Source organism: Meriones unguiculatus, chromosome 11 (assembly GCF_030254825.1).
Source record: "Meriones unguiculatus strain TT.TT164.6M chromosome 11, Bangor_MerUng_6.1, whole genome shotgun sequence".
Taxonomy (NCBI): domain Eukaryota; kingdom Metazoa; phylum Chordata; class Mammalia; order Rodentia; family Muridae; genus Meriones; species Meriones unguiculatus.
In genome coordinates this window covers 109635486-109705417 of record NC_083359.1, presented here as the reverse complement: position 1 = coordinate 109705417, position 69932 = coordinate 109635486, and the positions used below count along the sequence as shown (strand labels likewise).

Sequence of the window (69932 nt, the reverse complement as noted above, 5' to 3'; positions counted from 1 at the left end):
GTACCACCCACCCAGCCAGGACTTGAGTTTAACAGCTCAAGGCACAGACGCACGCTGAAACTAAGCAGATTGTTCAAGGCGTGTGGAGCTGAGATTTGAGATTTGTTCTCCTTCTGCCCTCCCGTGTGGACTCTCGGGTGCCAACAGCTTCTGGCCAAGGCTGAGAACCTTTACTGCTCAGGAGCCAAAGGCGTGTGTTGCCTGGAAATATCCTTCTGTTCAAAAAGATCATCACAGCTCGGCCTGTTGACTATTTCCCTGCCCCCACAGAAGGGGGGGAGGTCATGGGACCCCACCTGAGTACACGGCCTCTCCCACCACCCAGCTGATGCATTTCTGCCCTAATTGTTCACGGTCTTTCGGGAGGAGGCAGAGCTATAGGAGGGAAAGAATGAGGGGAGGGGAGTTCCGTCTGTGCAGCCATGAGGAAGCTGAGGTCTCTGTTGAGTGCAGACCTTCTAGTGCGGCTGCTTTAAAGTTGTCTACACTTTGGCCCACAGCCCCTCACTGCTGCTCTGCCAGAAAACCTAATAAGCTCGTTGGTTCCCTAGTGAACTTTGGTGAAATAGCATCTCCTGTAACTGCTGGGAGCTTAGGAGGGGAAAGGATTATAACAGCCACACTCTCATCTCTCCTGTTTGGTGGCTTCTAACAGCACCCTGTGCTCGGTCCAGCACTCCCTGCTATGGGCAATCCCAGCACAAGCTCACAGTGGACACTAGCCAGGACGACGAGTCTGCCAGCTGCATCTGTTGGGGTGATAATCACCTGGAGACAGGCCTGCCGCAGACATTCTGGGGGCATCTCCCCCTCTAGCCCTGACCGTGACTGGGCAAGGGAGCTGTTCTGGGCCTCATAGCAGGAGGAAGCAGAGGCCCTGGTGCTCAGCTAAGTCACCTCTGCTTGGGCTTGGGCTGGCCCATTTGCCCAGAAGTTTCTTGGCAAGGGGTCTCAGGGTCTCAACTCAGCCAAAGATGGCTGTCTTCCTACCTCTTCTCCAATGACAGAGGCCCACATGAAGCTCTTCCTAAGCCGGACCCTAGTTACATACTCCGACGTCACAGCTAGGAGTGCGTTAGTGACCAGCCTCTTCATTAGAAAGGTAGAAATGAGGAACCAGCCAAAAAGAAAGTCCCTGACTGTCCTGGTGAGCTTTAGCGGTCAGCTTGGCACGGCTGAGGGAGTCTCAAGTGAGGGAGCACTCTGGGTAGTTGGGCCTGTGCCGTGTCTGGGAAGGTTGTCAGGATTGAGTGGGGATGTGGCAGGGCCCAGCCTGAGCAGGACCTGGGCTGTGCGGGAAGCCAGCAGTGAGTGTGCCTAGGCATGAGCCAAGAGCTAGCCAGGGAGTAGTTCCTCAAGCTGCTGCCCGGTCCCTGCCCTGACTTCCCTCAGCGACACACTCTAGCTAGATGAAGGTAAGCCTCTCCTCCCTGAGCTGCTTTTAGAAGGTTTTATCACAGCCACAGAGAGGAAGCCAGCTGGCTCCCTGCTCCCAATAGCTCCTGACTCTACGTGTGCACACAGCAGGACCTTCCCAGCCCCTAGAGGAAAGTCTCCTCAGAGAGTCTAAAAGAAGGCCAAGCACCCCTCCATGCAAACAGGGCAGTGCTGTGTGGCTGGTTGCTAGGGCCATTTGTATTCTCTCGTACCCAAACTGAACTCAAAAGTGGCAGGAAAACCTCTTGCGCCAACCTCACGCCAGCCCTGATGACCCAGGAGGAAACCACACGCTGTTCACTCGGCAGCGTCTCCCCTCCCTGCCGAGCCACCCCCCGGTGCGCGCTGCCTTTCCGGGTCCAGCCAGCAGTGAGCAGGCGTGACTACCGAGCCTCGAAAGCTCAGGAAAGCTCGCCCACCTGGGCCGTGCCCGTAGGCGGCCTTGGGAGGAATGTCTCTGGGCTTGGAGCTCGCAGAGTGTGACCGTTTAGTGATGAGGCCAACGTTTCCCTTTGGGCGCTCTGAGAGGGAGCTGGCACGTGAGCAGATGCACCGCCATTTGATCCCTTTCCGCCACGTGTAGATGAGGACACACGGAATGAGAAAAATGCCTTGGGAAGAAGTGATGTGCAAGTGAGTCACTCATTCAAAAGTTCACATTGCCAAGGACTGAGACCGGACTGCCACAGTTGTCCTCTAACTCCACGTGACACAAGTGCACACCCCTGCCAGCCAGCCGCTCGGTTAGTGTAAACAAAACTTTAAGCAAGGTGTTGGACTAGACAGCTGGCTCAGCAGTTAACACCTGGCTCTATTCCCAGCACCCACATCAGTGGGCTGTGAGGTGCCTCACAGCTACCTGTAACTCCAGTTCCAGAGGACAACTTCCTCTGGCCTCTGTAGACAACAGCATGCAGGTGTCACACACGCACTCACTCACACTCACACAGAAAAATAACTCTTAAAAATGAGGTGTGGCTGCACATGCCTGTGACCCCAGCACTGTGGGGTGTGGGGACGAGGGTCCCTGGGTCATGCTGGCCATCATCTTATCATCTTAGCTTCAGCTGGCAGCTCAAGAAGGTGAGACAGTGATAGAGCACACACATACACACACATGGATATGCACACACCTGTTCACACACATGCATACACACACAGGTGCACACACATGCATGAAGGAGAGGAAGAAGAAGAAGAGGAGGAGGAGGAGGAGGAGGAGGAGGAAGAAGAAGAAGCTGTTCAAACATGGCATGGCCCAGCACTGAGGAAGATTGAGCCCTGTCTTTCTGTTCAAAACGTGACATAGACTCCACTGGCTGGAGCCGCTCTCATTTAGGCCACTGAGGGCTGTTCTGTGGACCTGTGAGGGATAAGGTCTCATGAGACCCTTGTGGGCTTCATGGGTCCTGGGCTGCCATTCTCAGGGGCCAGCTCCTCTCCTGGCCTCAGGGCTCAGAGTCGCCTTCCGCTGCACCCATCCCTCTTGACTTTCACTCTGCTTTCTCCTCTGCTCCTCCAGATATGCGGTTGGAAGCAGAGGTTGGCGCTGAGCTGGATCAGAGGGCTTTGCTTGGCCAGGCAGTTTGGCTTTCCTGACTGTAGTTGTTAATAGAAAGGTGAGGGTTTGGAGAGAAGCTCCATGGATAAGAGCACCTGCTGCTCTTGCATTGCAGAGGACCCAGGTTCAGCTCCCTGCACCCACTTGGCAGCTCACAGATTCAGGGGATCTGAAGCCCCCTTCTGGCCTCCATGAACACCAGGCATGCAGGCAAAACACTCACACACATAAAAATTGTTTAAACTCTTCTTTATCTGTTTGCCTTTTTTTGTTTGTTTGTTTGGTTGGTTGGTTTTTGAGACAGGGTCGCACTATGCAGCTCTGGCTGTCCTGGAACTCATGTACAGAGCAGCTAGATCCCCCTGCTTCTGTCTCCCAAGCACCGGGATTAAAGGCACGCACCACTACACCTGCCTTTAAAAGGTCTTTGAAAACCCCCTTCAAACACAGATCTCAGATAGGCTCCACAGTGCACCTCTACCGCATCCCGGGGTGTCCGGCTGTGACTGGTGGTCACCCCAGACTCTGCCTCCAGCTCACTGGATAGGAAGCTGCAGAAGCCTAAGAGCTGGAACCGTCCCGGGATGAGAGAAAGTGACAATCCTACTGGGCTTCTGAAGATGGGGAGAGAGAACAGAGGGACAGAGAAGACATTTCCTGAGTTAGACTTGACAAAGGTCAAGATGAGGGGCATCACGGAGCATGTGCAGCACAGAGATGTCGATAAATGGGGGGGGGCAGCCCATAGGGGAGGTGGAAGGGCTGGAAATCCCGAGACCACCTCAAGGGCAGGGACTCAGTATTGTCACACCAAAGGCGGGGACAGAAAAGCTTCATCCTCGCTCTGCCTCCCTGCCTCCCTCTGCCATCTCCCACACAGCCAGCCCTTAGAAGCGTGGACAGAGAAGGCTGGAAAGTGGACGGTCAGTGTGGACCCACAGGCAAGCGAGACAGGCCAGGACATGAGCAGAGCATCCTGTGTGAAGCAGGCCACGGCTGGAATGACAAAAACCCCAAGCTGAAGCCCCTGGGTCCTGAGTCCCCTTGCAAACCCAGTGTGCGCTGAGAAGGCTCAGTGGTGCCTCCGTGGAGAGTCCATGGCTGTGAGGCACAGGGCTCTCCCTCACCGGGTTCACACTGCATGGGCTCCCCACATGCAGCCAGGGGTGTGTGGGACAAGGCCAGCCTGAGGTGGGTCCTGGGACTGGCCAGCATCTTGGGGTTAGCTCTGGTCTTCCCATCTTCCAGTGAACCTATAGGATGCACAGAGCCAAGCAGGGACTTTCTCAAAGCTTCTTCTCACCATAGTGAGGTACATTCAAAAAGAAAGAACACTATATTCATCTCCAGAGTGCAGTGTCTTCTCAGAGCTGTGTGGCTGCAGCTGCCCTGCCCCCACCCTACCCTGCCCCAACCCCACTTAGTTCCTGATAACCAGAGATGAAACTTGAACAGTGAAAAGGAAGTCTCCAGGCTCCTACCGGGCATCAAATCCTGTTTCTAGATGGTTTCAGATCTTAAAGACACAGGGTTGCATATTTTCTCACCAAACAAGCTGGAGATAGAGCCTTCAGTCACCGCCAACCACATCTGCATGGCCCAGAGGTAAGATGAGACGCAGGCAGAGGCTGCCCCAAATCCAGGCTTAAAGGGTTGCTCCAGCTGTGAGCCCCCTCACTGTCCCTGACAATGTAAAGACATGGATTGGACGAGCACCACAGATTTATACTCAGCTTGGGCTGTGTTCACGCCTCTCCTGCTTCTACTTTCCTAGTCTTCTGCAGGGTGCAGATGACTCAGGGAACCCAAAGAATGGCTTTCACTGGAGGAGAGAAGGCCCAAGCACACACTTATGGCTACCTGCAGGGAACCTCAGGTCAGCCTTTTTGTAGTGTCCCCCAAAGCACCCGTGGACCCTGAGAGAACTGCCAGAAGTCTTGCTACCTCCGAAGTATTTGTTCACAAATACAGGTTCTGTTTTAGCTCCTGAGGTTGGAATAGGACAGAGCAAAAACAAACGGTAAGCAAAAACTAAGGGGAAAAGATGGGCTAGGAACGGTAAGGTGGGCAACGTGGGATGGTGCTCGTGAGGCTTCAGACCCCGGAAGTGCATGGGTCCCAGGACAGTGGGCTGGTGGCCCACCGGTAATCCCAGCCCAGAGCTGGTCTACAGAGAATCCAGTGTGATTCTCCACAGAACTGAGCTCTGTGAGCTCACAGATGCAGCCTCAGAGAACAAGGTGGAAGGGCAGTGGAGGACAGGTCTCAGCGTCAACCTTGGGCCTTTAGGGGTATGTGTACAAACATGCAAAAGCACACGCACAGGCGCACACACACACACACGCATACACATGCATACACAAACACACTAAGAATGGAAAAATACAAAAAGTGTTGGGTACGTGAGAGGGAAGAAAGGAAACGTTTCTACAAGTATTTCCTTCAGGCCTCGAGGTGCTCTCCCTGGGAAGCCCTGGAAGAAGATCCTTCGAGACAGCGAGATCCCAGCATTTGGCTACCTACAGGAGCAATGACAACCGGCAGCAAATAAGCTGTGCCTGACCCGAAGAGGTGAGGCCTGGGGAGTCCGTCTGATCAGGTCTGTCGGGAATCCAAAAGGCTCTGGAGAAAAAGTGTTTCACCTGCAGCAGAGACGCTCCAAGTGCAGTGGGAACCACAGAGGAGGAAGAGGAGGTCTGGATTCAGGTGACCATCCCAGGACAACAGGACAGGAGAGGCCACAAGAGCCTCTTTGCGTCCCGATAATGTTGCCCAAGCATCAAAACGCTGCCTGGCTTTCTGGGCATCTCTCAGATCAGGGAGCTACATTATTGAAACACTGAGGTCATTAACTACTTCAAAACAAAACACAAACTTAATGGCCAAGAAGATAGACAGGAAAGTGCCACAGAGTCAGCATGAGGAGCCGGGGCACCGGAGCCATGTTGTTTGTTTCTAAAGACAGGCTTGCAGCCACACACCTACAACCCCTCTGTGTGGAGCTGGAGACAAGTGAACCCCTGGGAGCTCACTCGTCAGCCAGCCTAGCTCCAGGCCAGTCAGAGGCCCCGTCACAGAAAACAAGGGGAGTGGCTTTTGGAGGCACCCAAAGTTACCCTCGGGCTCACACACACACACATTAATAACAACAACAACAATGAACACACATTTCAGCCCACGATGGACTGTTTTGTAGCATGCACTATGCCCAGAGTCCTGTCCCCAGGGCTGTGGTACTGTCATTTGGGAAGTGGAGGCATAAGGATCAGAAGTTCAAGATCATCTTCTTTCTTTTCATTTAATAAAAAACAATGTTTGGTCTTTTTGTTTGTTTGGGTTTTTTTGTTTTGTTTTGTTTTTGTTTGTTTGTTTGAGACAGGGTTTCTCTGGCTGTCCTGAATCTGCTTTGTAGACCAGGCTGGCCTCGAACTCACAGAGATCTGAGTGTCTCTGCCTCCGTGAGTGCTAGAATTACAGATGTGTGCCACCAGCTTTGTTTCTTTCTTGATTTAAAAAAAAAAACAACAAAAAAAAACTTATTTATTTTTATTTGGTGCCTATGGGTGTTTTTTCTGCACATATATCTGTGCATGTAGTGACATGAAGGCCGGAAAGGGCATCAGATTCCCTGGAGCTGGCATTACAGGTTTTGTGAGCCCCCATGTGGGTGCTGGAAATCCAACCCCAGTCCTCTGGAAGAGCCTTACCTGCTGAGCCATCTGTCCAGCCCGCAAGGTCATTTCCAACTGAACAGTGAACTGTAGACCAGCTTGGGCTAGGTGAGACCCCACCTAAATAAACGCATTGATCAACTAGTACTTAAAGGGCAAACAAATCTCGGCTTTCTATTCCGACATGAAATGACCAGGTTCTATACCTGTGTTGCCCAGAGACCACTGCACAGTGAGGGAGTCAACAAACCCTAGCCAGCTCAAAAGGGGCCACAGAGAGGAGCCCGTTGGCAGCCCTGCAAGGCTGAGTCACAGATCTGCTGTGGAAATGAGTGTGCAAAGGGGAGGAAACTGAGCTGCGGGGGAGAGGGGCCAGGACATAGTTGGCAAGGATTCCTTTTCTCTGTCCATAACTCTGCTACAATCGGCAGAGTCCTCACCCTCAGGATGTTGAGACACTAGCCTCCTGTTCCCAGAGCTCCCCCTTGCTTTTCCCACTTGTTTTAGCTGGTGTTTGGTTTTGTGTGAGGCTGGGCTTCCTGTAGCCCCGGCTGACCTCACACTAAGTCTGAGGATAGCTCTGAACTTCTGACCTTCCTACCTTTACCTCCTGGTGCTTGGAATACAGTGCTACCACGCCTGGCTTATGTTGCCCAGGGATGGAACCCAGAGCTATATGTACATTACAATCTGACAAATGGGCTCAGCACCATTCTTTTTTTTTTAATTTCAGGCAGGTACTCACTTCATAGCTTGGGATGCTCTGAGGCCCAGGCTGGCCTCAGACTTGTGCTGATCTTCATGACTCAGCCTCCCAGGTGCTGGGAGTCCAGTGTGTGCCCTCACAGCAGCCCCTGCTTCTGTTCTTTACTGAGGGGAGCAGCCAGCCCTGCGCTTCTCACACTGCTTTCTCTCTCAACCTCGAAAAGTACCAACTGGTGAGCTGCGCCTGCAGTGAGCTTGTGACAAGCTGCTTTCTAGGAGACCTCACTGACTAACAACCTGTGACTCCGAAGGTCACAGGCTGGACTTAGAGCAGAGGGTCAAGACACTGAGGACTTAGACTGGCCTCGGAAACCATGATTAACAGAAGTAGGCAAGGAGTAGGCTGTTACAGGAATTGGTGAGGCCCTGAGCACATGTCTGGCCGTTCACAGGACAAACCCTAGGCTCTCCCTCACACTTTCCCTCAGGGCTGTGGCTGAAATTCTGAGCTGGTGGTCTTCAGTCTGATCTGTGAGGACAATTCTGGACTAGAAAATGTCCGTTAAAACACCCAGAAGTGCAGGTGAGCAGGTCAAGGGACAAATCTGCCCTGAGGACCGCCTGGACTCAAGCTAGGAGCCCATCATGGAAGTCCCACCACACTCACTATCACTGGCTACAGACAGGCTTCTGGCCAGGGTCGCTAGTGATGACAGTGGTGACCACAGGGAGGGTGGTAGCCAAGCTCATCTCCACTGTCCCAACAGATACGGAAACGATTTTAATCTATTCTCTTGGAGCTGTGACCAAACACCTAGCAAGAGGCAGCTAAGGGAGATGGGTTCATTGTGGCTCACTTCAAGAAGGGCCAAGTACGTGGCTGAATGGCAAGTGTGTTTGCTGCCCAACGACCCGCGCTCAAGCCCGGGAGCCACACAGTGGAGGCCGAGACCCCCAGCTCCACAAGTTGTCTTTGGAGTGCCACATGTGCCCAGGAGCATGTACGTGGCCATCCTTCCAGGAATAAATAAATGTAAGTTTTAACATTGAAGAACAATTAAAAAGGGACTGGAGAGACAGCTCAGAGGTTAAGAGCACTGGCTGCTCTTCCAGAGGACCAGAGTTCAATTCCCAGCACCCGCATGGTGGCTCACAACCACCTATGGTGAGATTTGGTGTCCTCTTCCGTGTGCAGCATGTAAGCACACATGTAGGCAGAACACTGCATTCATAACAAACAAACACATAAAGAAATCTTTTAAAAGAAAGGCTAAGGCCCATCGTGTTGGCAAAGGATGCGGTAGCAGGAAGGGTGGCTAGCCAGCTCTGCGAGCAGAAGCAGAGATCAACGCTGAGGCGCTGGGACCTCAGCCCATGGGATCACGCTGCCACATTCAAGGTGGGCCCTCCACCTCAGCCAACCCAATCCAGAAAGCCTCTGGGTGGCGTGGACAGGTGTGTCCAGGTGGCTCCAGGCGACCGTTTTAAAGCACCAGTGTTGCTTTCCAGATGAGCAGTCCCCAGAAGCTGCCGCCTCAAGCACTAGTGAGGGGCTGAGGCTCTGGCCTGCACAGCTCACACTTCAGGCTGTGCTGCATTTCCGAGGGTTCTGCGTGGCTGCCCCATGGCCTCCCCGCAAGTTCAGAAGCCTTCAATCACCGCTATCTCCTCCTTTTGCCCATCCCCCTCTTTCCTGTGCCCTCGCTCTCAAACGCCAATGGTGAGGCATGGGTGACCTCACCAGGACCTCCTGTACCCGTGAGTACCAGGGCTGCCCTCTTCCTCTTAGCTGTAGCTGAGGCAGAGCCTACGGCTTCCTGTCAGTAAATACACCCAGGGCTGCAGCGAAAGGCCCATCCCTGGGAAAGAGAAGGGGATTTCAAGTCTCTCATTTTCCTGTCCAGTGGAGTCACTGTTCCTAACAAGGTTCCAGCTCAAAACTGGGGCCTAATTCAGCCCTGAAACCCCCTGAACTGTTCAAGGCCAGGCTGGTGCGAAAAGCGGCAGAATTTCGGACAGGAAGTTATGTGGCTGTGTGGGTGTGAGGGAAGCTTCCTCCCTCTCTTACACTTTCTATGCTTTGGGGCTTTGCTCAGCAGCCTCCCCTCCCCCAGCCCAGCAGACCCTCCGAAGCTTCATAAAAAGCCTCTGCTACAGCAGCAGTGAAGATAGCAGGGTGAATCGGCCCTAGGCCACTAATCCTGCCCCTCATCTCCCCTAGACACGCGCTCGCTTCTGACAACACTCGGGACTTTCAGTTCTTCAGCGCAGAGGCCCCTTTTCAGAATGCCTGAGCTACTCTGCTCTCTCAGAGAGCGTTTGACCCCCAGCGCCTTGGCGATCCTAGCCTGGGTTTCCCGCCTATCAAAGCTCTGTTTCTGGGTAACAAACAGAGGCGAACTGGACCTCCTCAAACTCAAGCCCAACCTCAGAGCACCCTGCAGCTCGTGAGGAAGTCTCTAGAGTTCAGAAGCGAATTTGAATAAAGTTACTGCTAGCAAATAGAGCAATTTGCATGTTGGAACTCAGTGGGTAGGGCTGGGATCTTTAGGAAACAAACAGCAGAATTTGTAGACTGTCTCTGGGGTTCCCGGTCCACCCCTCAGATGGGCTACCCTCAGCAGCAGCCCGGCCAGCATCCTGCTGCAAGAACATTTCCTGACCAGCTGCTGTGGAGGGATGCGACAGGGATGGCGCCTTCCTCTCCCTGTGTCTGAAGGACAACTGAAGGGTGGCAGGATGACTCTAACATCTCCTGGGTTAAAAACACACCGTTCTGTGGTTCTCCCAGTGAACATAAACTGTGTCTTCCGGCACTCGCCTTCGTAAGCCTTATAAAGGAATTGTGTGATTTTAGCCCTTGCTGAAGAGCGGAGGCTGGTAGGAGGGGTGCCGTCCACAATGGGGGCTTGAAGGAGTCACCAGAACCAAGCCCTTTGCCTGGGAAAGGCTGCAGTCTATCCTTCCCTCTTTCCTCTTAGTGCTTTTTCTCCTTCTTCTCTCCTACTTTTATTTACGTATTTGTAGTGTGTGCAAATTCCCACGCACTAGCACGCGCACCCGTGCATGTGGAAGGCAGAGGTCAGCCCTGGATGACTTCCCACTGCTCACTACCTCTCCTCATTTTTTTCTTCTCCACTGTCTTCCATGCACCACCACCCACCCCCCAGACAGGGTTTTCCACTACACCCAGGACTCACTGACTGAGCCAGGCTGCTAGACTGCCAGCCGCTGAGCAATAGCGACTCAGCTGCGCCTTCTCAGCAGTGCTGAGAATGTAAGCGTGCTCCGTGGGTACCTGGCTTTTTCCACTTACAGGGATGATGGGGATTGGAAGTGAGGCCCTCAGCCTTGCACGGCGAGCACTTCGCTGGCTTTGCAATTGTACTAGCACAGCCTCTTTCTCTTCCCCTTTTTTTTCTCTCATTTTTCTTTTTTAGCATCTACACTCACAACAAAATCCTCTCCTTTCTGTCCATGCTTTTTGTTCCCTTTATAAGAAGGTTCCATCTAGTTGAGTGGTGCTAGCACACACCTTTAATCCCAGCACCGGAGGCAGGGGCAGGCAGATCTCCATGAGTTCAAAGCCAGACTGGTCTACAGCGTGAGTTCCAGAACAGCTAGGGCTACACAGAGAAACCATACCTTGAAAACCCAACAAACAAACAAAAAGATGACTCAACTTCCACATCACTGAGGGTCCAAGGAAAATGAACTGCTTTTCTGGGGTCTTTCATAGCTTTACTTGACATTCTGGCATTTCTGCAAGAATAGGCACCTGGGGAAGAGAAGTGCTTGTTTACTTAGATGAGGAGACAGTCTGTTCACTGATCCTGTGCTGACTAGAATGAGCAAACAGAGCTGCTGGGAGGCCCAACAGGAACAAGATTCTCAGACCTGGAAAAATGGCTCAGCAGTTAAAAGCACTAGCTGCTCTTACAGAAGTTCGATTCCCAGCCTCCAGCTTCAGGGAGCCTACAGCTTTTTCTGACCTCTGAGGATTCCTGCTATTAAAGTATCACCGTGCCCAAATGTGCACTCAGGGATACACATAAAATTAAAAGAAGAAAAATCATCCTACCAGTTTGGTATAATGTCAGCACTTAGAAGACAAAGGCAGGGGGATTTCTGTGGGTTCCAAGACAGCCCGGGCTACAGAGTAAAATCTTGTCTCATAAGTAAGTAAATAAGTAAATGAACAAACAAATAAAAAACCTGTGGAACTCTGCTGGGTAAGGCTGAAGTCTGACAGTTCTGGATAGCCTCTGTGCTCCGTCTGTAACGGTGGACTCCCTTTTCCTCATCAGAGTTCTCTCTCTGCGTGACCTCGTACCCCAGATCTTGTAAGGAGCATAATGTGGCCCTCAGGGAAGATTACAGGCTGCACCGATTCCTGATAAGAAAGCCTGCTCGCCAATCACCTGGGGATTCCTGGAAATGCCCAACCCTGTGCTAAGGTTCTCTTAGCTTTCAGCAATGACCTTCATTCTTCCCCACCCTTAGGATCATTAAGTAATATGTTCTCCTTGTGACAGGACTGTGCTACTGCTTGTAAATGAGGCACTGAACCACTACATGTAAATCAAGTATCCCTGGCACCTCCAACCCCAGCAAATCAAACATTCACCCTTGAAACCCCTCCCACTGCCCAAGGTTTATAAATCCCTGATTTCACACCAAATAAAGGTGCTGCATGACGCCATCAGCTTTCCACCATGGCCAGCTGAGATTCATCATTTATTCTGGGTCAGGTCTCCCCTCATTCCTGGAGATTGAACTCCTGGAGCTGAGCTGCCAGGAGCCTGCCTGACTGCCACAAGCTCACTGACCACCAGGGAAGCACCCATTGGGCCTGGACCTGCCCTGCACCTCACTGGGCCTGGGCCTCACCAGGCCTGACTTTCACCTGCAAGCCGACCAGGTATGGGCTTTTGCCTGCACCCTCTGCCATGCTTGGCACAGTGGCTTAACCAAGGAGCTATAACACTTTGGTATAGCCACAGACTTTGGAACGCCCGAGCTTCCACTGCCACTGGTAATCTCCTTTTAAAAGAGCTGATTAATCTTAACAACTAGTGGAAAACTCATTTCTACCTCTCCCAGGTGAGACCAGGAGCCGTGCCTAGCACTCTAGCAGTCCCTGAGTGAAACGAAACCCCTACCTGTTCTTTGACTGGAAGCTGATGGCTGTGTCCCCGACTTTCACTGGGAGAAGAATGACAAACAACAGAATTCTATGGCTGAAGTGAGGTAAGCTGTGCCAGATAGGAGGCTAGGTAACAGGAGACAGGTGTGAATCACAGCCAGCTCACCCACTGGGACCAAGCTAGGTCAAAGACTTCTTGGGAGCCTCAGCGGCAAAGGAAACCCCACTGTCTTGAGCTCTGCCATAGCCCAGGTGCCTCCCGTGCCCTCCATCCCAAGAAGATGGACAAAGGAAACACAGAAACTATCTTTATTACCCAAATTCTAGGTGAAAAGGCCCTGCCTAAGGACAGGGCCAGCTAGCTGCCGAGGGCGGCCTTCCTTCCAGGGCCTTCTGGCCCACTGCTGTGGGGCTCCAAGTCAGGTGCCCCAGAGCACAACACTGAGCCCAGGCTAGCCCCAGAGCTCCCCGCAGGGGCACAGCCACAGGTATCACTGGACACAGGTGAGTAGGTGTGCAACCCAAGGTTCTGAGAGGACAGAGGAGGACGAGCTGGGGTGTCATCGTGGCAGACAGCTGGCCACAGGGTCGGGCCGGACCTGCACAAAGTTCACGGGGCACAGCAGCAGCGGACACATCTTCTCGTGCTCCCTCAGGGCCTCGCTCAGGTGCCGCAGCTCCTCCCTCAGCTTCGCAATCTCCCTGCGCAGCGCAGCGTTCTCCTGCTCCAGGCCCTCATGCTCCTGCTCGAGAGAGGACAGGCAGAGATGGGGTGGGGATGCACGGCAGCGGTCCCGGCTCTTGAGAGGGAGAGGCAGGAGGCCAAGAATTCAAGGGCAGCCTGGGCTACTTGAGACCCTTCGTTCTTTGTTTTCAGGTAGGGTCTCTGTATCCCAGGCTAGCCTGGAGCTCAGTGTGTGTCTCAGGCTAGTTTTAAGCTTGTGAGCCTTCGACCCGTCTCCCAAGTGCCAGGGCTACAGACGGCTGCATGCTGCCGGTCACCCTTGTCTCACTGGCTTCGGAGCTCTGTCTTTCCCCTGGAACAAAATGGTCCCAATTGCACGGCTCTCCTTTCTGAATCAATACTGCTGGACTGTAATTTACACGACACGTGTCTGTGAGTCAGGGAGTAAGGACGGAAGTATACGCCTGTGTTAATATACAGCACATCCCCATCACTCAAAGCGGCCCCTCTCACCCATTGCATCAGCTCTCACCCCAATGCCGGCCTGCTCTTAGACGGCCCCTGCTGGGTTTATGGCCATCCCAGCACCCAGACCTGGACCTGGACCCGCAAGCCTTTGGCTGCGCTAATGAAGGCAAGGATGTGTGCTGTCTTCCGCAGTTTCTGCTGCATCCGGGTGTAGAGGCCCAGAACTGGAGGGGACCAAAGAGCTGCTCTGCCGTCCCCCAAACTGTGCAGGAGCTTCTCATACGTGGGGCCAGCTCCTCCCTCCCGGGGTGGGCACCCACCTTGTAGGGACAGTCCCTGCCCTTTCTGCAATGCTCTGCTCTTTGTACTGAGCCCTCCTCTCTTCCACATCCGCCCGATGAGCTGGGCTCTACCTAACGGAGCCCCACAGAACGAATTCAGTACCCTGCAACCTCAGTTCTTGAAATGATAGGTGACAGACTCGCCCCTCCTCCTAAGATGCCCCTGGGCTCCCTGTGCCCGGACTCGGTGCCCTCTGCCCTGCTGGCGGCCATCCCTGGCACGCACTCCAAGTTGGCAGACTTGAGAAGATGCTACTCCCAGCATGCCGTGCGTGGCTCTCAGGAGCACGCTGGGGGCTGATGCACGGATCATCCTCATGCTGGACCCGAGCTGCTGAGGACTTCCCTGAGTGTAGAAAGCCCCCTGAGTAACTAGTAGAGCCTGACACAGGGCTGCCCATTTCTGAGTCTCCATGGCGTCACCTAATGGACACATGCTGTCACACACTTTACATCACCCAGCAACTTGGAGAGCAGTTCCTCCTCTTCACCCCAGCCCCTGACACACTGTGGCAGCAGCCCCTGCACGCACCATCCTCGGCCCTCCCCAGCCTGAGGCGGGCTACATCTTGTTGAGCCTTTGTTTCCATCCATGCCTAACTTGATTTGTTTGGTCAGATCAAACACACTGGGCACACTCCCTGAGCTGAGGACCCAGCCTCGTTTCCCATCACACCTTGTCTAAGATGCCCCTGGACTCCCTGAGCTGAGGACCCAGCCTCATTTCCCATCACACCTTGTCTATCACTGACCATTTTAAACAAGCAGAACTAACGAACGAAGCCTGGCCTCACAAATCCCTAAGATGCACGCACATCCTCCACTTGGCCTGTGAGGTTTTCAACCTGACTGCCTCTGTCCTTTGCTCTGTGGGCCCAGCCTAAGTTCACCGCCTCCAGGAAGGCTTCCCTGATCACAGCACCTACAAGTCTCACATTTCTCATTTTGAGTTCCATTCAGGTGTTCACTATTGCACCTCACTCACCTCCACAAAGACCAGAGATGCACAGCCCCAAGAGCTCCTGTCACCCTTTCAGAGCCAGCTCATGTGGCCAACTCCTACAGGCTCACAGGCAGTCAGCATGTCTGTTTTCTTCCCACCTCTAGGAGGCTTTCTCCCTTTCAGGTCCCCAAGAGGGGCTGCAGGCAGAGACCATCTCCGGAAGGCCTCTGCAGAATTCTCTCCAGGGCAGCAGCCTCCCTTCCTCTTTCCTGCAGGCTGTCCTGGGTCAGTCTGACCTCACTGGTGCAATGGATGGCCCTGTCCTGTCTTTTCTTACCCTCCTTGTGGTCCGTTTGTGGCTCCTGGCATCCAGATCTGGTGTATGAGGCCTGTGTATGAGGCAGATGGCAGAAGCGAACAGTTCCAGCAAGCTGCCCACTGGATTTCAGGTTTCACTGGATTCCATACACCAAACCACCTTTTTCTTCCTGAGTCTGCAGCAAGATGCCCAGAGCTCCTGAGCCTTGTCTCTGGCATCATGAGGGTCCTTTGCCTAACTGCACCCTGAGGTGCCACAGTTTTCCCAGACCACTGCTCTGAAAGGCTTCAGCATCGTCTGGCAACTCCTGCACCTGCCACCTCCAGAGGGGCTGTCTCATAAAGCTCCCCACACACACTGTGCGAACGAAGGATTTCATCCTGATGGCTGCACTTTGCGCACATGCACGGCCTCATTCCCTGTTCCCTATACCTCTCTCCTGGGCCCTTCCTCTTACCCATGGGGACTTTCTTTCCTGGACTTACGTTTTATTCTCAAGTCAGCGCTAAAGGGACTTTTAGTGATCTGGTGGAATAAGAAGGAAAAAAAAAATAAAGAGAAGCAGTAAAAACATCCAGGTAGGAGTCATGTTATGAAGAAGCCCCAGAAAGGGTGGAGGAGCCCACAGAACACAATCGGAAGCAAAGAGCAAAGCACATAAGCATCTTTCACACGGGGCAAAGATGATGCAAGAGGGGCCACAGCTCAGTGGTGGAGCATTGACTGCAGATCAGGCCGCCACTGGTTTAAACAGACAGCCCCTGCCAGGCTTTCTCGTCCAAAGTCAGTTTACCGCCCAGGGATTTGGGCCTTCTTGGCTAAGAGTTCATCAGAGAGCAGCGAGGTGTCCACACCCCCAATTACCACAGTCACACTGTCAACGCCGGGATCCGAAAACACGGGTGCTGAGACTATGACACATGCCAGGCAGGCCTCAAAGCTCACCTTGCTTGGGCTGGAGCTGGGGCTCAGTTGGCCAAGTGTTTTCTTCACACACACACACACACACACACACACACACACACACACACACGAAGCCCCCTGGGTTCAGTCCCCAGCCCCACAGAGAGCTGTAATCCTAACATTCAGGAGGATCAGAAGTCCAAGGCCAGCCTCAGGGACATGCTGAGTGTGATGGCGATGTAGGTTACACAAGACTCTGTCGCAGAAATATTTGGTGGTCAACAGGTGCAGGTGAGGAGAGAACGGCCTCCAGCAGGCACCCCCTGCCCGCCACATACATGCCATGGCACACACACTCAGATGCGCACAATCCATACAGATGTAAGGAGGCAGTGCCCGCCACCTGAGCATCCGAGGATGTGTCACAGACAAATGGCTCTTGCATCAGTGGCAAAGCCAGTGCCCTGCTCAGCAGCCCTCAGGGCCTGTCCCAGCCCCACCCAACACACACGGCAACAAGGCCAATGCCAATCATGCTGAGGTTGGGAAGTCTTGTCCTGGGGTTTCTAAGGTCAGAGTCACTGAGGCTGAGAACACAAATGAGGACGAACAGAACAAGTGACAGGCCGGACAAGAGTGAGCAGAGGTCTCAGGAGCACACGGCCACTCCACAAGTAACACAGTTAAGCTCTGAGGGGCCTGGAGACTTGGGACCCCAGTGTCATGAACCCCCACTCTCACGCATCACTGACTTTTGCCTCCTCTTGGCAGTGTGGGCTCAGATTTCACCACAGTAGTTACCAGAATCGAGATCTCCAGATTCTACAGTTGGTCTATCCTCAGCCTTGTATGAAGACAGTTCCAATCAGAAAAATGGTGTCACCAGCCAGAGCTGTACAAATTAGTGTCATAATCAGTTCCTAAACTGTGTGTGTCCTGTCACCAGGATTCTCCCTGAACAGGCAATGTTTGGCAACCCCATGACAACACTCACCACAATCGCATCGCCCTAGGCATTTGCCAGTTTGTGACATTTAAGCCTCTCTAGGCTGGCATTACTCCCACCTTTGTTATGACTCAGAATTCTTTCTCAGTCTGACATCCTTGGCGCCTGGTCAAATCTTGACCCACTTCTAAGCCACCTTTCCACGTGGCACAGCCACCCTGCGGCTTTATCTTGGTTCCTGTCTGTAGACTCAACCTAACACTGCCCAGAAAGCAATGCAGATCAAAGTCCCAGCCCCAGCCCAAGCGACGTGAGTTTTGAGGCCTACCTGGTATTTGGAGTTCAGTGTGAACACGGAACACTGAGGGCCACCCTGGCTCCACAAGGGATAAGGCAGGCATAAAGGCAGCACCGCTCCTACGTTCCTTGGTTCACTTGGTTATCAAGTTCAGCCTTGAGACACTGAGAGGGAACGAGTGTGCCCTGGCGTGCCCTTGCCTGGCACTCTTAAGGGGCACTTGTTACCTTCTGTGGCAGGTAGAATAAGCCCCTAAAGATGCTTCCGTCCCGATCTTGGGGACTTGTGAACAGGAACCCGATTTAACAAAAGGGACGTTGCAGGTAAGACTAAGGAGCCTGAAATGGGGGTGATCATCCAAGTGGGTCAATGGAATCAGGGGGTTCCTGAGTCAGCAGGGAGAAGAGGAGATTGAACATGGGAGCAGTGTTGCCTTGACGACTGCAGACCAAGCGGCATGGAACTCCCTAGAAGCTGACAAAAGCGTGGAAGTGGGTCCTCTCCAGAAGGCCTGACACCCTGACAACATCTTCATCACAGCACAATGGGTCTGGACACCCAGCATGAGGGGTGGGGGAGGCGATTAATTTGCTGGGAGCAGCAAGAGCAAGCGAACCCTGCCCTTCCCAAGGACATATGAGGCCTCTTCTCTCTCTGACTCCTCAGCAAGGCTTTGCCCAAGGAACTACTTAGTAAGTATGTTTGGGTCAATCGTGTTGCTGTGTGAAAAGCCTTGTCTCAGACACTTGGTCACCTCTGCACACGCTCAGGACTTACACCACACCTAATTTGGGCTGGAAGATTCTTGAGGGGAGGAGCTGGCTCTCCAGCATGCACACATGGTCTGGAAACAGGGCCAGCACAAATGTGGTTGCCCTTGGCAACACAAATCCAGAACCACAATGACCTTAGGAGCAAGAGGACAGGAGGGAGGCAAAGGGCACCTCTGCTCTTCTGTGGAGGTTTGACAGACCTCACGAGGACTGAGAAGACCTCCTCCGAAGCCCAACCAGAGACCTTGGCCTCCAGGCCTCAGCCGTCCTGCGTCCAGCAAAGACTCTGACACTTACGATGTATGCTGTGCTGTGGGCCCCTAGCCCCGAGTCTCTGGTCCCTGGAGTGTGCACAATCTAAAACTGTTACCTCTGCACACCAACCCTTGAACAGATAAGAACAGAAACACTGCCAACTCATCACCATTCCTGGCTGTGGGGTTGTGTAGCGGTGGTCAAGGAGAGCAGGATCTTGGGGATAAATGGCTGAAAACTTGGTCCCCCAAATAGCAATATTGGGAGGGGGAACCTTAGGGAGATGGCTCCCAGAGGCTCTGTTGGTGGTTGGGTACACTGGAAGTGCGTGTTCATGGAAGGATGTTCACTGATTCATTCACAGTCTGCTCATCCTGCCCTCCACATGCGACCACACAGCAGAGGGCCCTCACTAGCTGCAGAGCACTGAGCAGATGTGGCTCCATATTTTGAGACTTTTAAGCCTCCAAAACCCAGAGGCAAATAATCTCTTCTTTATCAACTGCCCAATCTGCGGTAGTCAGTAATAGAGAAAACAGACTCAGATATAGGCTCCTGATTTAAGAGATAAGGAAAGTGGTTAAGGGCCATTAGCGGCCACGTGGAGATAGTGAGAAGAGAAAGTCTTGGGGTGAAGAGACCACATTCTGCATCCGAGGAGCCTGCAGCAGAGCCCTGGGGACTCCTAAGCAACAGGTGACACGTGGCACTGAGCCCGCCTGGAAGGAACGAACGGACTGTGCTGACTGTGGGACAAGTTCATAGAGAAATGTCCCCCAGCAAGATGAAAAGGCAGGGAGTACCACACCTCAAACAGTTAAGAAAGTGGAGAAGAGGAGGGGGAGGAAAGGAGGAGGGTTGAAGAGGAGGAGGAAGGGAGCAGGGAGAGGGCAGGGGGAAGGTTAGAGGAGGGAGAGGAAGAGGAGGAGGAAAAAGTGGGAGAAAGAGTGGTGCACACTTGTCATCACAGCAGGCTAGGCTCAGTGAGACTGTGCCCCAAGGTGGAAAATCTGGGCAGCAGGCAGGCGTGCCCCCGGAACTGTAGCTGAGATTTTACATCTGAGCCGCAGGTGCAATGCAGAGGGAGAGAGCTAAGCAGGAACGCTGTATCGACGCCCACTCCCAGTGACACACTTCCTCCAAAGAGGCCACACCTCAATCCTCCCCAAACAATTCCGCCGCCAACTTCCACACAGAGCGTTCTAACGTATGAGCCTACAGGGGCCATTCTTCAAACCATCACAGGCAGGATGAAGAAAGAACTTGAAAAGGAGTTAAAAGCATGAAGATCTATTTGGTTTAGCTTTCTCAATTATCTTTGGTTGGGGGAGGGTCTCATGTAGCCCAGGCTGGCCTCAAACTTACTTTGTAGCCAAAAATGGCCTGCACTCCTGACCTTCACAAGTCCCACCTCAGCCAGCTTCTTTTATTTATTAATTTTCTTTTTTGAGAAAAGGTTTCACTTGATTGGCCTGGATCTCTCTATGTAGACCAGGCTGACCTCAAACTGACAGACATCTGCTTGCCTCTGTCCCCAGAGTGCTGGGATTACAGGCATGCATTGTCACTCTCAGTAGTTTTTTTTTTCCTTTTCTTTTCTTTTTTTTTTTTTTTTAAGATGAGGCCTCATTTGGCCAAGGCTAGCCCCTTTAAGTCAAGTCACAGTAAAGCCAAGGTTGACCTTGACTTCTGATTTTCTGATTCTCTGCCTCTGCCTCTGAGTGTTGAGATTACGCTCCACCGTGCGACCCCGACGCTGGCATCAGTGGGCAAGCCTGCTACTGAACTGCTTCCCAGGACTTTAACGTTACTATTATGAACATCATTGTTATTTCTTGAGTCAGTTTTTCTGTAGTTCAAACCAGCCTCAAACTGGGCATCCTCCTGCGTCCATCTCCCCGAGGGCTGAGGACCTTGTATGCCACCACACCCAGCTTTTGCTTGATTCCACAGAGAGAAAACCCGGTGTGGGAAGCACCCGGAGGGCTGGGCTGGAAGGAAGAGGCCCATGAACAGAGAAGCACAACAGCAGGCTGGAAAGACCCAGCAGCAGCATGCAGGCCTAGTGGTGTCATCACTGCCCCCTTCCCAGGTGGAGGATGGCTGTCCCCATGGCTGCCCTGCGGTCCTGCCCTGACCACAGCCTCACCTCGTGGAGCTTGTCAGCCTTCTGAGTCTGCTTCCTCCGGCTCCTCTGAGCGGCAACCCGGTTTTTCTCTCTCCTTCGAACCTTCCTGTCCTCGTCCTCGGGGCTCTGGGGGTAACATGTGGCGAGGTGAGATTCCCTTGGCTTTGCTCAGGGAGCTCCACCATTTCCTCTGCTGCCGTGGACAGTATGGCCCCCTCCCAGCGGGCTGCCCCTGTTGAGGGACACCCGTTCTGGGCAGGGGCTTTGCTCTGTGTTCACCTCCACCCCCATCCTGAGAAATGTGCAGAGAAACTGTCATGCTAAAACGAGGACTAAGAGGCCTGGGGTGCAGCGTAGCGGCGCCGCCCCTGTGAGGGACATGTGAGGCCCATACCCAGGACCGCAAAAAATAAAAAAGACCGAGAGCCGAGGGATAAGAAACTCAGGTTAGGGAAGTTCCCCAGGTATCACGGCCAGCGTGGGGCTGAGTGGGAAGTGGAACTCAGGTCTGCTGGGCTCCAAACCAGCGCTCACAAGCCTCTACCTCACAGGGCGTGTGCTGGAAGGCTGCAGAGCCAGCGCTCATCTGGCAGAGGGAAAGACTGGAACTTGCCGTGCACAGCCTTTATACCCACACACTGGCAAGTCCTTCTGAAACCGTGCAGACCACTGTATGCATTTATTACTAATTGCAACCACACAACTCTACCACTACGGAGAAGACTGAACATCATTGACGACTCGCTCTCTTGAATAATGCTTGGGTGACATTTTCCTCCAGGGTTATTCCAAATGCAAATTTGTGATGCGTCTTGAAAGTTCTTAACCAAGCATCCAAAAATTCTTCATGAGGTGGTATGAAGTGGCGGGCAGAAAAACGCACCGACCGCTGTGCGCTCTTGCTCAGTGGCAAAGGTTTGCTTTTCAGAGCTGCAGTCAAAACGCGTCTTCCAAAAGTAGTCTTCTTTTTGTTTTCTTTTAACAGAGGCTCATGTGCTCCAGGATGGTCCTGAACTCTCCACCTTCCCTTTCCTCTCTAGCTCTGGGATTATACGCCTTTGTCACTACAGTCCTCAGAAGGCCATGATAAACATGCGTGGAGCGTCCGTGCGCTCCTCTTATTAACGCGATTCACCCATTCTCCCAATGCAGATAATAACAGGGAACCTGCCATGTACTGAGAACGCTGCTTGGCCCTGGGGACAACTGCCCCAGGTCAGACCCTCTGCTGCGGGGCTGGTCTGAGAGTTGGCCCTCTTGGATCCCCACACCAGCCTGCATGAGCTACCGCTTCTCGGGGGCAGTCGCTGTCAACTGGGCCTGGCTCCTTCGCAGATGCTCACACCTCCCCCTCCGCAGAGACACCGAATGGAGACACAAATCTTCTACAGCCCGCACAGTCCGTGCAAACATCCTCAGAAGATGCTATGGGGCTCATCTTATAGATGGGGAAACTGAGGCGCGGCCAGTCGAAGCAAATGGTCCAAGGCCTCTTCCTAGTCTGTTGCTAAAGCAGCTAGCTGACCAACAAGTATCCGGACAGCTGTCTAGATTTTGTCTCAGCTGCTTGTGGGTGCAGCTGTGAAACTTGGGGACAGCAGAGGGGGCTGATCGCGTGGGGGCGAGGAGTTTCCACGGCGCTGGGGGCGGAGTCTGCCCACTAGAGATACAACCCCACACCGGCGGGCTGACCGGTCCCTCGTTCCCCGCGCCGCCCTTAGCGGGTGGGGTGGATGCCGGGACGAACCACCCCTTTGGGCTGAATTCCCAATATCGGAGCTCCGGCCCTCCCCACCTCCGGCGCCGGCAGTCGGCAAGGATGCGGCCGGCCCCCGGCAGCGCGGACCACGTGCCGGGCGCTCCGGAGGGAGCACAGGCTGCCCAGGCGCCCGGGGCGCGCGGCGGGGACGCACGGCGAGCGCCGCCCTCCCCTCCCCTCCCCGCGCCCGCTACCTGCGGCTGGTTCCCAGGCGCCGCCACGCTCCTCTGCAGGACGCTGCCCGCCGGGGGCCCTTGCGACATGCCGCGCGCTCGCCGCACGGGGCGCCCTGGACGCGGGGCTCGGCTACCCGCGCTCCGCCCGCATCCCCGCACCTGCCGCCCCGCCCCGCCGCCTCCCGCTCTCCAGGCTCCGCCGCGCCCGCCTCCCCACGCCGCGCGGCCGTCCGGCCCCGCCCCCGCCCCGCCCCCGCGTCCTCCCCGCCCCGCCCCCTCGCCGCACCTCGGGGTCCAGGATCCCCCGGGCCGCCGCTCTCCGCTGGGGGCCCGGCTCTTCGTGGAAGTCACGTGGCAGCCCTGCAGCCCACCCACGGAGGAGAGCCCGCGGGGTGGGGACGGGGTGCCGGCGCCGAGCCACCTTCGAGGGTCCTCGGGTCGTCCTCGGGGAGGGTCTCGGCGGCTTCTCCGCGCCCCGGCGCGGGTCCCCGGCGATGGCGGACTCCCCCCGGGCGAGGCGACACTGGGCACCTCCTCCCTGCGCCGCCCGGAGGCGCCCGGGGCAGGGACCGCGGCGGGAGCCTCCGGGGCCGCGGGCGCCCCGGGCTTTTCTCTCGCGGTGTGGCCCGTCCGGAAGGAGGGGGCGGCGGGGTGACCCAGGGTGAATTCTGGGGGGGAGGGCCCGGGAGGTTGGGGTGGCGGTCCCCCCGAGAGAGGCCCGTCACACAAGGTCGCGCCTCCGCGGAGCCGGGCAGGCCGTCTCGGGTCCCGCTGAGGCCCTGGGGCGGCTCCGTTTGCTTCTTCAGGGCTGAGGCGGCGCCTCACCAAAGGCCGAGGTGTTTCTAGGCGGAGCACCGCGCGTCCCCTCGCCTGCCCGCGGGTTTCAAAAGTGCCAACTCAAGATGACTGTGCCCAGGAAAGGAAAGGCAGCGGCCGCGGTCTGCGGGCGGCGCCCAGCGAGAAAGGCTCGCCGCGAGCCGGGCGGAGGGAGCCGGGCAAGGGGGCCTTCCTCGGCCGCCCTCCGGCTTCCGGGCAGCAGGGGAGCCAGTGTGCGTGGCTCTCTGCCAGGATTTAAGGCTTCAGCACGAGGCAGGCGCCAGCTTCAGCCTGGCTGCCTGGCTTCAGGCATGAGCGGAGCGGAGAGGGTCGCGTGTGGCAGCGGGTCAGAACGCGGACAGTGCCCACCTGCCACACCTAGGCAGCCGGGGTCATGCTGGGTGTTCTGCTTCTGACCCCCTTCTATCGACAACATAATTCGTGTGTGTGTTTGTGTGGGTGTGGGTGTGCGCACGCGCATGGAGAGTCAGAGACAGTCAGGTCTCACACATAACTGCGCAGCACGCTGCTCAGTGCGGGTCAGCCTGGGACCTACGGTCTTGAAAATCCAAGTGACTATTACCTGGAGGTGGTGGCTCTGCTCTACAGTTTCTCCACTCGCAAGGCTGAGGCAGGGCTTCCGTGAGTTCAGAGCCAGCCTGGGCTATCCGGCAACCTCCAGGCCAGCCAGAGCTACCCAGCAAGACACTGTCTCAAAACAAAACGCTACCGAAAGAAGCAGCTCGGGGGCAAATGGTCCTAACTTTCAGAAGTTTCATTCTCACACGTGTGAGAAGGCAGGGGGAGTCCTGCGTACTCTCATGCCTCATTCTAGTCGTGACCCCTTTCCTGTTCTTGATAAACCACCCCACACTGTAAGCCCTGGGGGGGGGGTCTCCCACAGCCCGGGGCCAGGGCCAGCAGTCCGCCAGAATGGCTTAGCCTGCTAATGTGATTTCTTTTTTCTTTTCCTTTAATTCCCGCCCTTAGTTTTTCAGGACAGGGTTTGTATGTGTAACAGCGGCAGATGTCATGGGACTCCCTTTGTAGACCAGGCTGGCCTCACACTGAACCTAAAGGAGTGCACCACCACACAGCATGGGATGGTTTCCTTCCCTCTCCTAAGCCTGTGCACCACACCAGGGTCTGGTTCCAAGAGAGGGTGTCGGACACTGGAAATGGAGTTCTGGGTAGCCGTGAGCCACCCTGTGCTTGCTGGGGACTGAACCTGGAGGCTCCTCCTGCCCCAGTGTGTCTCCAGCTCCTACAGTCGTCATCTCTCCTGCATGCTTTCTTGAACTTGAAAAGGTTGACACAGGCTTCCTTCTCTGAGTTTAAGGCCAGCCTGGTCTACATTGTGAGTTCTGTCTCAAATAAGTAAATAAATAAATTAAATACATAAGTGACTGAATAAGAGAAAAGAAAGCAAAGAAACACTTTAAATCTCCCTTTTTGTTTTCTCTGTGTGTATCTTTTCCTTGAACTGGGAGGAGACATGATTTGATTTTTCAGCTTCCTATTTGCACCACAATGGAGCCTCTCTGGGGGAGGGCGCCGTGGGTCCAGAGCTTGGCGCTCCAACGCTCTGGTGATTCACTTCACCAGAAGATGGTTCTTCCCAATAACGAGCTGCTCGGCTGCTTGAAAGTCCTGTGACCAGCCAGTTCTCTCCTAGAAAACTGCTCTTCTGGTAAATGTCCTGTCATGGTTTTCCCCAGAAGACAGCCCTGTGGGCTTCTGGTGAGGCCAGGAAAAAGCCAAAGACAGAGACCACTGAATTTACCAGAAACTGGCCACTGTGTCAGCCACTGTGGGCAGCACAGCCACACCAGGGAGCTTGTTGTGTAGACAGTCTGCCTGCTGATGGGAGTGCACTGATGGTGCGTGTATGCGTGCGTGCGTGTGTGTGTGTGTGCGCACACACATGTGCCTGTGTGTTTTAAAACAGGGAGATCAACCAGGGCTTCTGTGCAGGGCTGTGGAGATACCTGGAGGATATGTCCAGGCTGCCCCAGTGCAGAAGAAGGCCTGTGGAAGCGCCACAGGAGACCCCAGGCTGGAGAGAGAGGTGGCCGCCGAGAGATGTGGTCAAGAAGGCAGTGACAGCCCTCCACGTGGGCTGCGTCTGTGGAGAAGGGTGGAAACACGAGGCTTCTGAGCAGAGGTATGGCGCGACCTGACTGAAGTTGCTACAGATCATGTGGGCGACCTCACAGAATCCAGCTTCCGGCACAGGAGCTGGTGCTGCCTTCCTAGCCATGACAGTAATGGGATGCTTGCGTCTGAAGAACGAGCTGGAAGCAACAGGAGACACAGGAGATGAGGGCCATGAGCTGGGATGGGGCTGGGAAGATGGCAGAGCGCCATGGCCAGTGAACCGGGCATGTGCCGAGTGGAAGGCTCACAGTGCTCGCTGCCACGGGCACATCCTGAGCCGGAGGGTCCTTTCCCCGTTCCCCTCGTGATATGTGCACACAAACACACTGCTCACCTTGCCCCAGGGAGCAAAGTGCCTGTACAACAGCCTAAGGGGCCCTGGGCAGGGCCCTGTACATTCAGAATGGATGAGGTGGCTGCCTCGGCACCCAGCTTTCTGAGGAGGCAGGGATTCCCCAGAGCAAGCAGGATGGCAAGGCTGGCCATGTGGTCAGGGGAAGAGCGATCAAGAGCATCAACCTCAGGCCTTCATACAAACTCACACGTGCGCGCGCATGCACACACACACACACACACACACACACCACTCAACATGCCTAAGCCCCCACAGGCATACCTGCACACCACACGCACATGCACACCATACACACTTGCACATCACACACAGAGACCAGAAACCAGAATAAGGAAAGGGAAAAAAGTAAGGGAGGAAATACTTGGTTTTGTTCTGCAAGCCTTCGAGGTTCCAGTCAGTCATGGCACCGAAGACAAAGTGACAGTTCATGGCAGTGGGCTGTCCACGGGGCTGCTGACCAGCTGGACAGGAAGCAGGGAACACCCAGGTGTGGCCCTCCCTTCTAAGACTTCCTCGGTGCCTCAACGTAGCACCACCTTCTCGGGGAAACACTCAGAACAGAGGCCCGTGGGGGCCATTTTCAATGGCTGACAGTGAAATCTGTAAAAACGGGATATTTAACCACAAATGGGTAAGACCACCACCGTGTCTTTTCAGCTCACCGTCCCTCAACCTCCCAGCAGTCCAGCAGTGCTGAGGTGACTGCAAGCACTTGGGGACCCCGGAAAAGGCAGGCGTAACCAGGGGAGTACACACATGTGGAGCTACATGTGTGTGCTTTGCAGACACTTTCATGCACTTTCTGCTGGTTGTGTGACCTCCAGGAATATTGCCACTGTCCTCTGTGCTGAACTGTGTGACAGCGTATGTTCTGCTAAGACAAAAGCGCCTCCCACACAGCGCTGCAGCAGAACTATGTGGGTGGTAGCAGGGAAATCAGATCTGCACGCCCAAGCATCCAGTCTGAAAATTCCGTGTCATCAAACAGCAAGCTGTAAGCATGGGAGTCCCCTCTTGTTTACAATTCTTCAACAGTTTGCTCCCTGCAGGACTTAGACACAAAAAGCACACACAAGAGTCCGTCGAGCCCATTGGTCTTCCTGTGTGTTTCTTGTTAGTAAGAGAAACCTTCTCACAAAGCTTGACTATGACTTAACTTTTTAAATTGTTATTTTAAGTGTGTGACTGCGTGTGTGATGCCCAGGGAGGACCAGAACACACTGTTGGGTCCTCTGGGCCTGGACTTACAGAGGTTGGAAGCAGTGTGTGGGTGCCGGAAATCAGCCTGGCCCTCCGCAAAGCCAGCAGAGCTCTCGGCTGCTGAGCCACCTCTCAGCTCCTCAACAGGCACTTCAACCGTTGTTGGGAAATGCACTAGCATGTTTCAGTGAGCGAGCTGCCAGAAGCAGAGTCCTGGCTGTGTACTTGTGAAGGCTGCAGCTCACACCCTCTAAGTTATGTTCTAGAGAACTGAAAATTTAAAAATGCATGAAACCAGGGAAGTGTGAAAAAGACAACTGCAGGGAACTACAGCCAGAGGGAGCATCTTCTGTCCACAAACCAATCACGACAAATCTGACTATGCAAGGAGATGGTTCATTCAGAGGAAAGACTCAGTGTTGGGGGATGATCCAGTTCTGAGGCAGGAGCTGTAGAAACACACACGCACTCACGCTTCTCCGCACCTTCACCTGGAACCCAGCTGGTAGGCCACTGCGCTGGGGACAGCAGTGACTGACTAAACCATCAGTTCTAAGAACATGAATCACAGGAAAAGAAACCATGAAATGTCCTGAAAATCACAACTTGACAGTTCAGAAAAATTAATAGGGACTTTTCCAAGTCTGCTAACTCTTTAAAACGATATGACACTGGCCTCACTACCACACACACTAGTGTGTTGTGGAGTACAAAACTTCCCTGGGTGTTTCTTACATTACCATGCATTTACATGGGCTGAATTATCTTTTCAGTCTCTGTGGAGTGAGGTAGGATAAGTGCATTGCATTGAAAAAACCAAAAACCACAAGCAGCTAGTGAGAAATATCTGATGAGAAATCACCACAAAAGCACTGGGAATTGATGAAATACAGTTGTCTTGATTTTAGGGATTTGTCGTTTCTTTAGATTGATGATGAACTCTGCCTTGTTTATTTTTATCTTGTAGTAAACATTTTTAGGCTTATTTTGTCTACATACCTGGTATGTCAGAAGAAGCCAGAAGAGGGCTTTGGATCACCCTGGAACTGAGGTTACAAATGGTCGTGAGCCACCTTGTGGGTGCTGGGAATTGAACCTGGGCCCTTTGGAAGAACAGCCAGTGATGTCAGCAGCTGAACAGTCTATCCTGCCAGCTGAGGTCTACATCCTTGCCGATTTTGGTGTCCCGTTTATCATGTTTATGTTTCCTGCTCAGTAAGTGCAAAATTTTATTCTCCTGTCACCTTAATTTGCCTTTCCATGCATCTTAGCAAGCTTGATGGTGAAATTTAATGTTCTCTTTCCTTGGTTGTACTTCTCCAAATATGGAGCTCTGTTTGTGTGTGTTCACGTATGCACATGCGTGTGGAAGCTGGAGGCAAACCTCAAATGTCATTTTCAGATGGCTTCCACCTTGGCTTTTGAGACAGGATCTCTCAGTGTCCCAGAACTCACCAAGTGTGCCAGGCTGGCCTGCCAGTGAGCCCAGGGATCCTCCTGGCTCAGCCACCACTCTTGGCTCTTTAGGTGGTGCTGGGGATCTTACCCAGCTAAGACCTCTCTTGGGTCGCTGTCACTCAGGTTTAACCCTTTAAAATGAGCCCTGCTTCAGCTTTGCTTTGGTTGTTTTAGAAGAGGCCTCCACTGCCACCTCTGAGCTCAGATGTCCAGACGAGGCTAAAACCCTCCTGCGTGTCTTCCCCCTGACACAGGTGCAGGTAGAAGCCTTCATTTTATGACTGGTGCAGTTGTAGAGGGTCGAGGTCTCCACAGCGTATCCATCTGTGCCGACGCCCACTGTGCTACAGTTCAGTGCTGACAATGCAGTTTCTCAGGGTTATTTTGGGCCCCGCATGGTCTACAAATATATTTCCTCTTACACCTCCTCCGTGGAGGCAGAAAGGCGCCAGCCAGCTCCTCCATCTGCCAAGAACCTTCACAGAACTGAACATTCCCAGTCTTGGGCAATCTGCCAAGCTCCATCGTTGGTGTCTGGGGCCTATTTTCCAGGTTTGTTGTTTTTGTCACTCTGAGACATTCCTTGCGTGGCCTGTTTTTCCTAATAATTACTTTCCTGGGCTGTCTGAAATTGGCCTCTCGGGAGGCCAGGAGCCACATCCAGTGGCCTGGGGAAGCATTCTCTGCCCCGACATTATGCTCACCCTCAGGCCTGGCTTCGGATCATCTTGTGGCCAGTTCTTGCTGACCCTCACAGCCTATGACTGAAGCATGAACTTCCTAGTAAGAGCCACAGAGAACCACACAGGCAGTTCCCAGAACCAGCCAATTTCTCAGTGAATGGGGGATCAAGAAGGAAGAACAGTACAGATTTACTGTTTCCAGGCAGGGCTCCTCCCAGTCACCCTGGAAAGTGTGGTTACAAAGAACAGGACAAGGGCCCAGAGACTCTGGAATGAGGGCCCTAGCAAAGAGCATATCTGGGGACCATTTTTAAAAATTATTTTATTTGCATTTGTGTTTTGCCTCCATATATGTCTGTGTGAGGGTGTCAGATCCCTTGGAACTGGAGTTATAGAGAGCTGCCATGTGGGGGGCTGGGATGTGAATGTGGGTCCTGTGGAAGAGCAGCCAGTGCTCTTAACCACTGAGCCACCTCTCCAGCCCCTGGGGGCCGTGCTTCTAGAGAGCTCTGGCCACCAGCTGGGGCACAGCTTGGCAGGGAAAAGGCATGCCTAGTGCCCTAGCTCCCTTTCTGGCGCTCTGATAAAGCACTGACCAAGAGCACTTGGAGAGGAGAGGCTCCATTTCATCTTACACTCTGCAGTCCATCACTGAGGGACAGAGGCAGGAGCCTGGGCTCAGGGTGTCAGCAGGCTCCGAGGAACACTGCTCGCTGCCTCGCTCCCCATGACTTGCTCAGCCTGCTTTATCACAGCACCCAGGACCTTCTGTCCAGGGGTGGCACCGCCACAGCGAGCTGGGCCCTCCTGCATCAATCATTCATCATGAAAATGTCCTGCAGCTTTGCCCACAGGCTAGTCTGGTGGATGCAGCTCCTTAGCTGAGGGGCCCCTTCTCAAGCGACTCGTTTGTGTCTAGTTGACAAGGACTAACCAGCACGGCTAGTGTGCTCTCATGCCTGGGTTCAGTCCCTGGCACTAAGCCAGGTGTGGCGTCTGCTCCACGAGCAGGGCTCCAGGGTCATTCTCAGCTACACAACGCGTCCCTAGCTAGTCTGGGGTACGGGACCTGTGCCCCACTAGTCCCACCCAAAGAAGCTCTGGTTTCTTAGGGGCCGCTCAGGAGCTTCAGGAAGCTCAATGCACACACGTCGCTCCATCCTGCTTCCTCATTTCTTTCCAAGCCGCTACCATGTGTAGCCATTGAAGCAGCTCAGTGTCTTGGGTACCAGAGAAGCTGAGATACTGTGTGCCTCAAACTGAGTCCTGAAGGAGTAGCTATATGAACTAGATAATTTTATTGTTGGTGTGCCACTTTAAACAGCGCCACTGTGTGAACTCAGGACCTTGATCATCCTAGCGGGCACTCCGCCCCCAGTCACTCCCCAGCCCCATCGTGCTGTCTGTTAATGGCCCTCCCACCTCCCATCTTTCATTCTGGGTCAACAGGCCCCCCAGTGGCTAGTGCAAATGTTTGTATAATTCAGGGAGGCATGAAACAGAAAGTGGGTTTTACTAGGAAAATCCCCGTTTTCTGAGGATCTGAATTCTGGTCTGCTGGGTGAAGCAGTCTCGTTCTCTGTGGGGGAAGCCCCTTTCACGGATGACAGAGTGAGGCTGGTAATGGTTCTCCTAGCTGACACGTCCCCGTTGGGGATGCCAGCACACACACCCCCAACATGAAGGCACTGCTGTCCCCAAGAGGGCAAGTCTGGAGGTGCCGGGGTGGGGGTGGGGACACAGCCCATCAGTCCAGGCAGGCACTGTGCTTGTTTATGAACTCTGCACTGCAGTTTCTGGAAATAGACAAAGCCATTTCTCGCAAACAGTTGATTCCACAGAACTTGCCCAAGGCTGAGTTTCACTCTCATGGTCCTTCTGGAGGTTGAAGTAGAGGGAGCTCTGGCTTCCCGGCTCCCTCAGATCTCACTTCTCTCCCAGGGGTTCTCAGCTGGCACTGAGGTCATGTGACCTGAGCACACGGACAGGTGGGGATGTGGAGACCGGAGATTTCCGCCCACCCTCCAGAACTACTGCTGAGCCACCAAGTGTCTGGAGAAAAGACACTTGGGTCAAACTTTGATCACAAAAATCTCCAACACAGAAAGAAGCCCCCGAGACCAACAGCTGGCGTTCTCTCACATTAGGCTTACTTTTTTTTTTTTTTTTTTTTTTGACAGGGTATTCCCAGGCATCCCAAGCTGGCCTTCAGCCTCCCAAGTGCTGGGATTGTGCCATGAAGCCTGTCTCTCTACTCAGCTTACTTTAAATTTTTTTCCTGCTCGACTATCACAGCTAAAGCTCTTCATTCTGCTACACTAAAAACATCATGAAGCTGTCAGCATGCTGGAGCACAGTACTTGCGGCAGCCCGAGTCTGTGCTCCTGGCTCTGCTCACTCACCGAGTCTGTGTTCCTGGCTCTGCTCACTCACATTTGGCTCCAGAATAAACTCTCCTCCCTGTCAGGGAGGGTCCCGGAGTTCCAGAGCCTGCTTCTGTCTTTGACTGATGTAGTCCGACTGTTTAGTGCCTGCTGGTTCCGTCTCTCGGCCTCTCAATAGAACTGCCCAGATTCTTCAGCGAATTCTGATCAGTAATACTGCCTGCAAAATGTTGTTCCCATGTAACCTATTTGCAACCATGATTAATTTCCTTTCTTGGGTAAGTAACCTGCTGCTTTTACTGTATTTGCCGTCCTGTTCGTGATCTGGCATCTGGCTCAAGGTCTGGGAGTCGAAGGGCATGACAGCTTCTGGTGAAAGCCGTGTCCACGTGATTATCCTTGTAGGGTAGAAAAGCAGAAGAGCAAGTAGGTTTGTGCAGAGATACTGTCAAGAAAGGAAGCAAGAGACTGAGCCAGGAAATCAAACAACCTGCTCATCCCTGGATGAAGGTGGAGCACCCGTGGCCTGCTGACCTCCTGAAGGCCCCTCCCACCCCCTCTTCCCCATCTCGTTGGGACCGGGCACCCCCACAGTATGTGATGCTGCTCTGGCCAGGTTTCTGTTTCCCCATGTTCCTCTTTGAGACACGCACTGTCTACTGCACTGCTTCTAAGTGAACCACTCTGCAGCTTGGTTGTAAGCCACCAGAAGCTGCCACTGTGAGCGACCACTGGCTTAAAAGGCATCTTATGGCTAGGCACAGTTGACATACACCTTTAATCTCTTGGAAGGCAAAGGGAGATGGATCTCTTTGAGGTCAAGGATCTGAGGGAAGCCTCGTCCATACAGTGAGTTCCAGGGGCCAGGACATCATAGTGAGAACACCTGTGCACCTGTGTGTGTGTGAGACAGAGAGAGAGAGAGAGAGAGAGAGAGAGAGAGAGAGAAGAGGAGGAGGGAGAGAGAGAGAGAGAAGGAAGAGAAAGAGAGAGAGAGAGAGGAGGAGGAGGGAGGGAGGGAGGGAGAGAGAGAGAGAGAGAGAGAGAGAGAGAGAGAAGGGATAGCGCTGCTGACACATCAGAGGACAATTTGTGACTGCTCTCTCCTTCCCCCATGTGGGCCCTGGAGCTCAAAGTCAGGCTGTCAGGCTTGGTGGCAGGCACCCTCGCACACTGCTTCATCTCAGCAGCCCTCAGCTGAAGCCCTTAAGCGTTTTCAAAGTCTTCTTGATGGCTCTCTCTTCCTGGGGCCTAGACTTGGCCTTCTGTTTAAGTTTTGCTGACAGAGACTCTTAAAAAATGAGTCTGGGCCTTTTGTTTGTACGAATATCTGTGAACCACAAGTGTACAGCGCCCAGGAAGACCAGAAAAGGGCTTCAGATCACATGGGCCAGAGTTACAGGTGGCTGTGAGCCACTGTGGGTGCTGGGTTTGAAGCCTGGTCCTCTGCAAAGAGCTCTTAACTGCCGAGCTCACTCCAGCCCTCACAGAGAATCTTATAATCCTCTCCAATTCAGTCTCCCTTTTCCGGCAGACAGACAGAGGAATTTCAGTTTTTCGTTCTGGCTCTAACTATGATTTTAGCTTCAGTACTGTCATCTCACTAACCCATGGCCTAAGAAGCCGTCTGTTACAGCATAGGCCTGCTCAGCCCTGGTGCTCTCTACCGCTGTGCCTGTAGGGCAAGACTGGGCTTCTCAGCACTTCAACTCATCTGTCCAGCTGCTTCACAAGAAAACAAACTTTAAAATATACAAATATAAACATACAACACATAATATGTATTATATATTTATTATAAATAATATATAATATATATAATATATATCAAAGCCCAAAGTAAATGTTATATCACCGAGGTTCAATGCTATCAACATTTCTTATACATTTGCTTAACCTATCAATCTATCCCTTTTTCTTTTGGGAAGTGGTTGTTTCCTTTGAGACAGGGTTTCCCTGTGTAGCCTTGGCTCTCCCGGACTTGCTCTATAGACCAGGCTGACCTCCCTGAACGCACAGAGATCTGCCTGCCTCTGCCTCCCCAAGTGCTGGCCTTGCAGGTGTGCGCCTCTGCACCAGCTCATCTATCCCTTTTCTTTGCTTACATACTTCGGAGCAAATCCCAAAATATGACATTTAACTCTATCGTCACGCATCCCTTAAAACTCAATAAAAATGCAGCTGTAATTAACATTTCTTTTATTTTGAGACTTTTTAACACGTATATTACAGTCTGGTTATATACAGTAAGATCATAACTATAGTCTGTCTTATGAAGGCTGACAGGGGGGTATTCTGACAAGAATTCAATGCAACCAAGACAAACGGCACTTCCCAGATCGGCTGGGAACACTGCAGCAATCTCACCACCTTATGCTGCCGGCCTGCTCTCCTTGACAGGCTTTTCCACCTCAGCATCACCGGCCTTGGGGCAAAAGGTTAGTTGTGTCAGCCACTGGGGCATGCGCAGCCTGTTCACCAGACAACAGTGGTACCCACCCAACACACACCTTGTCTAAGTTAGAGCGGCAAAAGGGCCTTCGCCGTCACCAAAGGCCCCGGGGAAGGTAACCCTCACTAAGAGTGCCTGCTGGGAGGGGCTCCCCGTGGGCCCAGTGAGCACGGAGGGAAGCTCACTGCTAAGCAAGTGCTTTAGCCCCAGCCTCAAGTCACATTCATGCCAAACATCCGCAGGTCATGCCAAACTCTGTGAGCATTACCTCAGAGCCCCAGTGTGCAAAGAGGCCTTTCACAATGTGACTATAGTTCCAGCCAGCATCATCCAGTGGGCTAGCTCCAAGCTCACTCTCCCATACTGCTACACAGCACTTGCTCAAGGGAAACCTGCCAGATTGCCTCCCAGCCTGGAGTCCCGGCCTTGCCTGTTTGGGCACTTCTGAAGTGAAATCAACCACAGAACTTGAATGCCATGAAAGGCACAGTAAGAACAGCCAGCTTCTGAGTTGCAAAGTGGTTTGAAGGCAAAGGCTAGTTCACTCTGAAATGCAGAGTGCCAGCCTGCTAGCCCATGAAAGCCGACACCAGGAATGTCTTGGTAGCTGGAAAGTGCACAGCACCAAGATTATGGTCTTCTGTATTATTTTAAAAACAAAAATCAAAACACTACCCTGTACAATTATTAATACTAAATCAAATCAAATTTTAACCAAATAATCTAAAAGCTCCACATTGTGGCCTCACCACAAAGCTTTCCCAATTGATAAAAATAGACAAGCCTAGACGTTTATGATTAGGACATAATGAGCAAGAGCAATACAGATTTTCTAAGTCATGATTAGTAAATCCCTCTAAAAATGGACAGAAGAATATAATCACCACAAAGGGAAGCGGATGGCAAGCTGGACAGCCTGTCCACGGTGGACTGTGGAAAAGACCCGCTGTGGAGCCGAGCTTTGTCCGCGGCAGGTTAGTGGCGGCCGCAGCGAAGCGGCTGGTGCTGTGTCTCACACCATTTTGCTGGGACGGCCTACCAAGAGGCCAGAGGCAGGACGTACACCGACTAGGGTCTGTGCATGAGTGCAAGGAAGGTGTTTGTAGAATCTATGAAGAGCATCTGAAGAGAACGAATCCCAACAGCCCCATCACAGGAGACACCAGTCAGTTTGATTTCACGGACGCTCTGGCAGGTCTCAGCTGTCTTGTCTACCGCGCTGACACACAGACGCACCAGCCTTATAACAAACACAGAGAAGACCTATGTGTGCCTCCGTGATAGGCCCACCAGGTGGGGAAGTAGAGCTGGAAGCATTAGGGGCTGGACTGGGCACAGGTGCAGACAGCGTGCCACAGTGAATATTCTGCATGGTAGTGATCCTGCTTCCGTTCTGTTACACTAGGAACAACACTGAGCATGTGACACGTGAGTGCTCTTTTCCTTCTGAAGCCACCACTGCCCTTTGTTCCTTTTCTTTCTTGTTTTACGGAAACATCTTTACGATAATTCAGTTACAAAGTGCTTTTGCCTTTTAAGGTTGGTTCTGGTCCTTGAAACTGTTCCTGCCTGCTTTATAGCAGTGAGTGCACTAACCCTCCTGGGGGTGGGGTGGGGTGGGGGGTGACAAGGTTAGCTATGTCCTCTGAAAAAAAAGAACTGTTCGGTAGTGGTAAGAGAGGAGAGAGAAGCTGAGAGGCTGTTTAAATCTCAGGGTGTCGGTTTGCTGACCCTGACTGTCTGTTACTATCTCCCCCATGCCTGGGGCAATTCACTCTGCTCACATCTCTGTCAAATGCCAATCTATGCTCAAATATACTTGGAACTGGAAGGATCTATTTGCAAATGAGGACCCGCAAAGAAATTATCAGTTCCTAGTCAAATTATGTTCAAAGATCTACGGAAATAAACGTGCAGGCAAGACATAGAGACTCTATGCCCCAGGTTTACTTTTTAAGAATATTTCCTGCACAAAGAATAGTCTTCTCCTTTACCTTATAAAACAAACCCTAAAACTGCAAATTAAACGCCCAAGGGACACAGCCAAGGCCAGGCCTGCCTTCCCTCTGAAAACCTGCACCAGAAATGTGCACACTGCAGGACAGAGCCAGCACCAGCGCGCACACAGCGAGGAACTGCCTCAGAGCTTCGCACACGGAGAAAGCTGCACACTGAGAAAACCCCTCAGAGCACGTGGCTCTGGCATGCCTGGAAAGCTATAAGGCAGCCAGGAGCTGATGGCACGGGAGGACACTGACAGTCCGTGCAACACCGAGAAGGCCTTTTCCTACCGGAAAGCAGTATGGCGGGAAGCAGTACGGCGGGAAGCAGTCGCTAGTCCACCTCAGTCCAGGACAAGCGGAACGGCACACTGCACCTGCACACCTCATGCGGCTTTGAAGAAAGGCCCCACTCAGACTGCGACCCAGTGTTGAGCGCTGCCTGTCAGCTCCCCAGCAGACAGCTTATAGATCGAGGTTAATCCTCTTCGGCCGCAGCGGGTAGTTCCTTCTCTGGGCGCGGTCTGGAGCTTGCTTTCTCTTTAGCACCACGTTGGAGGCTTTCCTGGCAGCCGTCTCGGTTGGTGAGGTTTCTACCTGTGTGACAAGCTTGTCAGGCTTGGTCTCTGCTTTCCTGTGGCAGCCGGAGAAGACTTCCTGGTTGATCCTCTGCAGCTGGATGACAGGCTGCATCTTTAAAACCTGAGAAAAGCCGTCTCCTTGTTCGATTAACACGGGCAAAGCCTTGGGAAGGAAAAGCTCAGGTTGAATGTGAATCCACGGAGCAGACACACTGTACACAGACTGGACCCACTGCAGTTTAACTCTTTAACTCAAGCCTATCACTACGTCCTGCTTCCCTGCGGTTAAAGACATTTGGTTTTCTGTTTTAAGATCCCAGTTTAAGTGGAGGGATTTTTAACTAAAGGCTGAGACTCAGAAAATATGGCTCATCCTTCCAACTGGTGGCAACATTAAACCTAGCAGGAGTAACAGAAGTTCAGAGCTAAGAATTTAAAGCCCGGAAGTCCTGCTATTTGATAACATGTTTTAGGAATCTTGATAAGAAAAGGGACAGGCACGTAGTGACCGTAATGGATGGAACAGTAAGCATGTGGACCCTGGGGCTCTCTGCCTAAGACCTCAACCTTGGCCAGCCATGGTGGTACATGAATGACTAAAGCTAGTTTGAAGTCAGCCTGTGGAACACAGTGAGGCATTGTCCTCAAAACAGAAGAACTGAACTCCACTATTAGAACATGAAAAAACACCAGACAGGAAGTAAATGAGTGGTCCCATCTGTGTTTCAATAAAGCTTGGTTTACAAAAAACGAAGCAGGCTGAATGCCTGACCCACCAACTCTGGATCAAGACTAGGATAGAAGTAGTAAGATGATCAATTATCAGAAAGACATAAAAACCAAAAAAGAATGCTACAGAAGATGGATAGCAGAACTGGGGAGGTTCTGCAGGAATTTAAAAATAATTTCCAGGTAGCGGGAATTTGCTTTTGTGTTTAGGTAAAATAAATGTCCCACTAGAAACCCTGTATTATGACCTTGAGGCCCTCCAGCTGGAGGAGACTAACAGAGTAACTAAGAGCAAAAGCGCACGGCTATGGGACCACTCAGGGTACAGTGTGTGCTTCGCATTTGCCAGACCCGAGTTCAAGCCAGCAAAAAAGCAGAAACAAGAAAAGAACAGTTCCAAAGCCAGAGATCCTGGCTCAGGTACTTATTTGGGCTTTTAGTGCCTCCGTGTTCTCATCTACAAATTGGGGTTAACATATCTGCCTTGTTGGGTTAGTGTGAGGATTAAACAAGACAGTAAATGGAAAGCAGACACACGCTCCATAAATGTTACCAACAGCATCATCCCAAAGTGTCTGACAAGCTGCCAACACAGCTCACGAAGTGTGACCTCACGAGAGAAGCCAGACAGAACACATGGGCCTGCCAGGTAGACTGTGGCACACAGTAGTCACCTGATAACAGACCCCTGAGCACCCTCCTGCAGGCCCAAACACGCCTGCACCCTCGATGAGCGCCAACCTCTCCACTTTGTGTGTCAGCACAGCCCTTACCTTCATGGCACCGCTGATTTTCTTGGCTATGTCTTCTCCACGGCATTTCAGATTTTCCACCTGAGAAGCTGCAAGAAACCACCAAACAGTATTTTAGGTTCTTTATCTAATTGGCCAGTCATAAAGACATTTAGACGCAACACGGACAGAAATCTGTTAGGGTTTACCTTGTTCTAACCTACGAGTACTTTGTTCGAGGCAGGGTTTCTCTGTGTAGCTCTGCCTGTTCTGGAATTCAGTCTGCAGACCAGGCTGGCCTTAAGCTCACAGAGATGGGCCTGCCTCTGTCTCCCTAGTGCTGGGATTAAAGGTGTGCCCCCCCCCATTGCACCGCTGCTGAGTACTCTGTAATCTACCAAAGTCAATGTCCTGTTTAATTTGTCAGGATAAAAGAAAGGTCCAGGAGTACATCAGAGCATAACTCAACGGCGTGCACACAAGGCGGCTGGCTGGCTCCGAGCGGCCTCAGTGGTGTCCCGAGAGCACCCGCTATGCATTCTCTAGACGCTGCTGACACCTCAGCACATCATCAAGGGTTAAGACACATGCATTCTGTACCGCGTGTATAATCCTCCACACACACACACACAGTAAAAAAATAAAGCAAAACATCATCTAAACTTCGAATACAAGCACTCTTGTCCTGAGGCCACGCACACATATTATCTGGTGGAAAAAATTGTAGCTTTGGTTGCTAGAATACAAATGTCTTTTTCCTTCCCTGATGCTTCTGAGTGTGTGTTTATGCACGTGTATAATGTGTGTGCATGTGTGTGTGTATGTATGTGTGTGGGTGTGTACACGCATGCTTGCATGTGCAGATGCACACGGCGGACAGAGGTCACCATCAGGGGTCTTCCTCTGGCTCCGTCTTGCTTTCAGACAGCATCACTGACTCAGGCTGATAGGCTAAGAAGCCCATGGCTCCCACTGTCTCTGCGTCTCCAGTTTTTAACCTTAGCTCTAGGAATTCAGGTTCGGGTTGCTGTGCTTGCAGAGCAAGTGCTTTATCAACAGCTATGGCCTAGCCCTCTTCTGATGCAACATGTCTGAGGCTGAAGTACAGACTAAAGGACACAAGAGTATAAAGAGCACCAGTAAGGCCATATGGGCCGGAGGGAAAGCCAGCGTGTGTACCTCATAATTTAAAAAGAACCGCACAAGGAACTATACGAAACTATGCCAACTGGCACATGATGCATAAAGATGCAAACTGTGATAATAACAGTCAAAGGGGAGGGCAGAGCTATATAGAACAGTGTTAAAATGAGGCTGGTTTAAAGTTACACTGTTAAGACATGAATTGTGATCTCTAATGAAGCCACTAACCCTAAAAACAATTCAGAAAATAAAAGCAATATGCTACCAAAAGATCCAGTGCACAAAGGAGAAAGCGGACGACGATGGACAGAAGTGTGACGCTGCCGGACAACAAGCACAGGTGGAGCAAGCCCTCCCTCACCAGTCACGATCTCAAGTATCAACGGGGTCAACTTTGCTACTGAAAGGCACAACTAGAAGTGGCAGCGGGATGAAGAAGAGACGATCCAGTCAGGCCACACCACTACTGCCCTGTAAGCACCGCTGCCACAGAGCTGAGAATGAAGGGAAGGGTGGAAACACTCCACACAGAAGCCATCGTGGGACAGCTGAGGCTGGTGCTCAGCGGCAGGGCCTTGGGGGGGAGGGGGAGGCCCTGACAGTGACCCTCCTGCTGCATTAGAAGAGGAGATCCTGATGAAAAGGGGCACCTCATCCAGGAGACCTAACAACTTTTCCTTCCTTCCTTCCTTCCCTCCTTCCTTCCTTTGAGACAGGGTCTCTCTACATAGCCCCGGCTGTCCCAGAACTCACCATTCTAGGCCTAGCTGGTCTCAAACTCACAGAGATCCACTTGTCTCTTCCTTCCAAGTGCTGGGATTAAAGGCATGTACCAACACTCCTGGTGATTTAGCAACTGTAAACAGGTACACCAAGCAGAACCCCGAAATTCATGATAGCGGAGCTGACGAACTGAAGAGACCGTTTTACAGTAACAGCTGGCGACGTCAACAACGACGCTCTAAGGAGCTGCACGGCAGTGTGCACTCTCCTGTGCAGGAGGCCTTTTCCTCTCTGCAGGACTAGTGACTCACAGGTCACGTAACAACACGCCACTTCCAAGAGAAGGTTTTTAGGACAACTTGCATCCTCTCAGAAGCAAGCTGAGAGGTGACAGGGAGCTTAGAGGCCTCTGTCTTGAGGAGCTGAAGCCCCTTCTCCCAGGTCAACGATATTAGAAATCACAAGGGATACGACAGTGCTTATCATTTCAAGCTGTTAAATTTTGAGATAATTTATTAAGGAATATGTTAACTCCAACATTAGAGCAGTGGGTTTTCAAATCAAGGCATTTAGTCCTAAGTGTAAATTAAAGCCCCCGTGAGCGGCCATCTAGAGCATTCCAGTGCATCTAGAATGTCCCCAAAGGCCAACGTGTGAAATGCTTGATCGCCAGGCAAGCCCATGTGAAGGTCTTCAGGGTTCTGGGGTTTGTCCAATACATCTTGTTCCCCACTTTGCTCTCTCCCAGATAAAATACTTCTAAACTTAAAGAAGCAAGCTCAATTGTTGATCTGAACAAAACACAATAGACTGTCTTCCTTATGACTCCAGGATTTTTTGGATACTCTGTTGTATTCACAGTACACATGAAAACATAAGGCACATTTGAAAATAGTTTAAATGGGGGCTGGAGAGATGGCTCAGTGGGTAAGAAAATAGTTTAAATGTTTATCACCTGTTTATAGCTGTCACACGTATATATCGAGATGATGGTGGTTTTAAAAATATGTATGTGTATATGTATATATGCATGTATAACTTCATCAAGTTGTGCCCTGTACATTACTCTACAAAAGCACACACATGGATCTTCTTCCTCCTCCTCCTCCTTTGGTTTTTTGAGACAGGGTTTCTCTGTGTAGCCTTGGCTATCCTGGACTCACTTTGTGGACCAGGCTGGCCTTGGACTCACAGAGCTCCACTTCCCTCTGACTTCCTGAGTGCTGGGATTACAGGCGTGTGCCACTGTGCCCAACATGAATCTCTTACTTCTATGCCATAGTCTTCACTGTTGCTAAGGTTTTACTAGCAGCAGCTATCCCCCTTGACCTGTGAGGCCCTTCTCTAGGCTCCTCACAGATTGAGTTCTATCTATAACTAATACAGACAATTCCTAAAAGACCTCATGCCACTGTTTTGGCCTTTACTCTCCCCCTGCTGAGCAGTATCTGATCTTCATCTGCTGCATAAACAATGACAGCATAGAAGCCAAGAGTGCTTTGGACTTGTGTGTAAAATGGAGCTAGGCTCTCGGCTTGCATTCTGACAGACTTTCACACCCACCTGTGTGATGGGTTTTCTAAAGTTGGGCTAGACATATAAGACATTTACTGTCCCTGACATGACTACAAAACGCTTACACCATCCCTTACCTCCAGCATCCTCCAACTTCTTCAGAAAGGCCACTAGGGGGCAGTATGGACAACAATGAGAAGCCAGAATCTTGCTAATCCTTGAGGACTTCCTGGTAGGTAGACTATGATCTTTCTCTATTCATGGGGTCTTTTAGCGGTGATCACAGTACCCTGAGAGCAGGTGCTCAAAATCTATGACAGGACACAGAGATGGTAGTAGACTTCCTTAATCAAAGCAGGTGACATCACTCACAGAAGAACTGTATTGTGGAAAGTTTGTCTTAAACAGGGATATGATGCCAACATGGACTGGGGAGTACAGGGTCGGAGGCAGGGGGATCAGATGCATTCTGCCCAAATAAGGAAATAAATCAGAAACAGGAGAAAACAGGAACCAGGAAACATGGTCCACAGCAGGAGAGAAGTGAGGAAATTCCCAGGATAAAGGTGAAAGGATAGACAGGATGAAGGTGTTAGCAGGCGAGGGCAGCTGGTCAGGACTGGAATAGGAAGATGGGAGGTTCAAAACAAGACTGATGGACAACCTCAAGAGTTTGCCACACCTAGGAATTTACGATTCTGGGAGAAAATCAGAGCTAGACAGGACAGACCAGAGAGAGGCAACCGTCACCTGAGAAGGGGCAGCAACAGGCACTACACAGTGCGGGGCCAAACACACTGAGTTTCCAACAGAACAGCAGAGGTCAACGGTGAAGCTAGTGGACAGGCAGGCGGTAATGGCACACGCCTGTGATCCCAACACTTGGAGACAGAGGCAGGCGGAGGATCTTGGTGAGTTCCCAAAACACTGGGACTACATAGAAAGATCCTGTCTCAAAAAACAAAACAAGACTAAACAAAACAGAACACGAAGCTGGTGAGTACAAATGAGTTTTCTGAGGACCTGCCTATGACAGCACAGAAAGACAGACTCCCTCAAAGCCTATTCTGCTATACGAACTGCTGTGGACAACACACATCCTGTCATTCTCAGGCTATGTCAGAGCAGGCCTGAGGCCTCCTTTTACAAAAATCCTGAGAAAGGGAACTGCAACTGGGTAGAATTAGAACTCACTGAAATGCTATGTAACTCTCTAAAATATCACCTTCCCAGAAATCGTCCTCCTAAAAATGTAATTCACAAATGGGCAAAACTTAGCTCCAGCAAAATGAAAGTTTCCTGAGATTAAAAACTATGTCCAATACCACTGTAAAGTTAAATGTCTAACTAAGAATTTATACTATCTCTTCTTTTTCTAATTAAGTAAATCAAATCCTTTTCACTGGAAACCAAAACGTCTCTGCAATGCCTGGCGGTGCTCATCTTTAACCCCAGCACGGGAGGCAGAGGAGGTGGGCCTCTCTAAATGTGTGCTCAGCCTGGTCCACAAAGCAAGTCCCAGGCAAGCCAGATACATCTTCCCACGCGAATCTGTGGCATGGTGTCTCAAAAACAAAAATAAAAGCAAAAACCACAAGGCAAAACAAAGTCCAAGGTATCAATAACTCTAGGAATAGAACCAAAAAAAGATTTTTTCAAAAATAAAGACAAAAGGGAAGAGAAAGCACATACTGAAAAGTGAACTAACTATAAAGTCAGGCAAGGCGACATACGCCCGTGACCTCAGCACAGAGGCAAGGACAAGAGGACCATGCACCCTAAGTCATCCTGCACTGTACAGCAAGACCCAAAAACAAAACACAGAACTCAACAAAACTCTTTAAACACGTGGCATAAACATTTCCTGTGCTGGCAAGACAGTTCAGCAGAAAAGGCACTTGATGCCAATCTAAACAACCTGAGTTTGAGTCCCGGAACTTACGTGGTAGAAGGAGCAAACTGACTTCTGCAAGTTGTCCTCTGATTTCCACACGCATGCTGTAGTATGCACATGTGTATTCACAAACACACACAATAAATTGATGAACATTTTAAGAAGCTGAAAACATCATTTCCAGCATGAGTACTTGCTAAAGGAATTCCCAAGCAATAAGCTTTTGCCATACTCCCAGTGACTCTAAGTGACTGTCATATTTTATAGTGGAGAACACTGAAGCACCCCTGATACAGACTATTTGCTTTCAGAAGTCTCCCATGCTGGTGGCAGGCCCAGGCCATGGAAGAGACAGGATGGGTTCTCCTAGATGCATTCTCCTCCTCCACACACTCAACAAGAACGCTTCAAGACGCCGATGTGTGCCACTCTTATCAAGGTCAACAGAAAGTTCCTGAAGAACCGCACCTCACGGGAGCCTATGGGCCTGCTAGTTTACTAAGCACAATGGGGGAAGGATAAGATGTTTCAAGCCCAGAGCCAAATTATCCAACCCTTGTTAGCCCTTCCAGGTGTGTGCCCTCCTCTGTAAGTGACCTGACATCTTTGTGAGCATTAGATATGCTCTTTAAAATGTACAAGCTGACCCCAGCTTCTATCAACCAGAAAGCTAAAATTGCTGTCAGAGAGCATCTGAGGCCTACAGCTTTTCTGTCACCACCTGCTGGTACTTCTACTGATGAACATCTCAGTTTATGATTTTTTTCTGTTCTGCTGTCACAAATGCCATGAAGTTGTTACCACATTGCAACACGAAGTTTGCAGTAACCCAAAACTGAATTCCCGGCCACAGTCACTCATATTTATCGCCAAAACAAACTCTCTCTTACTCCCCTTAAAGTAAGTGCCCCACAGCCTAGATGCACACATGAACACTGACAGGTAATTAGCTGTGAGCGTCCACCCGCAGGCTCTGCAGTGCCTGAAACCAGACAGCACTACCTGAAAACAAGCCAGACAGCCTCAACTTGCAGGGCCACCCTAGAATTCAAGTGTCAACTGCAGAAAACTGAAAACAGCTCTGCCCTTACTACGTGCTAAATGCTGGGTAGTGGGAGAAGAGCCTCTCCACTCCAGGGGCTTCAAAATGACAAGAACCACATCTTATTGGTAAATAACAGCTTGCTGGGGGAAAGTCTACCCTTGAAAAATGTGGAAGTTCAAAACCCCTGAGACACTCTTCCCTAGCTCCTGCTCTCTAAAACAGAGGGAAATGAAAAAGTGGAAACGAAAGATTGGGTAATAAGCCCAGTTTTGCTTCCGGGTCACTGCGCTAACTAAACAAGGGAACATGAACCTCCAAAGCCTGCAAACTCGGCAGAAATGCGCCGGCTGCGAGCTTCCCATTTACTTCCACCTTATTTCCTGAGTGCCAACAAACGAGCATGCACAGAGGGCACCTGGCTTGTACGGTTTCTAGGGTGGAAATCAATGCCACCAACACCTTGCATGAGAAGTGAGGAGGGAAACCAACGTTTCTTCTGAAGACAAACAGGTTTCAGATCTGTGACCCCAGGCACCCCACTCTTCTACAGCATGGGGTGTCAGTCTCCCTTTGGGCCTGTCAAGATCCTAACGCAGGGCTTTTTATCTAGCCTCAGGCAGGTGACTAATCTCATTACTTTTGTTCCACAGTCTCTTGAGTTCTTTCCTCAGGAGCTTTGCCTAAGCTCTTTCCTCCGCTTCAGGGTTATTCTCCTGATAGTAACCGTGTAAGTTCCCAGCCGCTTTTGCCACAGAAGTTTCTTCTCACCTGCACCCTGTCCTAGCCTCATGCCACCCACCTACTGTGAACCAGGCACTGCTCCCTGAGTCACACTGAGGCAGCCGCACTCGGAGCAGAGGCAGACTGATGCCTCAGCATCGCAACAGTGGTAGGACTTCTTTAGAACACCAACCAGCGCAACCTGACAGGAGCATTTCTTTACACAGAGCCCCGGGAAGGAACAGTGGCTACCAACTTCACTCTGTAAACCGGAAGGAGCTGATGGGCCTCAGAAGGGTAGGAAGTGGAAATCATCAGCTTCCTAGTTTAAACCAAGGGCTGAGGAAGCTGGAAAAAAACCTGGCATCACCAGCAAGTGTACCTGAAGTACACAGAAGTGCCGGGAGACAGGTGACACCCCAGGCCTGGGCACTGACTAGTGTCCAGATGCACCACCTCCAATGTCACAATGCACAGAGCCTCTGCTGCCACATACAGGTGGCCCGTGCTGTGGGCTGCTCCTGACCAGGTGAAGCAGAAGCCAGAGCACAGAACGTTCTAATCCAAGGAGCCTTCAGACCAGAATTCTAAACATGTGAGGAAAAGGCAGCCACAGGAGATCATCAGTGCAGGGAATGTGAGAGGGAAGAGCTTACTTCACAGATAACACAGTAAGCCAAGCTGTGTGGATCCTTCAGATCCGGCTACATACCCTGGGACTGCAGATGGCATGTGGGTAACATGAACGCTGAGCAGGCATGAGGACCTGGGTGTGGGCCCCCAGCATCAATGCAAACGCTGAATTCGGCAGTACGTCTGCAACCCCAGCATGGGGAGGCAGGGACAGGAACACCCTCCGGGCCCTGGCCAGCCTGACTGAACCAGGGATCTCCCAGTTCAGTTAAAGGATGGTGGCATCAGTGAGGGGCAGGCTGGCCAGGGGTCTAAGGGACTCTGACACAGGCTGACCTGTGCAATCTCTCTAGTGAGGTAGCAGTGTGAACACACAGTTACGTGAAGGGAGAGGATCAAGCAGGTATCTTCACGCACAGGCCCGTCATGTGCTTGGTACAGTGTGGAATGCAGTGTTGAGCATGTGAAAGAGTCCTGGGAGAGAAGGTTACGCGTGTGAAACACCAGGCCAAGCACAATCGCACACAAAGCTGTGTGGCAGAAGGCCATCACAATAAAAAAAAATCACAGTTTCACAGAACAAGGGCAGGGAGCTGGAGATGGCTCAGCAGCTTCCAGCTCAAACTGCGCCTGCAGAGACCTGAGTTCAATTTCTAGCACGCACACTGGGCAGCTCATAGACACCTGTAATACAGTTCCAGGGGAATGCAAATTCATGTGCACACACCCCCACATACATGATTTTAAAATATAAATTAAAAAATCTTTAAAGAAATGAAAAGAACAGAGATAATGAATTCAACATATTCAATATGATGAAAGCAAATAAAATTTAAGAGCAAAGATGAAATAGAAACTCAGAGCTAGCACTTCACAACCTTTATCCAAGGTGCCTAAAAACTACAAGCAAGAAGCACACCCAAAGGCTGGAGAGATGGCTCAGTGCCTAAGAGCACTGTCTGCTCTCTTAAAGAACCTGGGTTCAATTCTCAGCACCCACATGGCTGCTCACAACTGTCTGTAACCCCAATTCCAAGGGATCTGACACCTTCAATCAAATAAAATTAAATAAAAATTTATTTAAAAAAAAAGCACACCCAAAATGAAGGCAATACATGAAAAACAATAGTTATGTCAGAATTTTGAAAACTGGATTGATAAATCTAATTAATCACCAAATACAAAAAATGTAGCTAATGGTGGTTTATCCCTATAATCCCAGCACTGAGAAGGTGGAGGAGGAGGAGCATGAGCTCAAGAATAGCCTGGGCTACGTAATAGGACCCTGCTTCAAAAAACAACAAACAAAGGCCCACTAGGAGTGTAGCTCCATGGCAAAAGCACTTGTGTTGCAGGGACAGGGCTGAGCTTCCATTCTCAACACGACAATCAAAAAGTCCTAACAGGTGAATGTTATATGCTCAACCAGAACTAAAACAGAAGACTAGGGGTGGGGGTATACTTATCAATAGTCAGTGCACAAAGAGCCATCTCTTGCACAAGAAGCGTGTCACAGGGCTGCATAAAGTCGAGTAACTTCATTAGAACAGATACAACTTTACAGGGGATATTAAAAGAACAGAACAGAGCATCACTTGCAACCTGGGAGACTGAAGAGAGAACCCTGAATCCACACAGCAGAGGGCAGCCAAGGCAGGGCTTGAGAAGACAGACCTGGGATTGGAAACTAGAATAAGCAAGTTCCACAGGACAAGATTATGGTCTGAATCTAAAGTGTGACTCACCAGCTATGACCTTAACTGTACTCATCAACACTGTGACTGAATTAAACGAATTCAAGAGGATAAATAGATCAAAAATGTACAAAACCAGGAACCACATTACAGACTCTGAGATTATGAAAACAAAAACTAAAACAGCAAAACAAACAACAAAAGAGAAAGAAAATCGAGTTCCCATTAGTGGAAGCACAGAAGCAGCCAACACCTGAGTGCATATACCAAGAGGGGACACTTGCAGAACAACAAAGACTGTCGCAAAATCTAAAAACAAGTGCTAGGTGCCAGCTGTGGAGGAGAGGGCTCACACAGCTGGGGACGCTTCAGCGGCAGCTTCATTTTCATTCTTACCTGGGTCAGGGTCACATTTCAGGTCCAAGGGCTGTACAACAGGGCAATACTGCTTCTAAACACAACACAAATCAGTTAATTTAGACCTGTGATGCCTCAGGTAAATAAGCATCTCTTTCAGCCAGTGTGAGAAGTATTCAGTCAACAATGCTAGCCTCAGGGCTTCTCGTTTTGGACCCTGAACTCTGTCTGCAGGGAAAGTGTCATTAGGTTTTAACACCTTTTATGTACTGCCATCTGCTGCACACAGTGAGAAGTAGCCAAGTGACGGCATCGTGGTGTTTAAAATACAGGGCTCTGGCCACAGTGTGGCAGAGCTCATTCAGCACAAATGTGTGGAACTCAGAATTCCTATTTCCACAGAAACTGTTTGAAAACGTGGCTAGACTGCCACACCAGCCAATTACTGTCCACACCTGTGGCACACAGGGACAGCTGGACATTCACAATCAGGCGAAAGGAAAAGGGAAATGTTCCTTCTTACTCAATGACAACCGGAGCCGAAAGTATAAAAAATTGGCAACAGCACACTAATGCTCTCCAGTTTTGTGTCTCCACTGTCTGCCTAACTAGTGTCAGGGGTTTTTTTAGGGAGGTCAGCAAGGAGGGAGGCACAAGACAGTCAACACACTGCAAGCTTTTCTCCTGGAGTCTGGGAAGGGCTTTCTGTAGGGACGAATGCTGTGGAAAGATGAAGCATTCGAGGATTTCTTTTTCCCTGTCACAATATGACTCTGAATGTTTAGCTCAAATGCAGGCCTGTAGTGCCCCAAACCGTGACTGAGGCAGAGACTACTGGAAGAGCCACACTTTTAAAGTCTAAAAGGACCGTGCACTCTAAAGCCTGCATAAAGCCTGCTTCGTGGGGCAACACCATCCCAGCAAGCCACCCCAGCCAATCACTCCGGTCCAACTGCCTGTGGCCCTGCCTCATTTGCATTAGGTCTCAGGTCTAATCTGCCTATGCATTTGTTCCAGTTTTAATAAATGTGCCATGTGACAGGCATGGTGACAGACACCTACAGGGAAAAGCAAGCCTATGTAAACAGCCGAGACAGCCAGCTGTGATCCCAGCACACAGAGGTGAGAGGTGGAGGCTGAAAGATCAGGTAAGTTGATCCAGTTTTTTACGTGGTACGATGCTGTGTACGGATTTAAACAGAAACATCTTACCAGACTCTCATGCTGTGCTTTCAAGGTTTGGATGAGGCTCTCGAGGATCCTTCGGGGGTACTGCCTCCGTTTTGTTGCCACATCTACTATGAGCTCATCAAACTCATCTTCAAGCACTTTGATGTCGGAATCTATTTCAGAGAAGTCCCTTATTAGTTTGGAAATATTCTATAAGCTCAATTCAAAAAATAATTAAAGAAAACAGCATGGCAAACCAATAGAGTCCCCTCATCCTGTGCCGATCAATTATCAAGCACAGAAAACACAAAGACATACAGCACAGTCCCCAGAAACAGGCACTAGTAACTTGACAAATGCAACAAGGTATAAAGACAAAGGACACCGGATCAGTGGGAGTTAAAGAACCAACATTAGGCCTGAAATCTGGGTGTAAACCGAGGCACTGGGTGAGCAGGATCTTTGGGAGAGGAAACTGTACAGCCAGAAGCCATCTAAATGGCATAGGGTGAGTGACAGGGAAAGGGCTGAGGTACAGCTCGGCACGACCAAATGTGCTTAGAATGCGCAGGGCCCTGGGCTCTGCCCCTTCCCCAGTAGTGAAGGCATCTCAAGCCATGGACAACCTTTCAGTCAACCTGTGACAGCAGCAGTGAGAAGCCAGGCAGGAAAAGCGAAAGGCATGTGACCTGGGGCTTTCTCATTCAGCAACAACTGTTTACCCAATGGTGGATCTCAGCTCGAAAGGAATGACTACCCAGGGAGGATGTTACTCAGAAAGTCTAGGATAGGGCGCAAAAATGAAGCACCCAGAAGAAGTGAATGCACACGGATGCAACTGGCCTCATTTTGATAATAAATTTAGAGTGAAAATACTGGGCTGGGATAAAAGCATCCGCTTAGCATTGTAGGGATGTGCACTCTGCCCAGCACTGAGAGAAAAAGTAGGAATACTAAGTAGCTATGAGTGCCAAGTCCTCGGGTAAGCGCTCACACCACGAGCTCAACTCTGCCAGCCTACACTAACCTCATGGACTAAGCTTTTCAAGCAGCCTGATGATGGCAGCCTGATGTTTCTGAAACACTCTGGGCGCTGGCTGGTATGCGCACTCCAGCATACAGTGTGCAGCAGCTGCGGCCTCTCCTGTAGCAAATATTCACTGAGTCTACTCAGTGGCTTGCGTGAAGGATATCTGAGGAAGCTATGGAACTCTCACTTGGACACGCTCTGAAATAAGGAGCTTTACATTTTACTATGTTCATTTGAAAGTGACGTCACTAGCCTACAAAGGACAGCACACAGATTACAGAAGTTCTTTTTAAAAGTGTGTATGTGTATGCTAGCAGATGGTGCAAGCGTGCAGGGTCAAGTAATAGCTCTGAGGAATCCATTCTCTTTCCACATCTACCCGAGCTTTTCTTCATCCTTTTACTATGTAAACCTAAAATCTGTTTTGGTAATGTTACATAGACAGCTAATATAGTCCCAAGTAATAGACAAGATAATCTTATAGGCAACGTACTCTCCTGCCGTTGAGAAGAAAAGCTACAGGCACAGAATCACTGTTGGCCTGAAATCAGCTCCAACAATAGGACAATGTGAACACAACGCTGTGACTCTCAGCAGTGATGCTGATCAGCCCCGAGTGATGTCACAGAGAGACAGCTGGCACATGTGGCCCGTCAGCACAGCCCTTCTCTAGACAGCACTGCAGATCGGGGCTGCCTGTCTCTCTTCTCTAACTGAGCGTTCCCTTCCTATTGGTACTTCCTTCCCATTCTGGCCTTTCTCTTAACACTCTGCCTTCTTTAGGCATGCTAGCACCATTAGTAAGGCACAATGAAATCTAAGCTGGTATGGTGGCTCATACCTTTAATCCCAGCATTGGGGAGGCAGAGACAGATGGATCTCTGAGGCCAGCCTGGTCTATAGAATTCTAGGACAACCATGGATACAGAGAGAAACTTTGTCTCAAAAACAAAACAAAACCTACAAAGACAAACTAAGTCTTGGGGTAAGGAAACACTGGTCTTAAGAACAATAAGAGGAGGCATGTTCTGAAGGCACCCTCTGCATGGCACCCATATGGTTTAACGTTACACGTAAAAACACTTCACTATCTATTATAGTATCATCTAAGCAAACACATAACCTGCATTACAAGGAAGTACAGGACTCTTCTGGGCCTATTTTTTTTAAAATGGAGATAATTCTACAATACCTTCCAAAAGCTTACTGACAAAGCAACTGAAGGACAGATGAAAGACCTTTTAGGATATCATCAGATAACATACAGATCAAGGTAACCACGGAGTTTCTCTTGGGTTGTGTTCAATAATCTACATTACTTTCTTCTTTTTACTCCATAATTGTCTTTTAAAATAACATACTGAGGCCAGTGAAATGTAAAAGTAAAAGTGCTTGCCAGCAAACCCGAGGACCTGAGTCTGATCCTGGAGCCTCCTGATGGAAGAGAAAAACAAGTCCTGAGAGCAGCCCTTTGCTCTCCACATGTGTGCCACGACACACACATCCCCACACAGGAAATAAAGTGCTCAGAAGAGAAGGGGTTTTCCTTCTACTGCTGTGAATCGACACCACTGTTACAGCAGAAAGGTATCCTGGGAGGGAATACCGCAAAGTCATAGTGTACAGCAAAGCGCACACAAAAGACTTACTGGAAGGAAACACAGCGGGGGAAGCAGCAAAGACCTGTGGAGGAGCAGGCTTCTGGGGCAATTCTTTCCAGGGGAGCCTGATCTTGGGGAAAGCTCAGGGGCTGGTGAACTGGCTTCCACAAACAGGACCTGGAACCTTAGTGCAAACTCAAGCAACAGGGAGGACTGGCAGGTGCTAGACAAGTTTCGCTCCATCTGTGTGCAGACCTCCAAGCACCCTTTCTGGCCAAATAAGCTCACCCCGGCATTAGAACACAGCCTACACTGGGCCTTAGAAAAACATCACAAGAGCACCCAGGAAAAGCAGTCTGTGTCCACATCCCAGGTTCCCACAGACTGCGCCCCCTGCTATCAAGGACCCACATGCCTTGCACCAGCCTGCCTGCAGCCATCGGCCTGGCAGAGCTGGTCAATTTGGCATCTTCCCTGGCTATAGCCTCCTCCAGAAACACAGACTTGCCCAGTGTAGAAAATATGATCAAAGTTACCTCTGAGAAGTCCCAGAATATGTCTCTAGAACTTTGCTAGGTTGTCTAGTCCATCAAGTTTGCCCAGGCTACCCAGATCACCCAGATATCCTCAGAGAAGCACAATAAATCGTCACAAATCTTGGACTCAAAAACTCAGAGATCCACATGCCTCTGCCTGGAGACCAGGAATGCAGTTTACTCTTACCTAGATTTTAGCAAGACAGGGCCAAGAAGGCTACCATCTGAAGGGAAGTGAAGTCTGTCTAGGCACCAAGCACATCCCCCACGCCCCAGCTTTAGGGAGCCAAAGAAGAGTGAGTGATGTTGTCCTACAGCTTCCACAGGGCCTGCACTAGCTTGTAGCATGGCAGGGCCTGGCACTCTAGCATCAAGGGGCTTACAACCATGACTAAGGCAACTCTTTTAATTGGGGATTAGTCCATTACCTTCATGGTGGGGAGCACATGACATGCATGCAGACACTGGAGTAGCTGAGCTACATCTGGAGCTACAAAGCAGAGAAGGGGAGACTGGGCATGGCATGGGCTTTTGAAATCTCAAAGCCCATCACCCCCGGTGGTGGCCAGATCTCCTAATCTTTCTCAAATAGTGTCATTTTTTTTCTGATAACTATGAATTCAAATAAATGAGCCTAGGCAGGTCACTTTTTTTTTTTAAGATTGATTGATTGATTTAGTATGCAGTGTTCTGCCTGCAGGCCAGAAGAGGGCACCACATCTCGTTATGGATGCTTACCAGCCACCATATGGTTGCTGAGAATTGAACTCAAGACTTGGAAGAGCAGTCAGTGCTCTCAACCTCTGAGCCATCTCTCCAGGCCTCTCCCACAGGGGGGTCCATTCTTATTCAAACCACCACATTATAAAATAACATTCAGAATAAAGTTAGCAGCCAGAGCTGTAGTGGCCCATGCCTTTAATCCAGGCAGAGGCAGAGGCATGTGGATCTCTGAGTTTTTGAGGCCAGCCTGGTCTACAGAGTGAGTTCCAGGACAGCCAGAGCTACACAGAGAAACCTTGTCTTGAAAAACTAAAACAAGTAAGTAAATAAATAAACAAATGAAGAAAGAAAGAAGTTAGATGCAAAAAAACAACCTCAGAAATTAACAACAGAGGAAAAAGTTAAGTCACATACCCATAATACAATGATCTACAGCTTCCTGCCAGGCCTGTCCATTAATGCTGACATTCTCCTGCACAGCCAACTCAAACATCTGCAAAATATTCACAGCAGCCAAGTCAGCAAAAGTGATTCGAAATACTGAATTCAAAAATGTTTGCAAAACAATACTGAAATCTGTGTAACAGAAGGAAACAATGAAAAGTTAACTATTAGGAGAACAGGGGAATACGCATACCATGCAGCAGTGACTGCAATGGCTCTATTAGGGCCAGTTCATCCGCGTGACACAGAAGCAACAAACAACAGCATGGTGGACTGTGGAGTACAGAGGCTTCGGGTTCCACCACGTGCTCCCTGAAAGTCAGTCATTTCAAACAGGACTTAATATGCGCTATTGTTTGAAATGTTTTCAACAAGCATGTCTTTGGCACCACTTAAGTATAAATGACTGGTAATTATGAGCTATAATGCATATGCCATACGAGCATCTTATAAAAAACGGCTGCAACACAGCCCAGCGGACAAGACTTGCCAGCATGTGCAAGGCTTTGCATTCAATCCCCAGCACTAAAGGAGAAAGAGCTACTCTATAGGGTAAGATTCTTACTATATTAAACTTGAGGGTTAAATGCAAGCACAAATTACCTTTGAAATTCTCATTGCAGCTCCACCAGCCATTTTAACAAGTTACTGTATTGCTCAGTTTTTTCTAGAGGTATATCAGCATAGTCAAAGCTTCTCTACGAAGGTTTACTTTTAATTCTCTTTAAGATCTCATCCAATAGGCTAAGAGATTAAGGCACATTTGTCTTTTTCTGTATGCAGATGTTCTAAGTATCTTAGCATTTTCTAGAATCAGACAAACCCTCTTATTTATAGCCATCTCCAAAAATAACTACTAAAAATGTTATGAGACATTTCTCTTCTTGCCTTAGTTCTCAGGAGGGTATAACATAGGAGCTACCATACACAAACTGGAATACAGAATTATAATCGAAGGAGGGTTTCATTATTCTTTCACTTAACCTGTCTAACAAGCTACAAGAACGCCTAACAGTAAGCCACACCTGCAGCCCGTTCCTCTTTTTTTTTGTTGTTTTTTTGAGACTGATAACCTATTTTTACTCTGCACTGTTTTCATTTGGTCACAAATATGCTGTATTACAAGCTCGAAACTTTCACCTACATATAGGCTAGTGTCTGCTAGAATAGAAGCAATCCCTCAAATTTTAGTGTCTTTCCCCAGAAACCATCATACTCAGAGTTTTTGCAAAATACAGGAGAAAGGCAAAGTGGGTTACAAGGGCCAATGGGGTAGGGACGGAGACGGACACACACACACACATACACACACACACACACTCTCTCTCTCTCTCACTCTCGTGAGAGTACAGTCTACATGGCCCTGACTGGTCTTGAACTCATAGAGATTTGCATGCCTCTGCCTTTCGAATGTTGGGCGTGCACTGCCATGTACAGCTAGACTAGATCTTAGTGAAATCTAGTGGCACTACATCAAGACAGCGTCTTCATCTATTTTCGACTTAAAATATTTTTGCTGCATTCACAAGATGTTACAAAACAACAACAACAAAGCAAAAACAAAAACAAAAAACCACAAAGACCAAAAAACTAGCCAGTGATTAACTCCAAGGATTACCGCTTCCTGGGGAATTTCTCATACCCGACGGTAAACCTGTGCTGCTCCAAAGAAGCGCCACTTTGTCGTTACTGAGCACTTAAATTACGGCTAGTAACAAAGATGTTTTGTAAAACATGAGCCATCAGATTTGAAAGCTTAGTATGACAGCAAAATGGTCACAGTTCTATGTATAGTACTGTACATACTAAAATACACGGGTACGCTATTGCCGCCTGTTTCTCAAGATCACATTGAGTGACACAAGCACCCAGGAGGCACTAGCATCTAGTTGCCTTCCCTGGCATTTCCCACGTCAAACTGGGGCATCGCTCAATCCGCGGAGACCTGACTTGGAACCTAAGCCTGGAGCCAGGCTGAGGGGAGTGAGGACCGGGAAGGAGGCGGCCGGTCCGTACCCACTGTGCGTCCCGCAGCGCGAGCTCTCGGATGTTCTCCGGAAGCGCGGGCCCGAGCTCCTGCACGAAGCGACCGCACATCTCCATCACTTCCACCACCGCCCTCTTCAAAGTGCAGCGCACTCGGAAGTCCTCGAGGGGAGAGGGGGATGCTGTGGCCTGGGAGTCTGAGGCGGCCCGGGCATTTTGATCCTGCGGGGCGGAGACGAGCACTGGTTCAGGAACGCCCGCCATCTTCCCGGTTTAAATTGAAGCGGGGGACAATGAGACCGGAAAAATGCTTTCCTCAGTGGAACGTTCCTGCACGCGTCCGGCCGGAAACTCGCTCCTCCGCGGCCGTATGGTTCCGCCCGGGTTTCCGCGGCCCCGGAGTTCCGCCCGGCTTCCGGTTGAGAATCCTGCAGAAGTAGTTATGGGTACCGTGGGTCTGGGGCTAGTGGACTGTCACTGCCATCTCTCCGCCCCAGACTTTGACAGCGTATGTGAGGGCGATTTGGGGGCTTGCGGGAGTCGGGAGGGTCGCGTCCTTTACCACAGGTTATCTTTTTCTCCCCCAAATCCTCAGACCCTACCTAGTCTAAGGCGACCTAACCGGTTTCCCTTTGAATCTCCATCCTCGTACTTACTGTTCTGTCTGATCTTCGAAAGCAGTAAACAAGCTGTGCTTGTGGTGTCAACAGCCCTTTCTCCTACCACTCCTGAGATGGGATAGCCCTTAGGAGAGGTCCCAGTTCTGGGCCGGGAGAGGGGCAAACAAAAAGAATAACGTGGGATGAGGAGGGTGTAGGGGTGAAAATAGGTTTGACAGGCTACGTGGGGAAGACTGAACATGAAAGAGGAGCAGGGGTCTATCTATCTCTTAGGAGATGACGCTTATGGTGTGAGTGTGCGGAAGTGAGGAACACCAGCAGACTGAGACCCAACACAGTATAGAATTTAGCATATAGTTAATCAACAGCTGGAAGCGCTCAATAAAAGAGACTTTTCAAAGGCTGAGGAGATTTTCAGGGGACGGGAGGGGTAGATCAGTAAGACATTTTAGATTGCATTAGAAGCACAGTTTTAAGCCACTAGTCGTAAGGCAAACTTAAAAAAGAAGGAGGAGGAAGAGGAGAAGAAGAAACAGAATATCCTGAAGACAAATTTGCTGCTGAGTGGCAAAACGGTGGTGGAGAGAAAACTAGACCATTTAAGAAATGTCTCAGTTTACAGAGAAGAGGTGGTGGAGGCCAGTACTGTGAGAATATCGTGAGAATCAGAGTACATACTTTAGAAATAACAATAACATGCAGGGGACTTGGATGTGAAGAGCAAGGGAGAGGAAGGACTCAGACATGACATAGATTTTTCGTTTGTGCTGTAAGGAAGATAGTGATGCCCTTTGCTGAGATGGGGAAAGACAAAGGTTTGGGATCTGAGTAGTGAGCCAGGCAGAGAGAAACCCTAATGGGGACACACTGGTAAGAGGGCATTTAGAATGTGAGTCATGGGTCCAGGAGAGAGTGAAAAGTGAGAGCTGAAGACTCAGCATGCTATCTAAAGCCACAAGAAACTGAGATAGAGCTCAGTGGTAGAGATCTTATATAGTGTGGCTGAGGGTGCTAAACAAATAACAGAGAAATAGGAGATCTGGCAAGGCAAGTGCAGAGGGAGCAGATGAATTTGAAGTCATAAAAAGGACAGTGTGTGCCAAGGTGAATTCAGAGAGCCCGCGGTGATATTGTGAAAGCAAAGTGTGGAGGAAATGTCCAAAAGCTGAGGGGTAGAGTGAGGAAAGACTTATATTTGGACGTGTATCTGGCAGCAGAGGAGTCTGTTTCAGTGCAGAGTTGTGTCACTGAGTGCAAGAGTAAGCAGGAGTGGGTCAATGGAGGCACATCCTTTTCTGCCACCCTGTCCCTTGCTAACAGTGTTGCCCATTATGGTGCCCCGGCTGCATCTGTACAGCCAGAGAGCAGTTGATTCCTCCTGCAAAGTAAGTGTGGTTGCTTACGTTTGTTGTAGGATCTGGATGACGTGTTGGAGAGAGCCAGGAAGGTAAGTTATTATCCACCATGTCCCCCTTTGTTCCTCTCCTGTTTTCAAAGGACATACAGATTTCACGTACTGTTCAGACAGATCCTGCTTTGCCTTCCCGGTTAGCAGTAAATAACATTTAAAGGTGTTTGCTCCATGCCAGCCACAGAGCTAAGCCCTATTGAACTTTAGCTCACTTAAAGTCTCACCTTCTGAGGAAGTTACTTTTATAGTCATACATTCTCCATTTGATAGATCAAGAGTCTAATGCCTAAAGGTTAGTAACAGGACAAAGACACGTGCTTGTGGTGATAAAGATGTGTTAGTCTGATTTGAAAACATGTTCCTACAGCCACCACGCTTGGCAGCACAGAAGAATGGGCAAGTCTTTTAAAGATTTATGTATTATGTATACAGTGTTCTGTCTGCATGTATACCTGCACGCCAGAAGAAGGCACCAGATCTCATTATAGATGCTGGTGAGCCACCATGTGGTTGGTTGCTGGGACTTGAACTCAGGATCTCTGGAAGAGCAGCCAGTGCTCTTAACCACTGAGCCATCTCCCCAGCCCCAGTCTTTCACTTCTTAAAGTCACATTATTTTGGAGACCTAGAATACATTACTAAAATCTTTTGAAACATTTTCGTTTGTGAGACTAAAGTTTGCAAGGGCTAGAGTGCTGGCTCAGTGGGTTAAGGCACTTGCAAACCTGATGTCCCATAGTGGAAGAGCAGAACTGCCTTCAGAGAGGCGCCCTCTGATTGCCACATGCTCGCCGTGGCATGCACATGCCTGCACACGTGCCTGCACATGCACACACACAGAATAAATAAAAGTGAAAAATACAAAGTATAAAATCTTGGAAGTATTTACCACGTTAGTGTGCACTGTCCTATGTCACATGGACTCTGGAGTCACATGAGTCTAAGGACTTTGAGCCCTCCCAGAACGCTGTCTCTGTCCAGTATGTTAAAGCAGTGCCTACCTTTGGTCTGTATAGGTTAGTGAGGTGACAGTTATACTCATCAAACATAGGGCTGAAATAATAAAAACTCAGTGCAGTCATTTGGTGTATATTATTGGAGCCCGCTAAAGAAAAAAAAATATAGAAAACTTTAACATTTCCCCTCATTTATATTAAACATGCATATTGTTTGATATTCTGTTCTAGTCTTCTGTTTTGTTTTGTTCTTTTTAGGCTAATGTTATGGCCATTGTGGCAGTTGCTGAACATGCAGGAGAATTTGAAAGGATTATACAACTTTCAGAAAGGTTGTTGTTATTCTTTGTTGTGTGTGTGTTCACGTCTGTGCAGATGAGTGTGCATATGTGGGCAGGCAGACACCCTAGGCTGATTGACATAGATGTCTTCTTTATGTACTGAGGTGAGGTTCCTCACTAAACCAAGAGCTCACTGATTCTGGCTGCTCTATCTATGCTGGCTTGCTGCAGGGATCCCCTGCCTCTTCCTCTGCCTCCCAAGTGCTGAGGTTACAGAAAGCCACCATGCCTGCCGAGCTGGGGAGCTGAGTTCCAGTCCTTGAGCTTTATCTGCTGAGCTGCCTCTCCAGCTTTGGTGCTACTTCTAATTAACATTTTGTTTTGTGCTGCCAAGGCCAGTCTTGATCGCATGAACTCAGGGAGTCCCCGCTTCAGCCATCTTAGTGCTGAGACCGAAGCACAGAGTCTCCACTGGCTGTGGCGACCATTTAAAGGGCTGCTAGGAAAGGCAGTGATATCCAATTTAAATAATTCCAGAGAATTGTTTTTTAAAAGAACTAGGAGAGCTGAGCATGATAGCACAAGCCTGTAATCCAGCACTTACAGAGACAGAGGCAGGAGGATTTCTGTGAGTTTTGCAGGCAGTCTGGTCTACATAGTAAGTTCCAGGCTAGCAAAGGCTACATAGTGAGACTTGTGTCAAAGAAAATAAAAAGATTGAGGAGGAAAAGGCAACTTCATAGCCCTAAAGCAGAGTTTCCCTTTTGTTCTGCAGGGAGACACTGTGATCTCTGCCTAATGTTAGTCTCTTAACTTTGTCTAAATTTTTAGGTATACTGGATTCATCCTGCCATGTCTGGGAGTTCACCCAGTTCAAGAACTTTCACCAGAAAAACCAAGAAGTGTGACAATGAAGGTGAAGACACGTAAAATAACAAACGTGACTGTTGATTCGGTAACCGTCCCCACACCACCCCGTAATTCTCTTCTTTGTGGTCTGGGGACTGGACCCAAGGCCTCAGACAGCATTCTGTCACTGAGCTGTAACCTCAGCCAAGGTTTTCATTCTGAGAAAGGCTAGCCTTGAACCCATGATCCTCTTGTTTCAGCCTCCCAGTTAGAATTACAACCTCTGCTACCAAACCCAGCTTCTGATTCATATACTAAGTTAATAACAAAACAAAGAAACAGCACCTTGAATCAGGTCAAGCTTGTATGACATGATGGTATAGTAGAATTATGGATTGACTTTCTCCATTTTTTTTTAACCATGTCATTCTGCGTTGTCTAAAAAAAAGTGATAGAAGGGCCGGGGAGATGGCGCAGTCAACAGGGTGCTTGCTGCACACGGGTGAGGACCTAGAGCGCATGTGGAGTAACGTGGGTGCTTCCACATACTTGTCCTCTGAGTGCTTGGAAGGTAGCGGCCAGGTGACACCAGGCTTGCCTGTCAGCCTGTGGCCTAGTTCCCAGTGAGAGCCTTGTCTCAAAGTGAGACTATCTTAAAGTACAAAGAGGATGGCTCTAGCTCAGTGGAAGAGTGCTTGCCTGTCATGTATGGGTCCTAGGTTCAGCCCCCAGTTAAAAAGTCCAGAGAGTGGTGAGGAATTCAGAAGGCTTTACAGAGGACTCAAGTTCAACTCCCATCACTCCCACTGGGCAGCTTATAACCACTGTAAGTCCATCTCCAGGACATCTAGGATGCCCAGGCCTCTTAGGACGCCTGTGTATATACACAATTTAAAATAATAAAAACAAATTTTAAAAACACACAGAATACATAGCCTACATTAAATAACTAATGTGAATCAGGACATAGGCTCAGTCTCTGTTCATCACCTGGCGTGCTCTTTCTCTAGGAGTTTGAACAGGTTCCTGTGAATCTGTTCTGCTTTTCTCATAACTAGAACACGCTCCTCAAGGTGTAAGTCTGTGCAGCTGAACTTCATCCTTATTGTCAGCCTCTTTCTGACTCAAATTTTGTAAGCAAGCTATTTCTCCCTCTTCTCCAGTGCCCCTGTCCCCACAGAGTGCTCTGGATGTCCACCAAGGAAGATATCTGAGAGCCATCCCAGCGTTTGCCAGTCAGCTTCTCCACTATACGGGTCCTACACTGCTAGCTTTCCAGGGCAGTGTGGGTTCTCGCTGACCAAGCCTGCTGCGATAGCTTTCTGAGGCGTTACTCTGTCCGCCTCAGCCCTGCCTCCTTGCTCCCCCTCAGCCCTGCCTCCTTGCCCCCCTCGGCCCTGCCTCCCTTCCTCCATAGCACAGATGTCCTGTTCCTCTGTCGGCTGTTTCCCTCCTCTTCTTGCTCCTCTCTCACTCTGATTCTCCTCAGCGGAAGAACTTGACAGTTGACATCTGAAAATAGTCCGCTAAGTAGTTGACAGTGTTCCACAGAGAGCAGAGGGACAGCTCAGCAGTGAGGGCACACAGTGCTCTTGGGGAGATCACCTTTGCATTGTCAACAGCCACATCAGGGTGACAGCCATCTGAGAGAACTAGTTCTGATGCCCTCTGACCTCCTTAGGCACCTGCAAACACATGGTACATGGAACTGACTGAGGTACATATGTTGCAAATATATAGCATAAACATATAATCAATTTTTTATGAGACAGGGTTTCTCTGTGTAGCCCTGGCTGTCCTGGACTCGCTTTGTAGACCAGGCTGGCCTCAAACTTACAGAGAGCCTCTTGCCTCTGCCTCCCAGAGTGCTGGGCATCACCACATGTCCAGCTAACAATACACCAATTTTTAAAAAACTCATCGATAAGCAGTGTCTAAACTCTGTCTTCACCTTAGAAGGACATCACAGGCTGAGTCATCTTAAGCACAAAGGCACATGACAGAAATGAATGGCTCCACTGCTCCAGCAGTGCCCAGGCAAGCTGCGTGCGATGCATTGTTTATAGTTTGCCCTCCCGTGACAGGTGGACCAAGCGCGGGAGGAAGACAGAGCAGTGCAAAGGGCGCAAGCCTCTGTTCAGGGCGCACAGCTGTGTGCATGACAACCCCCCACAGTTCTCAGCCACCCCAGACACTCCCAGGCAGACCTGGGGGGCAGTGCCTCCCGAGCAGGGGGCCGCGTGTGAGTGAGGGCTTCACGAGCCTGTGACCAGAACATGTGTGTTCCAACATGACAGAGACCCAGCCATAGGCTGTCGAAGTGGATTCAGCTACGCCAAGTAGCAGTGTGGCCTAGGGCCTGGTGCAGTACAGACTGAGGAACTATTGTTCCTACTCTGGGCATTTATACATTTACATTTTTTTCCTCACAGGATTTGGATGAAGCTTTGCCCGTTATTGAGAAGTACAAGGACCGGTTGTTGGCAGTTGGAGAGGTAAACCCATTTGCTGATTTACATTGTCTGATCCAGACCACCATGGCATATATGCGATAAGCCTTAGTTCAGCACTAGCAATTCCAGCCGGCTTAGAGAGTTGTGTTCTTCTGTTCGGCCTTACTCGGGGCCTATGCTAATGGGAGAGGATGGCGTCATAATATTTCTAAAGACTGCTTTTGCCTTTGCCATTGCTCTGAGGAGCTAAAACAAACCTGTAGAGAGAGCGCCAGTGAAAGAGTTGAGCCAGTGAGAGCACCGCCCCCAGCTTGAGGACCTGGACCCACATGGTGAACCTCCTCCTGAACGTGGTCCCAGACTTCCGCACGTGCGCGGTGGCGTCCACGTGTGACCCTCCACCCAGTGAATGTCATTCTAAAGTTAAAACAAACACCTCACAGTGACACAAAGACGTGCCTTAGTCTTGTTCCTGACTGAAAACCGTGTTTCTCAAATGATTACTGATGGTGAAAAATTGAGCGCAGTTAACGAATACCTCTTCCTGTTGAACATAAAGATAAGACGCACATTCTGAACAGAGCTCCCAGGACGCGCTCCAGGCAGCCTCAGTGGGTGGCCTGCTGCCGTGAGCACCTCCAGTGTGCTGACCGCACACGACTTGAATACTTGCAGTGCTACTGCCCCAAATTGAGAGGTGTGACATGCATAGTGAGTTTTAAAGTTGTAATACCCAAAAAGGGGAATACAGAACAGCTTAGGCATTGGGGTGCACCAAATGCACTTTTGAAGTCAGGTATATCTGCTCAGCTAATATGTTAAGGTGGCTGCCAGGTACTGACGTGTGCGCTGGGTGCCTACTCATCACACACGGACGGAGATGGGACTCTCTCTTGTCTTCCTGTTACAGGTGGGGCTAGACTTCTCCCCCAGATTTGCAGGCACTGATGAAGAGAAGGAAGAACAAAGACAAGTCCTGATCAAACAGGTCCAGTTGGCCAAAAGACTAAATGTGCCTTTGTAGGTGAAGCATCTTTCTGCTCGTAGCTACAGAGCAAACTGTAATGGCTGGTCCTCCTGAAAGGAGCCCTGTGTCTCTTTTCCTCTGGGTTATTTGTGAAAATGTATTCTTTCTGTGTGTGGGTGTTTGCCAGCGTGTATGTCTGTGTTTGTGTGCACGCAGTGCCTGTGGAGGCCAGCAGACCTGAGGGCGCCTCTGGGACTGGGGTGAGAGTTGTTAACCCTGTGGGTGCTGGGGAGAAACCTGATCCTCTGCCAGAGGAGCTGGGCCTCCTTTCCAGCCTCCAGAGTCACTTTACTGCTCTAAAACAGTGTCGTCCTATTTAAAAGTCTTCAAAGGAATTTTGTTGTTGTTAAACAGAAACGTGCACTCTCGCTCCGCTGGAAGACCCACCCTCAGCCTCCTACGTGAGCAAGGTACTATGTTCCTACCACTGGAGCTCCACAGCTCCCACCGAGGGTCTAAGGAGTAAGCATGCCTCCCTCCATCCCTTAAAGAGAAGGAGTGCACCGGGAGGAGCTAGAAAGCCACCAGGATGAGTGTGATGCCAGGCTAATATTTACAAATCAAACTAATCCTTGCAGTTATGTATTTGCCAGGCTTGACTAGAGCACATGAAAACTTGATGCTCCAATTTCCATTTTTTCCATTATTTTTTAGATGTATTTATTTTTATGTGTATGAGTGTTTTGCCTGCATGTGTGTACCTTCATGTGTCTGTGCCAGGTGTCCTCATGGGCTTGAAGAGGGCATCAGGTCCCCTGGAACTAAGTTATAGACAGTTGTGAGCTGCCATGTGGGTTTTGGGAACTGAACTCAGGTCCTCTGTAAAAGCAGCAAGTACTGTTAACCACATAGCCACCTCTTCAGGCCCTGGCTCCAATAAGAAAGAAAAAAGAAGGCCAGGAGGACAGTGTCCTCACTCACAGTGTGCATGTTTTCTGTCCACTGCTTTGGGGACCAGAGAGCAGAAGGGCTTCCACACAGGCCTGACGACCAGACTTCCAGTCTCAGATCCCATAAGGTAGCAGGCAAGAACCAAGCCTCTGGGGAGTGGCCTCTGACCTCTGCCATGGCATGTGGTACTTATGCAAACACGAATATATAAAAAGAATAAGTAAATAAGAAAACAGTACTGTGCAGACTGTGGCCATCAAATGTAAAGAGCACAGTTACGTGCTCTAGACCTTCTTAACCTGAACATAATTCTTTTCCAAAGCTTAAAATGCCATCCACAATAAGAATACATCTTACTTTTAGACTCCTATGTGCATTAAAAATTCCTGTCAGATGCATAACAAGCAGTACATGTATATGTATACATGTGTTCAGTCTACAGCTGTATGTATACAAAAACATACATTGGTTGATTGTGACTACTAAATAAATTTTACAACAAATTTATGATCATAATGAATATTCACAGCATTTGAAAGAACAGGTGATGGAATAATAAAAGTACCTGCAGCGGGAGGCATGGTCAGGGATGAGGACTGAGCCCTTCAGGGGTCACTGGACACATGAGTGTTATGCTGGTGGACAGCTGTCCTGTACGAGCTGGACTTCATGTGGAGGAATGCTCCTTGGTGGTAGGGACCTTGCCTTGTATGAGTGAGGGTCTGGGTTTGGTCCTCAGCAACACACACGCATATAAAAAGGTTAGGCTTTGGTGTTAGGAGCCAACGAGTGTTTAATTTGGGAGTCCATTTTTTTCTACTAGCATTTCTATTAGGAACATCAGTTTGCCTAAAACCCTTCTATTAAATATTATTTCAACAGTTCACAGACATGTAGAAAGGAGCTAGTGATGGAGGGAATTTAGGTGATTGCTTTAAAATTGCATTTCAATGTTATTCAACTATTTTATTCTGAAGATTAAAAACTTATTTTTCTCTTTTCTGAATATTTTATGTTTATTGAAACTGTAGAAGCTATGGAATCTGACTTTATATCCTGGTGAGATATATTTATTAAAGTCCGGCTCTCTGTTAGTTTAACTAACAGGAAGCTGTTTGTTAGGGACGAAATGGAACACTGACTTCTTTTTCCTCTGTGAGGTGCTGAGCAGGTGCTGCTGCATGCTTTTGATGGCCGGCCCTCCGTGGCCATGGAGGGGGTAAAGGCTGGCTACTACTTCTCCATTCCACCGTCCATAGTGCGAAGCGGCCAGGTACAGTCTTGACTGAAACTCAGGAAGCATGTCGTAAGACACGGTTTCAACCCTGAGCTCTGTGACAAACTTGTGATTCTATTTTAGTTACATCTCAAAAATTGGTCTTAGTCCCTGTTCAAACCCATGAAAAGTTGATTCAAAAAAGCATCTGGGAGGGAGTGGAGAAATGGCTCCAGATTTAAGAGTGCTACTCTGATGCTGGGTGTGGTGGTGACACCTTTAATCCCAACACTCTGGAGGCAGAGGCAGGCAGATCTCTGTGAGTTCAAGGACAGCCTGGTCTACAAAGTGAGTTCTAGGACTCACTTATAAAACAATAGGTCCAGGCCTAAATGTAAGAGTCAGTATATTTAAACTCTCAAAAAAATAAAAAAAAAACAGCTCTGATTTTTTTTATCATAGATTAAGCAATGGTTTCCTAGAGATGACACCAAAAACCTAAGTGATCAAAGAAAAAAATTGTGAAATTAGGCATCATCAAAATTTTAAATTTCCACAATAATAGAAGCTAAGACTTTTATATTTATAAGTATACTATCAGTAAACTGAAAAGACAACCCACAGAAGGAAAAATATTTTTACATCATGTGAGCATAGTATAGAGGTGCCAATACAGTCTAATGGTGAACACAGGGATCTGACCAAAAAGCCGGCCCTTCCCTGAAGAAGACAAGTGACCAGTTGCCACCTGAGCAGAGGCCCAGAATCATTCCCTCCAGAGAAGGCACAGCTGCGCCATTCCACACCACTGAATCTGGGAGGTCCCCCAAAACTAAGTGTAGAATTACTGTTACCCACTAACTCTACCCTAGGAAGATACCCCCAAGAAGAAAAAAATATATATATTTTGGACATGAATGCTCACACGGCATTGTGTGTGGTAGTCAAAGAACAGAAACAACCCAGAAGTGCATCTTCTGCTGCATGACCAGACTGTGGTACAGCCACACAGCTGTAAAGAGGAAGGAGCTACTTCAGCATGTCACAATACAAAAGCACCTCAAAAACATGTTAGTGCAAATCAGCTAGATTTAAAACACAAATTATAAGATTCTGTTTCTGTGAAATGCACAGACTAGGCAAATCTATGGAGACAGAAAGTTGGTTTTGCTATTTGCAAGTGACCAGAGGGATGAATGACAATGACTATTATATATTATTTAAATATATATTTTAAAGAGTGACTATTAGGGCATATGAATTACAGTTCAAAGTGCTTGAAAGCAGTCTTTGGTAATTTGCCATTCTGATCATGTTTACAACACTCATTTCTTCTCATTCCCTGACATAAGGATACAGATTACAACAGTGATGCCTTCGACTCTGTGAAACATCTGTATCATTTTTCAAAAACTAATGTAGGCAAAGAATGTGGGATTGAAGTCCAGCCACGGGGTTTTACATCTCTTTATCAGCAGCCGTTTGTCTTTTGATTGATTTCTTTGGAGCGTTTCTTACTTTTACTTTAATCCATTTGGTTGCTGGAAGCTTTGGGTGCTTTCTGCAACTCTCAGGAGTATTCCTGTTTTAAAGTCGCCAGTCAGAAAGACTGTGAGAACGTGGTGGCAGTTCAGAGAGCCCTGGAGGCTCAGTGGGGAACATGGACGCTAGTGTCCTGCAGGACCAGACCCGCCCACGTGTAAATCAGTGCTGCTCCACTTCCTACCACTTTAAACTCACTCTCTCTTTCTCTAAGAAGCAGAAGCTTGTGAAACAGCTGCCTCTAAGTTCTATCTGCTTAGAAACAGATTCGCCTGTGCTGGGACCAGAGAAACAGGTAAGTGGATCTCTGGTTTATGGCGATCATGCTCCTTTTGTGGGAGCTGTTCTGGCTTAGCGGGGACTCTGTGCTCCTCGCTGGCACTGGAATGCCAACCTCAGGCCATGTTCCCTGGAGGAGCTGGTGTAAGTACTGCTCTGCATCAGGGAACGCGTTTTCATCTATGTAACAGTGTTATCAAACATGGCTGGGATTTATTAAGACTTCCCTTCAAATCCTTTTTGAGAGTTCAAGACTAAATTGCCTGACTTTGAGAAAGCGCCTTAATTTCTTCAAAACTCTCTCTCTCTCTTTCCCTCTCTCTCTCTCCTTCCCTACCTACCGATCTATTCATTCATTATTGAAACTGGGTCTTACATAACCAAGGCTGGCCTCAAACTCACAGAGATCCACCTGCCTCTGCCTTCTGAGTGCCGAGTACTGAGTACTGGGGAAACTGAGTCTTACACAACACCAGCTGGCCTCAAACTCACTATATAGTGGAGCCTGGCCTTGAACTATGACAGCCCTGAGTGAGAACCTTCGACACACTTCTTATGTTGTTAGCCTGTATTATCAAGGGTTTTTTGCCTTAATAATTTTATGCCTTTTATTATTATCCCATGTAGCCACTCATTAATAATTATAGAAATGTTTTTCACTAAGTCTAAATGGTGTTAGTTGTAGAAATATTGTTTTGTTTTGTTGGTCATTAAGAAACACCACTGGCCTGGTGCAGTGGTTCACACCTGTAATGTTAGCACTCTGGGAGGTAGAGGCAGGCAGATCGCTGTGAGTTCAAGGCCAGCCTGGTCTACAAAGTGAGTCCAGGATAGCTAAGGCTACACAAAGAAATCCTGTCTTAAAAACAAAAACAAAACAAGAAAAGAAAGAAACCCCACTGAAGCCGGGTATGGTAGCACACATATGTATGTATATGTGTACATGTATGTATGTAATCCCAGGACTTGAGAAGCAGGTGGATTGCTGTGGGTGTGAGGCCAGCTTGGTCTACAAACCAAGTCCAGGACAGTCAAGGCTACACAGAGAAACTCTGTCCTGAAAAAAAGAAAAAAAGAAACACCATTGAGGGGCTGGAGAGATGGCTCAGTTGTTAAGAGCATTGACTGCTCTTCCAGAGGGCCCCGGTTCAATTCCCAGAACCCACAGCTGTGTATAATTCCAGGATCCAACACCCTCACACAGACATACATGCAGGCAAAACACCAATGTACATAACTTAAAAAAAAAGGGGGGGGGGGAGAACCACCACTGAGTGTAAGTAGACTATTTACTTCACTGGTATTAAAATGGGGGTTGGAGGAGTCAGTGAGATGGCAGAACCTGCTGAGTCTTTCCAGCCCTTGGGGCATTCGAAACCACACTGGGCAGGCAGCCTTGGAGGTGAAGGGGCCAAGCTGAGTGCAGTGACCTTTCCCAGCACTACAGTGTGCTGCAAAGCAAAGGACAGTTAATCCTTCAGGCAAGCTGCTCTCGTGGGCTCAGTTGGCAGACAGCTTCCCTGGCTGGTTCTTAGGACTTCAACTGCGGCGCCTCTAGGTTCTTTTTTGGAGCAGCCCAGACTTAGAGGCAACATTGTTGTCCTACCCGCCAAGTTCATCCCCTCCCCCATTCCAAAAGCAAAGACATGTCAGTCCCTTCAGAGAGGAGAAAAGGAACCTCACCGGTGTTTTATCAGTTCAGTCTTAGGTGTGTGTGTGTCAGCCTCAAGGACCTGCACACTTTGATGTCAAGCTTTTGTTGTCTTTCAGACACGGAACGAACCCTGCAACGTTTCCATTTCAGCAGAATTCATTGCCCAAGTGAAAGGGATCTCAGTGGAAGAAGTCCGAGAAGTGACAACACAGAACGCATTGAAATTGTTTCCCAAGCTGCAGTGCCTGCTCCAGAAATAGCTTCAAAACCACCCCAAGCCAGCCCAGGGCAGCAGCGGGAAAACAAGTGCTCACTTTGAAGAAGCCATTTTACGTGCAGAGTAGTCAGAGTCTGACAGAAATGCCCCCTTAGACGGCTCAGCCCTAGGAGCACTCAGTTGCTGCTCTTTCAGAGCTCTCACCCTCAGTTCCCAGCAGCCCTGTTGGGTGGCTCACAACTGCCTGTGAGTCCCTCCATCTCCAGAAGACACCACCGCCTCTGGTCTCCTCTGGCACTAGCACACGTGGCGTACCCCTCTACAGACACAGACACATAAATAAAAATAATGATTTCTAAACACTTTTTCTTTTTGGCTGTCCTGGACTTGATCTGTAGACCAGGCTAGTCTCAAACTCACATCAATCTGCCTGCCTCTGCTTCCTGAGTGCTGAGATTAAAGGCATGTGCCACTGCAGCCCAGCTAAAAACTCTGTTTTTAAAAAAGGAAGATTTGGCTTGGATACTGAAACCCTGGGCTCTGACTATTCGCAAGTCATGGAGCAGGCTGGGAAAGACAGACACACTGGCTTCTTGAGGGAAGAACGAGCCCCCCCACACCCTTTCCCCACTTAACAATACGCTTATGGAAGATGCTCCATGCATTTTTGTCTTTGAATACTTAAGAATTGGTGTGTGCCTGACAGAGTTTGATATGCTTCAGATTTAGTCAGATGGGCCTCTCTGGGCATGGTGTCTTAGCTGAGGTGTGCAGGTTGAGCTGGGGCGGGAAGGGGCCGCTGGCCAGAAGCAGCAGCAGCTGTGAGAGCACTGAGGCATTTCCCCCCTAAGGAGACAAGCCTCACCGTGTTGCTTAGGCGCAGCAGTGCTGTCTCGGCCCCCTCCGCAGTTGCGCTGCAGCCTCAAACCACAGCACCTGCCTGGTAAGGACATACCTTTCAGGAAAAGATAACAGGAGGAAAGAAACTGGCCCCACTTGTCCACACACCTGTCAATTGGTTCTTGAATTAGGACGCCCAGGATCTTGTGCTCAAGCATAAAAGTTAGCACACAACATTTTGCCCCATAAGAAGCTTGAATAGGGTGATGGTAGCCATTGTGATATTGTACTGCCCTGTTTTTTTGTTTTTGCTAGTTTGTTTTTGGAGACAGAGTTTCTTTGTGTAGCCTTGGCCAACCTGGACTCGCTTTGTAGACCAGGATGGCCTTGAACTCAAAGAGATCCACCTGCCTCTGCCTCCC

General features: G+C 50.0%; 3 protein-coding genes across 7 annotated transcripts in view; 1 reads left to right on the top strand and 2 right to left on the bottom strand.

Moving 5' to 3' along the window:
• Window positions 1–22708, bottom strand: part of Batf3 (basic leucine zipper ATF-like transcription factor 3) — a 42292-nt gene extending 19584 nt beyond the window's left edge. The window contains exons 1-3 of one of the 2 annotated variants that reach the window (XM_021651055.2): window positions 22533–22708; window positions 20601–20705; window positions 12815–13263 (exon numbers count right to left, since the gene is read on the bottom strand). In XM_021651055.2, coding sequence (XP_021506730.1) covers window positions 13081–13263; window positions 20601–20705; window positions 22533–22601 — 357 coding nt within the window. In that variant the 5' untranslated portion in view covers window positions 22602–22708 and the 3' untranslated portion in view covers window positions 12815–13080. Of the gene's footprint in view, window positions 1–12814; window positions 13264–20600; window positions 20706–22532 lie in introns of those variants that run through there. The other variant, XM_060364925.1, reaches the window with a different exon arrangement.
• A 10637-nt stretch (window positions 22709–33345) lies between these two features.
• On the bottom strand, window positions 33346–55575 carry Nsl1 (NSL1 component of MIS12 kinetochore complex). The gene is made up of 6 exons (XM_021651061.2): window positions 55305–55575; window positions 53259–53337; window positions 48997–49127; window positions 47824–47878; window positions 38103–38170; window positions 33346–36763 (listed from the first exon to the last, which is right to left on the bottom strand). Exons 1-6 carry the CDS (start codon window positions 55536–55538, stop codon window positions 36485–36487), a joined length of 846 nt encoding a protein of 281 aa, XP_021506736.1. The 5' UTR covers window positions 55539–55575; the 3' UTR covers window positions 33346–36484.
• A 70-nt stretch (window positions 55576–55645) lies between these two features.
• On the top strand, window positions 55646–69030 carry Tatdn3 (TatD DNase domain containing 3). 4 transcript variants are annotated; one of them, XM_021651059.2, is made up of 10 exons: window positions 55646–55782; window positions 57309–57341; window positions 58520–58593; window positions 59374–59458; window positions 61824–61886; window positions 62755–62864; window positions 63226–63281; window positions 64923–65035; window positions 66741–66815; window positions 68570–69030. In XM_021651059.2, exons 1-10 carry the CDS (start codon window positions 55717–55719, stop codon window positions 68711–68713), a joined length of 819 nt encoding a protein of 272 aa, XP_021506734.1. In that variant the 5' UTR covers window positions 55646–55716; the 3' UTR covers window positions 68714–69030. The 4 variants fall into 4 exon arrangements, with proteins under 4 accessions (XP_021506734.1, XP_021506733.1, XP_021506732.1 ...); XM_021651058.2 differs by having other exon boundaries at window positions 66738–66815; XM_021651057.2 differs by having other exon boundaries at window positions 66735–66815.
• The last annotated feature ends 902 nt before the right edge of the window (window positions 69031–69932 follow it).

Bases quoted from the DNA above. Each gene is read 5' to 3' on its own strand.
- Nsl1 (XM_021651061.2), bottom strand. From the start codon at position 55,538: ATGGCGGGCGTTCCTGAACCAGTGCTCGTCTCCGCCCCGCAGGATCAA. The intron at 53,338-55,304 runs GTACGGACCGGC...AATATTTTGCAG, and splicing joins CGCTGCGGGACGCACAGTGG to ATGTTTGAGTTGGCTGTGCA. The intron at 47,879-48,996 runs GTAAGATGTTTC...TGTTGTGTTTAG, and splicing joins AAGCACAGCATGAGAGTCTG to AAGCAGTATTGCCCTGTTGT.
- Tatdn3 (XM_021651057.2), top strand. From the start codon at position 55,717: ATGGGTACCGTGGGTCTGGGGCTAGTGGACTGTCACTGCCATCTCTCC. The intron at 58,594-59,373 runs GTTGTTGTTATT...CTAAATTTTTAG, and splicing joins ATTATACAACTTTCAGAAAG to GTATACTGGATTCATCCTGC. The intron at 62,865-63,225 runs GTAGGTGAAGCA...GTTGTTAAACAG, and splicing joins AAAAGACTAAATGTGCCTTT to AAACGTGCACTCTCGCTCCG.